The sequence below is a fragment of the Bubalus bubalis genome, chromosome 16 (assembly GCF_019923935.1).
Source record: "Bubalus bubalis isolate 160015118507 breed Murrah chromosome 16, NDDB_SH_1, whole genome shotgun sequence".
In the NCBI taxonomy this organism is placed as follows: Eukaryota; Metazoa; Chordata; class Mammalia; order Artiodactyla; family Bovidae; genus Bubalus; species Bubalus bubalis.
The window spans coordinates 66433758-66505846 of NC_059172.1; the positions used below are offsets into that span (position 1 = coordinate 66433758).

The following is a 72089-nucleotide window of genomic DNA, read 5'->3' on the forward strand; positions in this document are numbered from 1 at the left end:
GGACACGCCTGAGTGACTGAACTGAACTGAAAGAGGCAAAAGGCCTATATTCATAAAAGTATAAGATAATGAACAAGATTAGGAGACCTGGGGCTTCTGCTTCAAGATGGCAGAATAGAAGGACGTGTATTCATCGTCTCCTGTGAGAGCATCACCATTGCAACTAGCTGCTGAACTATCATTGGCAAGAGAATGCTGCTACCCACCAAAAAGATTCCCAACGTCCAAAGACAAAGAAAAAGTTGCAACAGGATGGTAGGAGAGGAGCAATCATGATACAATCAAATCCCATACTCTCTGGGTGGGTGACCCACAAACTGGAGAAAAATAATGCCAAAGAAATTCTCCCACTGTTGTGGAGGTTCTGAACCCCACATCAGGCTCCCCAGACTAAAGGATCCAACAAAGGAGCTGGGAATCCCCAGGAAATCTGACCTTGAAGGCCACCAGGACCTGATTATATGACTTCCACAGGACTTGGGGAAACAGAGACTTCAGTCTTGGAGGGCACAAACAAATCCTGTGCACATCAAGTCCCAGAGGAAAGGAGCAGTGACCCCACAGAAGACTGAACCAACACTATCTGCTAGTGTTAGAGGGTCTCCTGTGGAGGTGTGGGTTGGCAGGGGTTCACCACAGGGAGATAGCTTCCCTGGTATCTCAGACAGTAGAGAATCTGCCTCCAATGTGGGAGATCTGGTTCAGAAGATTCCCTGGAGAAGGAAATGGCAAGTATTGTTGCCTGGAGAATTCTATGGAAAGAGGATCAAGGCAGGCTACAATCCATGGGGTCACAAATAGTCAGATATGACTGAACAACTCATACTTTCACTTTCAGTTTTCACCACGGGTATAGGGGACTGGCAGCAGCAGTCCTGGAAGGTCCCTTGGAGGCCACTGTTAACCCTACCATAGAGCCCATAGGCCCCAGGGCTGGGTCACCTCAAGCCAAACAACTACCAAGGAGGGATTGCAACCTTACTCATCAGCAATCAATTAGATTACAGCTTTACTGAGTAAGGCTCTGCCCACCAGAGCAAGACCCAGTTTTTCCCACTGACAATTCTTCCCATCATGAAGCTTACACAAGCCTGTTAGTCTCATCCATCAGAGGGCAGAGAGAAGAAGCAAGAAAAAACACAATCCCACAGTGGCTAGAACAAAACTCACATTACAGAAAGTTAATCAGGATGAAACAAGCAGAAAGTTATGTCCTAGATGAAGGGGCAAGATAAAATCCCAGAAAAACAACTAACTGAAGTGGAGATAGGCAACCTTCCGAAAAAAGAATTCAGAATAATAAGTGAAGATGATCCAGGGTCTCAGGAAAGCAATGGAGAAGATGCATGAAATGTTTACCAAAGACTTACAAGAACTAAAGAACAAACAGAAATGAACAATACTCTAGAAGGAATCAATAGCAGAATAACTGAGGCAGAAGAATGGATAAGTGACCTAGATGATAGAATGGTGGAAATCACTGCCGCAGAACGGAATACAGAAAAAAATAATGAAAAAATGAAGACAGCCTAAGAAACTTCTCGGACAACATCAAATGCACCAACATATGCATAAGAAGGAGAAAAAAGAGAGAAAAGACCTGAGAAAATATCTGAAGAGATAATAGCTGATAAATATTTTGTCACTTTAAATAGATTGTCCCCTTCTGGCTTGAGAGTTTCTGTTGAGAAATCAGATGATAATCTGATGGGAGTTCCCTTGTATGTAATTTGTTGTTTTTTCCTTGTTGTTTTAATATTTTGTCTTTGTCTTTAATTTTTGTCAATTTGAATATTATGTGTCTCAGTGCATTCCTGCCTGGGACTCTTTGTTTTTCCTGGATTTGGTTGACTATTTCCTTTCTCATGTTATGGGGGAAAAAATGTGAAAGTTAAAGTGAAGTCACTCAACTTCTATTCAAAGTGACAAAATATATAGGGCACAATATATTTAAAATGATGAAAAGGAAGACCTTACAAACAAGAATACTCTACTCAACAACAGATTTGATAGAGAAATCAAAAGCTTTCCACGCAAGCAAAAATTCAGATAAATTATCACCATTAAGCCAGCTTTACAACAAATGCTAAAGGAACTTCTCTAGGCAGGAAACACAAGAGAAGGAAACAACTTACAGAAAATAAACCCAAAATTATTAAGAAAATGATAATAAGATCATATATAGAGATAATTACCTTAAATGTAAATGGATTAAATGAACCAACCAAAAGACACATACTGGCTGGGTGTATGGAAAAATGTGCATATATGCATTTCCACTTACCACATCACTCTGTTTTACCCCCCCAAAAATTGTATGTAATTATTTTATATTATTGAGTTAATCATGTTGTCATTATGGCTTGCAATTGTAATTATATATATATTTTTTGGTCTGGCTATTGATTTTGAAAACTGATAAACATCTTTTATTATTATGATTATGTAACTATAAATTAGTATCATTGTTTCATGATTGGTCAACATAAAAATAATAGAATTCTATATCATCAAAACTGCCATTTAATAGAAAAACCTGTAATCACCTTTTAAACTCCAGATGCATATCAGAATCATCATGGAATTTTCTGAAAAATACAAATACCCATTGCTCCTGGTAAGTTTCTAATGAGCAGCCATGCTTAAAAACAACTGGATTATGTGATACTCTTTTACTACTTCTAGTTTATTTCACTTTTATATTTCGTATTCAGTACTCCCATTTCATTTAGTCTGTTTTCCAATTTTTCCATATCTTCCTCTTTTTATTGATATTCTTTCTCAGCCCTTATCAAGCACAATAGAAAAGTGTTTTTTTATGTGTGTGTGTGTATATATACACACACATACACACACATTTTTTTCCTTAGTAAGAATAGAATGTTAGATTTTTAATTTAAAAAATAGATATGCAACAAGTAACAAAGGTTTACTATATGGCAAAGGGAACTATAGTCAATATCTTGCAATAAACTGTAAGATAAAATAATCTCAAAAATAATATATGTGTATATCTGTAACTGAATCACCTTGCTGTTAACCTGAACTGATGCAAGTCAACCATACTTCAATAATATACATGTTAAGGGAAAAAAAAAAAGAAAACTATAAGATACTGATTAAAAAAAGATGACACAAGGCATATACCATGTTAGTGGATTTTAAGAATTCGTATTGTGAAAATGACTATACTAACCAAAGCAATCTACAGATTCAATGGAATCTCAATCAATTATCAATGGCATTTTCATCAACATTTTTAGAACAAAAAGTTTTACAATTTGGAAACACAAATGACCCTAAATAGCCAGAGCAATCTTGAGAAAGAGAAATAGAGCTGGAGGAATCAGTCTCTGATTTCAGGCTCTACTACAAAGCTATTCATCAAAATAGTATGGTATTGGCATAGAAACAGAAATATAGATCAATGGAGCAAATAGAAAGCCCAGAGATAAATCAGCACATCTGTGGCCATGCAGCCTGTGACAAAGGAGGCAAGAATGTACAATGAAGAAAAGACAGTCTCTTCATTAAGTCGTGCTGGGAAAACTGGACAACTACATGTAAAAGAATGAAGTTAGAACACTATCTAAAACCATACACAAAAATAAACCCAAAATGAATTAACTACTTAAATGTAAAACTGGACACTATGAAACTCTTAGAGGAAAACATAGGAAAAACACTCTGACATAAAACACAGCAAGATCTTTTTTTGACCCACTTAGAGTAATGAAAATAAAAACTGAAAGAAACAAATGGGACCTAATTAAACACGAGCTTTCGTACAACAAAGGAAACCATAAACAAAATGGAAAGACAGCCCTGAGAATGGGAGAAAATATTTGCAAATGAATCAATCAACAAGGGATTAATCTCCAAAATATACAAATAACTCATGCAGCTAATATATAAAAAAAACAAAAACAACAATCCAATCAAAAAATGGAGAGAAGATCTAAATAGACATCTCTCCAAAGAAGAGGTACAGATGGCTAATAAGCACATGAAAAGAATGTTCAACATTGCCAATTATTAGACAAATGCAAATCAAAACAACAAAGAAATATCACCTCACACTGGTCAGAATGGCCATCAATAAGTCTACAAGCAATAATGCTGGAGAGAGTATTGAGAAAAGTCAACCCTACTATATTGTCGGTGGAATGTGAAATGGTACAACCTCTATGGAAAACTATGAAATTGCCTTAGAAAACTAAAAACTGAAATACTCTATAATCCAGCAATCCCACTACTGGGCATCTATCCAGAGAAAGCCATAATTCAGAAAACTACACACACCCAAATGTTTATTTCAGCACGATTTACAATAGCAAAGACATGAAAGTGATCTTAATGTCCATTGACAGAGGAATGGATAAAAATGTTGTGGTACATATACACAATGGAGTATTACTTAGACATAAAAAAGAATGAAATAGTGCCACTTAAAGCAACATGGATGAACCTAGAGATTGTCATACTGACTGAAGTCAGTCAGAGAAAGACAAATACAGTATATCATTTATATGTAGAATCTAAAAAAAGTAGTACAAATAGACCTATTTACAAAACAGACTTGCAAATACAAAAAAAAAAAAAAAAAAAAAAAAGGTTGTCAAAGGGGAAAGGTGGTGCAGGAAGGGGTAAATCAAGTTCTTGGGATTAATATGCACACACTACTATATAAAAAATAGATAACCAAAAGAAACTACTATATAACACAAAGAACTTGACTCAATATTCTGTCATAACCTATGTGAGAATAACATTTTAAAAAGAATGAATATATATGTATAGCTGATTCACTTTGTTATATGCTTGAAAACTAATACAATGTGGTAAATGAACTATGATCCAATATTTTTGTTAAAAAAAAATGGTGCTGGGAAAGTTGACAACCACATGCAAAAAATAAACCTGGATCCCTATTTTATACCATTCACAAAAGTCACCTCAAAATGAACTACAGACTTGAATTAAGACCTGAAACTATAAAACGCTTGGAAGAAAATACAGGGGAAAGCTCCTTGAAATTGGTCTTGGCAGTTACTTTTTTTTTTTTTTATTTGACACTGAAACTAAGGCAACAAAAGAAAAAATGAACAAATGGACTACATCAAACTTAAAAGCTTCTGTATGGTGAAAGAAACCATTACCAAAACAAAGAGGTAATGTAGTGAGTGGAAGCAATTAGAAGCAAACCACATATTCAATAAGGGGTTGATATCCAAAATATAGGGTTTCCCTGGTGACTCGGATATAAAGAATTTGCCTGCAGTGCAGAAGATGTAGGTTTGACCACTGGGTCTACAAAATCATCCCACTCCAGTATTCTTGCCTGGGAAATCCCATAGACAGAAGAGCCTGACAGGCTACAGTCCATGGGATCACAAGAGTCTGAAACAATTTAGTACCTAAAGGACAGCAGCACCCAACACATATGATATAAGAAACATATACAACTCAATACCTATAAAATAAGTAACCCAATTAAACAACAGGCAGATACCTGAATAGACATTTTTTTCCCCAAGGAAGATATACAAATGGCTAACAGCAAAAGAGTCCAAAATTCAATACTTGGATACAACCTCAAAAAAGACAGAATGATCTCTGATCATTTCCAAGGCAAACCATTCAATATCACGGTAATCCAAGTCTATGCCCCAACCAGTAATGCTGAATAAGCTGAAGTTGAACGGTTCTATGAAGACCTAAAGACCATTTAGAACTAGCACCAAAAAAGATGTCCTTTTCATTATAAGGGACTGGAATGCAAAAGTAGGAAGTCAAGAAACATCTGGAGTAACAGGAAAATTTGGCTTTGGAGTACAGAATAAGCAGAGCAAAGGCTGATAGAGTTTTGCAAAGAAAATGCACTGGTCATAGCAAGCACCCTGTTCCAACAACACAAGAGAAGACACTAAACGTGGACATCACCAGATGGGCAACAACAAAATCAGATTGATTATATTCTTTGCAGCCAAAGATGGAGAAGCTCTATATAGCCAGCAAAAACAAGACCAGGAACTGACTGTGGCTCAGATCATGAATTCCTTATTGGCAAATTTAGAATTAAATTGAAGAGAGTGGGGGAAACCACTAGACCATTCAGATATGACCTAAATCAAATCCCTTATGGATATACAGTGGAGGTGAGAAATAGATTTAAAGCATGAGATCTGACAGACAGAGTGCCTGATGAACTATGGACGGAGGTTCATGGCATTGTACAGGAGACAGGGATCAAGACCTTCCCCAAGAAAAAGAAATGCAAAAAAGCAAAATGGCTGTCTGAGGAGCTTTACAAATAACTGAGAAAAGAAGAAAAGTGAAAAGCAAAGGAGAAAAGGAAAGATCTACCCATTTGAATACAGAGTTCCAACAATAGCAAGGAGGGATAAGAAAGCCTTCCTCAGTGATCAGTGCAAAGATATACAGGAAAACAACAGAATGCGAAAGACTAGGGATTGCTTCAAGAAAATTAGATATACCAAGGGAACATTTCATGCAAAAATGGGCTCAGTAAAGGACAGAAATGGTACGGACCTAACAGAAGCAGAAGATATTAAGAAGAGATGGAAAGAATACACAGAAGAACTGTACAAAAAAGACCTTCACGACCCAGATAATCACGATGGTGTGATCACTTACCTAGAGCCAGACATCCTTGAATGTGAAGTCAAGTGGGCCTTAGAAAGCATCACTACGAACAAAGCAGGTGAAGGTGATGGAATTCCAGTTGAGCTATTTCAAATCCTAAAATATGATTCTGTGAAAGTGCTGTACTCAATATGTTAGCAAATTTGGAAAACTTAGCAATTGCCACAGGACTGAAAAAGGTCAGTGTTCATTCCAATCCCAAAGAAAGACAATACCAAAGAGTGCTCAAACTAGTGCACAATTGCACTCATCTCACACGCTAGTAAAGTAATGCTTAAAATTCTCCAAGCCAGGCTTCAGCAATATGTGAACAATGAACTTACAGATGTTCAGCTGGCTTTAGAAAAGGCAGACAAATCAGAGATCATATAGCCAACATCTGCTGGATCATCAAAAAAGCAAGAGAGTTACAGAAAAAAACATCTATTTCTGCTTTATTGACTATGCCAAAGCCTTTGACTGTGTGGATCACAACAAACTGTGGAAAATTCTGAAAGACATGGGAATACCAGGCCACCCGACCTGCCTCTTGAGAAACCTATATGCAGGTCAGAAAGCAACAGTTAGAACTGGACATGGAACAACAAACTGGTTCCAAATAGGAAAAGGAGTATGTCAAGGCTGCATATTGTCACCCTGCTTATTTAACTTATATGCAGAGTACATCATGAGAAACGCTGGGCTGGATGAAGCACAAGCTGGAATCAAGATTGCTGGGAGAAATATCAATAACTTCAGATATGCAGATGACACCACCCTTATGGCAGAAACTGAAGAAGAACTAAAGAACCTCTTGATGAAAGAGGAGAGTGAGAAAGTTGGCTTAAAGCTCAACATTTAAAAAACTAAGATAATAGCATCTAATCCCATCACTTCATGTCAAAGAGATGGGGAAACAGTGAAAACAGTGGCTGACTTTCTTTTTGCGGGCTCCAAAATCACTGCAGATGGTGACTGCAGCCATGAAATTAAAAGACACTTATTCCTTGGAAGGAAAGTTATGACCAACCTAGACAGCATATTAAAAAGCAAAGACATTACTTTACCAACAAGTGTCCATCTCATCAAGGCTATGGTTTTCCAGCAGTCATGTATGGATGTGAGAGTTGGACTATAAAGCTGAGCGCCGAAGTATTGATGCTTTTGTAGTGTGGTGTTGGAGAAGACTCTTGAGAGTCCCTTGGACTGAAAGGAGATCCATCCAGTCCATCCTAAAGGAGATCGGTCCTGAGTGTTCATTGGAAGGACTGATGTTGAAGCTGAAACTCCAATACTTTGGCCATCTTATGCAAAGAACTGACTCATTTGAAAAGACCCTGATGCTGGGAAAGATTGAAGGCAGGAGGAGAAGGGGACGGCAGAGAATGAGATGGTTGGATGGCATCACCAACTCAATGGATATGAGTTTTAGTAGACTCAAGGAGTTGGTGATGGACAAGGAGGCCTGGTGTGCTATGATTCATGGGGTCACAAAGAGTCGGACATGACTGAGCAACTGAACTGAACTGAACTGAAGAGTAGAATGAAAAGTTGCTCAATATCATTAATAACTGAGGAAATGCAAAGCAAAACCACAATGATATCACACTTGTTGGAGTGGCTATTGTCAAAAAGAGAAGAGATAACAAATTCTGATGTGAATGTGGAGGAAAAGGAACACTTGGATGCAGTTGGTGAGAATGTAAACAGGCATAACCACAATAGAAAGCAGTATGAAGCTTCCTCAAAAAATTAAAAATCCCATTTCTGGGTATGTATCCAAAGGAATGAAATCATTATCACATTACACACACACACAAAATAAAATCTGTATTACTATGTTAATGGAAGCATTAAGTATGAAAATACTCTAAACACAGCTAACGTGTGGAAAAGCTAAGCTATGGAAACACTATCCATCAGTGGATGAAGAGTACAAGAAAATGTGATAGATTCAGCCTTTCCAAAGATGGAAATCCCGCCAGTCATGACAACATGAATGAACATGAATGAATGAACACTGATAAGTGAAATAAATCAGAGAAATACAAACACTTCATGGTATCACATATTTGGCATCTATTTGAAAAGTCAAACTCATAGACACAGAGTAAAACAGTAGTTGACAGTTGAACTCATCAGAACAGGGTTAGAAAACTAGGCTGGGGGGAAAAGTAGGGTTATGTTTTGTAATAGGGTACAAGTTCTCAGCTGTAAGATAACTGAAATCTGAAGACCTAATGTTTAACATTGGAGAAGGCAATGGCACCCCACTCCAGTACTCTTGCCTGGAAAAACCCATGGATGAAGGAGCCAGGTAGGCTGCAGTCCATGGGGTCACTAAGAGTCGGACGTGACTGAACAACTTCATTTTGACTTTTTATTTTCATGCATTGGAGAAGGAAATGGCAACCCACTCCAGTATTCTTGCCTGGAGAATCCCAGTGACGGGGGAGCCTGGTGGGCTGCCATCTACGGGGTCTCACAGAGTCAGACAAGACTGAAGCGACTTAGCAGCAGCAGCAGCAGAACGTTTAACATGGTGACTGTTGTGGATAACAATGATCTCACCAAAAACAAAGACAAACACAACGCGATGGATGTGTTAATTAACTAGATGGAGAGAATACTTTCACAATGCATACAAATAAGAAATCATCACATTGTACACTTTAAATATCTTACATGTCGTCAACTCTACCTCAGTAAAGCTGAAAACAGTCCAACTTTCACATGCATACATGACCACAGGAAAAACCATAGCCTTGACTAGATGGATCTTTGTTGGCAAAGTAGTATCTCTGCTTTTGAATATGCTATATAGGTTGGTCATAACTTTCCTTCCAAGAAGTAAGCATCTTTTAATTTCATGGCTGCAGTCACCATCTGCAGTGATTTTGGAGCCCAGAAAAATAAAGTCTGACACTGTTTCCACTGTTTCCCCATCTATTTCCCATGAAGTGATGGGACCGGATGCCATGATCTTCGTTTTCTGAATGTTGAGCTTTAAGCCAACTTTTTCACTCTCCACTTTCACTTTCATCAAGAGGCTTTTGAGTTCCTCTTCACTTTCTGCCATAAGGGTGGTGTCATCTGCATATCTGAGGTTATTGATATCTCTCCCAATAATCTTGATTCCAGCTTGTGCTTCTTCCAGCCCAGCATTTCTCATGATGTACTCTGCATAGAAGTTAAAAAAGCAGGGTGACGATATACAGCCTTGATGTACTCCTTTTCCTATTTGGAACTAGCCTGTTGTTCCATGTCCAGTTCTAACTGTTGCTTCCTGACCTGCATATAGGTTTCTCAAGAGGTAGGTCAGGTGGTCTGGTATTCCCATCTCTTTCAGAATTTTCCACAGTTTATTGTGATCCACACAGTCAAAGGCTTTGGTGTAGCCAATAAAGCAGAAACAGATATTTTTCTGGAACTCTCTTGCTTTTTCCATGATCCAGCGGACGTTGGCAATTTGATATCTGCTTCCTCTGCCTTTCCTAAAACCAGCTTGAACATCTGGAAGTTGACGGTTCACATATTGTTGAAGCCTGGCTTGGAGAATTTTGAACATTACTTTGGTAGCATGTGAGAGCACTGAAGAATTGATGCTTTTCAACTGTGGTGCTGGAGAAGACTCTTGAGAGTCCCTTGGACTGCAAGGAGATCCAACCAGTCTATCCTAAAGGAGACCAGTCCTGGGTGTTCATTGGAAGGACTGATGCTGAGGCTGAATTCCAATACTTTGGCCACCTCATGCAAAGAGTTGACTCATTGGAAAAGACCCTGATGCTGGGAGGGATTGGGGGCAGGAGGAGAAGGTGATGACAGAGGATGAGATGGCTGGATGGCATCACTGAATCGATGCACATGAGTCTGGGTGAACTTCAGGAGTTGGTAATGGACAGGGAGGCCTGGGGTGCTGCGATTCAGGGGGTTGCAAAGAGTCAGACACAACTGAGCCACTGAACCGAACTGAAAGCTGGAAAAAAATTTCTTCTTGTAAAAATAGTTTTATCTTTAATTAACTTGCATATTGCACAACAGATCTTATTCTTTTTTTCACTTTAATCTCATTTTAAGATTTAGCCATGTTGCTGTGTGCTTCTCACTTCTAATTGCTACAGCACAGACATAGACAGCAGCCACAGCGAAGGTGCTCCAGCTCCTCATGATCACAGTCAGCTAAGTCCTCCTGTTGAATTACAAAAAGATATTCAGCGATATAGCCCCAAGATTGCATTGCTGGATCATGGAGCAGGGAGAGACTTGTCTTCACCAAGGGCCACCAAATGGCTTCTCACAAAGCTTATGTCACAGTTCTGCATAAGGGTCCTGCTTCCTGACAGCTTTGTTAATACTCTTTGTTGTCCAATTTACACTCAGACTTCGTAAAAATGAATTAAGTCATTGTTTTAATTTATACATCTCTGATTATGAATGAGTTGGAGCCATCTCATCTATATAAAGAGTTTGGGTTTGTCTGTTTTTTGGGAAGGGTTTTTGGTTTCTGTCTTTTCCTATTAAATAAAGAAGTACCTGCTAGAGTTTAGATAACAATTGTTTTTTGGTTCTAGATATCACAAAACATCTCTTCCCAGTGTATTATCTTATTTAACTCCCTCTGTGGTGCCCTTCCTTGAACATAATCTTTAGTGTTTATTTACTGTCCACACAGTATGTATTTTGGAAATCTAATTTCTTTCAAAGTTAAGGTTGTTTTCTACTGGGCTACCCTGGTGGCTCAGACAGGAAAGAATCTGCCTGAAATCAGAACAGGGTTTGATTCTTGATCAGGAAGATCCCCTGGAGGAGGGAATGGTTACCCATTCCAATATTCTTGCCTGGAGAATTCCATGGACAGAGGAACACAGTCCATGGGGTTGCAATTTAGACAACCAAACTTAATTATTTCTTTCACAACCCAAGAGGTTCTGATGACACACCCTCTCATTCATTTAAACTGGGATATGTGAGTAGGTAGATGAGGGAAACAAATTAAATCTGGTTCCAAATTTTGGATCTCCTATTTACTTCTTGTGTGGACTGAGGCAAATCACTTCTTTTCTCCATTCCTTAGTTTTCATACCTGAAAAGTATAGATCAATCAATCATTCCTGGAGCAATAAGAACACCATAAACTTTTGTTCATTTGCTTATTGCTTTCCTTTATTTTGCCTGGTGCAACCCTAAACCTTTCTGAACAGTTGCCTTCAATCTTCCTTAGAGAAGCATTCCCATGCTTAATTTCACTGGCATTATGTTAAAGAAACGTAAGCTACTCTGATTATTTGTTTAAAAATTGGAGAAACATTTTCTTGATGTCTGCTGTGTACCTATGCCTGAGCTATAAGGAAAAATCAGAAGAGTGAAAGAAGTAAAGAGGTAATGACAACTTATTAGTTCCTACAGAGGTTATACCCAATTCAGCCTAGGGGCATTGGGTCATTCATGATGGTTACTCAGTTTCTCCCTGTTCTCAGCATCCATAGAGTCAAAGCTTTGGTTTTTCCAATAGTCATGCACAGATGTGAGATCTGGACAATAAAAAAGGCTGAGCACTCATGAATTGATGACTTCAAACTGTGGTGCTACAGAAGACTTTTGAGAGTCCCTTGGAGAGCAAGGAGATCAAACCAGTCAATCCTAAAGGAAATCAACCCTAAATATTCATTGGAAGGATAGATGCTGAAGCTGAAGCTCCGATACTGTGGCCACCTGATCTGAAGAACTGACTCATCGGAAAAGACACTGATGCCTGAAAAGATTGAAGGCAGGAGGAGAACGGGACGACAGAGGAGGAGATGGTTGGATGGCATCACCGACTCAACAGACATGAGTTTGAGCAAACTCTGGAAGATGGTGAAGGACAGGGAATCCTGGTGTGCTGTAGTCCATCGGGTCACAAAGAGTCAGACATGACTGAGCGACTCAACAACAACAACAACTCAGCTTCTTCCTGTTTTCAACACAAGCTCAGAGAGTACTTGATTTAATGAATCAGGGAAGGTTAAGTTCTTACTTTTTCAGTGGGGCACACAAGTCCTACTCCTAAAACTGATTTCTCTACTAATGGTAATTCTCAAGCTCACATATCAGGAGATGATGTGAAAGTCCAGTTGAATGAAGCCAGGAGTCTCAGACACATGGCTGCTGGAGGGCTCCAGGATATTATCAGTGTGATCAGCCTCAAGGAACCAAAGTTGCAACCAGTCTGTTGCAACCCAGAGAAAGATCTGCACACAGCTTCACATCAAGCAAAATAGAAGTGTGGAGAAAGAGAGGCTAGGGAGTCATGCAGTCAGCTGTGCACACTCATGTAAGTCTCTAAAGTCAAAGACTGACACATGGGAGAAGCAGGAAGCCTCAGAGGGTGTTGTCAGTCCTATGTGACTGGTTGCTGCTTCTGGCTCTAACTTACCTTAGTGACTTGCAACCTTTTTATACTTTAATATACACAATGAAGGATGTTCCCATACCAAATATTACTCTCAGATATGTTCTTTCCAGGTAGCTAGCATTCAACCCGCAACTTTCTCTCCTACTCAAAGTATATTGAAAGATAAGAAAATCAGAGTGACAGTCAAAAAATTACCCCAAATGTTAGCTATTTAACTGCTGCTGCTGCTGCTACTGCTAAGTCACTTCAGTCGTGTCTGACTCTGTACGACCCCATAGACAGCAGCCCACCAGGCTCCCCCGTCCCTGGGATTCTCCAGGCAAGAACACTAGAGTGGACTGCCATTTCCTTCTCCAATTTAACTGCTAGTAAAGTAAAAATTGCTTGCAATTCATCTTGAAATTAACTTGACACCCGATTATCACTAGTTGGGAAATTTTAAGTTGAAAGAAACCAGTAAAAAGTAGTTGAAAACTACTGACATAATTCATATTCACTGAGCATGTTAGCCATTTCCAGTTCAATATTTCACTGATCCATAATAATAGCTGCCATTTGTTGATCTCATAGTATGAGCCAGACAGTTGTATATAATACTGCCTATCCTCACAAAACCTCTTAAGACAAGTATTGCTATCTTTATTTTACAGCTAAGAAACCTAAGGCTCAAAAAAGTTGTTGTTTGCCTAGGGTGACACAGTAAGTGGTAAAGTCAAGATTTATATGTTAGACTGTCTTGTTTCCAAATTCAGGATCCCAGCCTTCTCTCTTCAAAGTTAAATCATTCCCCAGCAGTAAGTCTTTATACCTTTAGTGGGTATGAGGTAAGTCCTTATATCTTACTAAAGATACCCACTAAAGATCTACTAACTCTCAAACTAAGTCACTCAGAAATTCCTAGTATTCATTTCTGGAAAATCCCTGTAAAAATGGTACTTGTCTCATGAGAAAGGTGAGGGATTAACTCCTTACTATCCAAAATCACATCAGCATAGAATGAGCCCATCCATTAAGCTTATTCCCACAGAAGGCTCAAAAGAAATGGAAGAAATTTTCAAATGAAAAGGAGAAAGAGGAAAGCGGGGGAAAAGCACTCTATCTATAATTTGGAGCATAGTCAATATAAAAGAGACAGGCAAGAAATTAGAAAGCTCCCTGATATCTACAGAAGGTTGGAAGAGGAAAGGAAAGAAAGTTACCATTTGTGGAACTCTTACCATGTTCCAAGCTGCATCAGGCTGGGAATTTTCATGCTTCCTTAGAAAAGCTTTTGTCTACATTTTTTCTAGAAGAGGTCAGAGGGAGGTTGAGCACTCTTTCTGAGCTCACAATGCTAGAAAACAGCAAAAGAGGAGTTTGAACCCAGCTTGTGCGATGTCCATAGAACACCTTCTTCCACTGTAACCACATTTTTCAACACTCAGTGAGGAGACATGATCTTGACTCCTGGAATGCCCTTCTTCCATCATGAGATTGATCAGCTCTGAAAACATGTTTTGTTTCCTCAGTGAACATGACATAAAGTTCCTTGTCATTTAAAAAAGTCTGTAAATATTCTTCTCATGTTTGGGAAATGAAATTAATTAGAAAAGTAAATTATTGTAGGAAACTAATTAGCATTCCCTTGACGAAATACAATGAATTTAAGTACTGTGCAATGTTACCTCTTCTCTGGTGTGAAGTATTAAAGTGATTGTAGTGGCCATGTTGATACTCAATCTGGTGTTTGTAGATGGGGGTTGGTGGGGTACAATTTGGCTTCACCTCATCCACATCCTAGGATACAATTTAGAAAAGATTTGAAGATCAGATGTGCCTTAGTTCAGTTCAGTCCCTCAGTCCCATCTGATTTTTGCAACCAAATGGATTGCAGCACACCAGGCTTCTCTGCCCATCACAAACTCCCTGATTTTCCTCAAACTCATGTCCATTGAGCCAGTGATGCCATCCAACCATCTCATCCTCTGTCTTCTCTTTCTCCTCCTGTCTTCAATCTTTCCCAGAATCAGGGTCTTTCCCGATGAGTCAGTTCTTCGCATCAGGTGGCCACAGTATCAAAGTTTCAGCTTCAGCATCAGTCCTTCCAATGACTATTCAGGACTGATTCCCTTTAGGATTGACTAGTTTGATCTTCTTGCTGTCCAAGGGACTCTCAAGAGTCTTCTCCAACACCACAGTTCAAAAGCATCAATTCTTCAGTGCTCAACTTTCTTTATGGTCCAACTCCCACATTCATACACGACTACTGGAAAAACCATAGCTTTGACTATATGGACCTTTGTCAGTAAAGCAATGTCCCTGCTTTTTAATATGCTGTCTAGGTTTGTCGTGCTTTTCTTCCAAGGAGCAAGTGTCTTTTACTTTCATGGCTTCAATCACTGTCTGCAGTGATTTTGGAGCCCTCAAAAATAAAGTTTCTCACTATTTCCATTGTTTCCCTCTGTATTTGCCATGAAGTGATGGGACCAGATGTCATGATCTTAGATTTTTTAAAGTGCCTAGGATTCTCCAAAACCTCAAATGTTTGAGTGATATTACTAGTGTGGTCATTCCCTTCCTCTCTCCTAGGCCTTCCCCTCATCCCTGGTTCCATAACTCTAGTTAAAGATAAGAAAGGGCACATACAGGAATTGGGGCCAGGCCAGGAGAAAAGATTCTCAGAGCACTGGGTTTGACTGAAATTCTTCAGAAGATTTGCTGATCATAGCATGATAAGCTGGTGGCTGTCCATAACCTGTCAGCTCTATGCCACCCAAGAGCATTTATCTGAACTAGGGCTTCTCCACATGTACTCCTAGAACATTATCTGCATCAAAATTTGCTCAGTCTGCATCTCTGGGGTTGTGGCCTGGGGTTTTCACTTTAACTCCTTCATAACCCTTAGAATCAGAATAAGTTTGAGGACCACTGGGCTAAGGATTGGGACAAGTTAAGAAACAAAATAGCAGTGGCCTCAAGGGAGAAGATTCTCTTAAAATAATATGCAGTTGATTATCATTATTCATGGTAGTTATATTTTATAAAGTTACCACAAACACTGAACTAGAAAGTACAAAACCGTTGCTCTTACAGATTCTCTGGTCACAGCATTATCATCAGCCAATCAATATACAATCTTATTTTATTTGTGCTTCTGTTTAAATACATCTGATTTAATTATATATTGTTGGTACATTAACATTGAACTCATAATCATCAGTACTATAATTCATACCTGAGTAAAGCTTATCTCATTTATGTAATTTCCCCATAGGACAAATCATAGCCTTCTTGCACTTGGGAACATGAGACGGCATTTCAGCACTATGTTCGAGGGACATTTTAAGCCATGAACCAACAAGCAAAAAGCACAAAAGTGTAAAAAAACAAAAACATGGCACTAAATACATTGTGAAAATAACACTTGTTTACAGTATGAGCTGAAACAAGAAGGCAGACTAACACTTTGTTCCCCCTCGGATGAGAACATGAATGTTTAATCACTCAAATTTTTCACAGCCCTGTTCACATCTGCAAATGACCATAAATGTGCCACAAGTATTTATTTTGAGGTTACAAGTAAACTTTAGACAAATTTTCAAATACAGAGTCCACAAGCAATAAGGAAAAACTGTATTCAAATAGCAAAGAATCTGCCTGCAATGCAGGAGACCTGGGTTCAATCCCTGGTTCAGGAAGATCCCTGGAGAAGGGAATGGCAATGCACTCCAGTACTCTTTCCTGGAGAATCCCATGGACAGAGGAGCCTGGCAGTCTACAGTACATGGGGTTACAAAGAGTCCAACACAACTGAGTGACTAACACACACACAGTGTTACATATGTTATGTATATTTGAAATTTTAAAAATACGTTTCACATGCATTTATCTCATTTCATCCTACAGTTAGATCTGTAAATTAAACAGGACATAACCTATTTGATTCCCAACATTCAGATGAGAGAGAGGGACTCAAAGACCTGGGACACAAATCCAGGTCTTTTGATTCTAAGGCCCTTGCTTTTTCTACTATACCATTGGAGGAAGACAAGTCTGTTCAGGTTGTGTCAGATACCAGGACTATTCAGCCATATAGATATGTCTCAAAGAAATGGGGTGTAGTGGGAAATTGACATAGTACTTTTCACTGGAAGAAATAACAGAGAACCAAAGGAAGCCCAGCCCTAGGCATAGAATGGAGCTTAATAACTATTTCCACAAACTGGGCAAGTGTGCTGTTCATGTACATCAAAGTTTCCTTTGATGTATCTCAGTCAGAAGGAAAGCACTAACTGGGGCCCACTGGGTGACCTTTTTAGCAATGAGGTAGAGAGGAAAGATGATGCAGTTCCTTATCTAAAGATTAGGGGTAAGTGGGGGAAATGTGATATAAAATAGACAATCCAGTAAATAGAGTCATTATAAGCTTGATCTGAGGGAGAAGACTGGAGGAGAAGGTATATCTTGAGAAACTATTTGAAAAAATGGGAGAGATTTATGTAAAAGAGGAGGGAAATTATTCTGCACAGTTTTACATATTTAGAACAACTTGGGCAAGCGTTTTAGGCACTGACAGTCCTGAAATCTAGTCCTAGTTCATTTTCAGCCATGAGACCTGAATAAGTTGATGTAACATTTCTCAAATTCAGCTGACCGATCAATAAAATAAGGATTCAGTCAGGTCTACATACTTTATTTATTAGAATTTAGCAATGCTAAGACCTGAGGATTCAAAAGCTTTAAGGGTATATCTAATATAGTCTATGTACTTCAAGAGTAAATGTAGTTTGAGAAGGCACGTTACCAACAGATCATTTCAATACAAACTGATGAATATTAGAATGTGGATGGACACATTAGAGGGGCATGATCTTGGAACAGGGATGTTGGAAGAGAAATTGCCTGGACAAGCTGGCCCCACAATCATAAAGGACAATAGGAATTAGAGAAACAGTGAAAGAAGATGGCAAGTGATACCCAGGAAGAGCAAGAGCAAAGATCAGAGGTGTGAGATGTGGTGAGGTCTGGGAACCACACTTAGTTCAACATTGCTGAGTCACATGGTGGCGAGAGGAGCATGAGGAGAAAGGGGCAGGAAGGGTGGGAAACAGCAAAATCTATAAGCATGAGGATCCACTGAAAGGTTGTAAGCAAGGGATTCATATGGATAGACTTATTCATTCTGAATGATTCCTTTGACTGCTCTAAGGAGGCAAAAATTGGGGTGGGCATGCCTGGAGATAGAAAAATTAATCTTTCTTTATAATAATCCATGTAGATGCCTCATAGGTTTGTCATGAGATAAGTATCTGAAAGGAATCTGAATGGAATAATGGTATCTGAAAACATGTTATAAACTGAGAAGGAAACAAATGTAAACAGTTTTCATATGAAAGCAAAATATTACGTGCAAAATAAAGTAGGAGGATAAGAAAACAAGCATACAAGTTTTACTGTAAGGAGGAATGTGTTAGAAATCAATGATATCACACAAGAAACACAAACTCATACAGTTGGAAAGCTCTGAGGGTAATCTTATGAAGTTTACACTTGATCTGAGAAGTCAGGAGACACTCCTGGGGGCTGAGGAATAGTCTAGTGTACATGATGGGCAGTTCTAGGCACTCACAAGTCAGGAAAATGCTAGAAGCCTAATAATCTATATATGAACCATTACACTTCTACTAGGATGAGAAATTCATAATCATTTAAAGTCCTGAACTCTAGCAATCCGGTTCCCTGTGATAAGGAAAAAAAGAAAAGGAAAGAAAAAGAAAAGCTAGTACTTTGAATAAAATTGTGGAGATCTTAAAACTGGAAGAAACTCCAGAGGCAGTGTAACATGGTGAATAGAAGATCTGGAGCGCAGCTGCCTAGAGTTGACCTTAACTCTACCACCTCTCAGTTCAGTTCAGTAGCTCAGTCGTGTCTGACTCTTTGTGACCCCATGAATTGCAGCATGCCAGGCCTCCCTTGTACATCACCAACTCCCGGAGTTCACTCAAACTCATGTCCATCGAGTCAGTGATGCCATCCAGCCATCTCATCCTCTGTCATGCCTTTTTCCTCCTGCCCCCAATCCCTCCTAGCATCAGGGTCTTTTCCAATGAGTCAACTTTTCACAAGAGGTGGCCAAGTACTGGAATTTTAGCTTTAGCATCATTCCTGCCAAAGAACACCCAGGACTGATCTCCTTTATAATGGACTGATTGGATCTCCTTGCAGTCCAAGAGACTCTCAAGAGTCTTCTCCAACACCACAGTTCAAAAGCATCAATTCTTCAGCACTTAGCTTTCTTCACAGCCCAACTTTCGCATCCATACATGACTACTGGAAAAACCATAGCCTTGACTAGATGGACCGTTGTTGGCAAAGTAATGTCTATGCTTTTGAATATGCTATCTAGGTTGGTCATAACTTTTCTTCCAAGGAGTAAGTGTCTTTTAATTTCATGGCTGCAATCACCATCTGCAGTGATTTTGGAGCCCAGAAAAATATAGTCTGACACTGTTTCCACTGTTTCCCCATGTATATCCCATGAAGTGTTGGGACCAGATGCCATGATATTCGTTTTCTGAATGTTGAGCTTTAAGCCAACTTTTTCACTTTCATCAAGAGGCTTTTTAGTTCCTCTTCACTTTCTGCCATAAGTGTGGTGTCATCTGCATATCTGAGGTTATTGATATTTCTCCAGGCAATCTTGATTTCAGCTTGTGCTTCTTCCAGCCCAGTCTCATGATATATTTCTCATGATATATTCTGCATAGAAGTTAAATAAGCAGGGTGACAATATACAGCCTTGACATACACCTTTTCCTATTTGGAACCAGTCTGTTGTTCCATGTTCAGTTCTAACTGTTGCTTCCTGACCTGCATACAGGTTTCTCAAGAGGCAAGTCAGGTGGTCTGGTATTAACATCTCTTTCAGAATTCTCCACAGTTTATTGTGATCCACACAGTCAAAGGCTTTAGCATAGTCAATAAAGCAGAAATATATGTCTTTCTGGAACTCTCTTGCTTTTTCGATGATCCAACAGATGTTGGCAATTTGATCTCTGGTTCCTCTGTCTCTTCTAAAACCAGCTTGAACATCTGGAAGTTCACGGTTCACATATTGCTGACGCCTGGCTTGGAGAATTTTGAGCATTACTTTACTAGCGTGTGAGATGAGTGCAATTGTGCACTAATTTGAGCATTCTTTGGCATTGCCTTTCTTTGGGATTGGAATGAAAGCTGACCTTTTCCAGTCCTGTGGCCACTGCTGAGTTTTCCAAATTTGCTGTCATATTGAGTGCAGCACTTTCACAGCATCATCTTTCAGGATTTGAAATAGCTCAACTGGAATGCCATCACCTCCACTAGCTTTGTTCGTAGTGATGCTTTCTAAGGCCCACTTGACTTCACATTCCAGGATGTCTGACTCTAGGTGAGTGATCACACCATCGTGATTATCCGGGTCGTGAAGATCTTTTTGTAAAGTTCTTCTGTGTATTCTTGCCACGTCTTCTTAATATCTTCTGCTTCTGTTAGGTCCATACCATTTCTGTCCTTTATTGAGCCCATCTTTGCATGAAATGTTCCCTTGGTATCTCTAATTTTCTTGAAGCGATCCCTAGTCTTTCCCATTCTGTTGTTTTCCTGTATATCTTTGCATTGATCGCTGAGGAAGGCTTTCTTATCTCTTCTTGCTATTCTTTGGAACTCTGCATTCAGATGTTTATATATTTCCTTTTCTCCTGTGCTTTTCTCTTCTCTTCTTTTCACGGCTATTTGTAAGGCCTCCCCAGACAGCCATTTTGCTTTTTTGCATTTCTTTTAGCTGCATGGAAAAGTTTCTTACACTCTCTATGCCTCAGTTTCTTCATCTGAAAAACAGGCATAATAATAATAAAAATACCCCCTTCTCAAGGTTGCCATAATAATTAAATAAGTTTATAAATATAAAGTGCTTAAAATAGTGCCTGACATGTATCAAGTATTCAATAAGTATTAAACTTCATGAATGCTACCTGCCACTTTAGAAACAGGAACACTGAGGTGTAGAGAAACTGACTCAGTATCCCAGAATTATTCATAGCCTTTATTAACCTGTGTATTAATAGCAAAATATGATAACATTAATTTCTGGGAGGACTAAACCTGAGCAGCATTAACTTTTGTTCTGAGGTTGAAAAAGATTCAAGAAAGAGGAGAGGGACTTCCCTCACGGTCCAGTGGTTAAAATGCTATACTCCCACTGTGGGGGTGAGGGATGGAGGTGCCAGTTCCATCCCTGGTTGAAGAACTAAGATCCCACATGTCACACTATGCTGCCAAAATAAAAGAGGAAACTGACTTTCACTGATTTTTAAAGATTAGAGGTCAGGGAACTAGAGGGTCAATGGTGACCTAATCTCTGCTTAGAAGATCTAAAGGTGTGCCGACTGGCAGCTAGGCATGGCTCATCATCTGAAGGCTCACAAAGAAATGGCAGATTTGGAGGAAGCCAAGAGGCAGCTGGGGAGGTGTGGAGAGTCACCTCAGGAAAGGAAAAGAAGAAACCACCTGTGAGCTCTGCTGTGTTCTGGAGTCTAAGCTGGAGTGGCCAGTACATTTCACATGTGTCCTCCTCTGTCCTTCTCCTCTCTCCAGCACCACATGCATATAATCTTTTAGCAGATAATTTCAGTGGCGATGGTGACATCTGTGGCTGTTCTTTCACCTTCTAGCTTTGGCAGGAGCAGTTGGCAGGACAAAGTTGCAAGGTCTGTCAGCACCAGCATCAATAGTATCACTATGTCAAATGTTATGAAACACAAAACAAAACAAAAAACCCTAAGGCAGAGAAAGTTCTGATGGCACTGGCTGCAATCCTTGGGGCCTGCTTGATTCAAGATTCTGCTTACACTGGCTCCTGTCATGAGATCAGAAGCTGGCAAGGAGGAGCACAGAAACATTAATTTCACCCACCACCCAACTCTAAGAATGAGGACCTTTATGAGTGGCAAAAAAAAGGAACCCAGCAAAGAGCAATAGGTCTTAGAGAAGGAAGCTTTGTTGAAAACCCAGAAGAACAATTGGAAGAAGCAAATATTCATACTAATCCCTACCTTCCCCAGCTGCAGTCTGAAGAATGAAACCCAGTCTGGCCAGAGGCCATCCTCCCCAGGATTGGAGGTCTTTTCAGAGCCCCAGCCACCTCACTGAGTAGTGTCTGGGTGAGCCCTGGCCAGCCACTGGCTGCCCCAGGCTATAACATTCTGTTGAGTTTGCCCAATCCTGGGACGTGACAGATGATTTTCTACTTTATATTTCCATGTCCTATAGAAGCAATATTTGTCCCCTGAACCCCAGACTATTTGACCTGAGCTCAAAGGTTCTGTTTAGACTTCCTTAGGTTGCTGTTTAGACTTCTCAGATCCTTTCTCTGCAGCCTATCATCTATATCAGAGACCGACCAGAATGAGAATGAATCTAACCCCTTGATGATCATCACTGCATAGAGGCTTTTACTGCCATGTCTACATCAAATATCAGATACATTGTATAGTAAATCAAGCTCAAATTGAGCCCAATTTTACCATGCTCTTCTGAGAATTTGCAAATTGAATGAAAGGTCTGTAGCTGTATAATTATCCCTACTCTTAACCTATGTCTTCCCTACCATTTTATTGCCTCTATTGAATTACTATAGCTGGAATCCATGAGCCATAAATTACTTTCTCAGCCAACCTTGGGAATTGGAAATCTACAGCAGCAGAGGTTTTGGGAGGCCAAGTTGAACAAGAGGCCAATATTTTCCCCATGCCCAAGTACTTGTACCTAATGATAAACCACTAAGAATTGTGATATATTTTGAAGAAAGTGCTTGGATGAAAATACATTTACAAATATAGGGAAATGCCATATTTAATGCAAATTACTCAAAAATTCATTTAGTGGCAAACTGGAGCATTATTCTAGGGGCTAGCTCTTTGACAGATTTAAAGCTTGTGGTGTCCAGGAAGAGAAGCAGAGACATAATCAGAAGGTGAGGAGAAAACACAGAAATTAAGCTAATCTTGGAAGATACAGCATCTCTTGTCAGAGAGGAGCAATCAGAAAGCACATCTACATAATAAGAGTCAAATACAGTCTAATTCTGAACAGACAATAAGATCAAACAGAAATATCTCTGTTTGGTGTAGCAATATGAACACATATATCTATCTACCTCCTCTCTCCAAAGGTGCTGTCAAAATGACCAAAATTTCAATATATTTTTAAAGGAAAAAAACACAATAGTACTATAAAATGATTTTTAAAAAAGCAACGGGATAGAAATGTGGACAAATTTATAATATCTGGAGATCCCTGGAATCAGAGAAGCCATAGCAGACAAGACATCTGTCCAACATACCTAAGAGGGGTACAGTTCTCAAGGGGCACTTTGGAGAAGCTCCAAATTCAAAGGACTAAATCCAATAATCAGAAAAGTCAATAGGGGCAACGATCAGGGTAATTAAATTAAGAACTACATTTGGAGCAGCCAGGCCCATAAAGCCCATCTTCATTACCTGCATATACAGATCTTCTGGAAGAACACCTTATGCCCCCAGGCTCAAGCTCTGATAGCGGTTCTCAAAAGAAAATGGGTGGTCTCCCTAGGAAGACTTCTTAGAAGTTTGGAATCTTAATAGAAAGATAAGCTAGATGTTTTCTTACTTTAAAAGATAGTTTAGGATCTCTGCATTAACTGTGGCTTGAGAGAATAGCAATAATGATGATAATAACAACAAAAATAGCAATGAAGAGAAGGAGAGAAAGAGGAAACTAATTGCTAATATACACACTAGGCTCTCCATATCTTCGGGTTTTACATCCACATCATCTGCTAATTAGCAGTTGATTAAATCTGTGGAGGCTGAACCTAAAGATACAGAGGGCTGACTGGACTATGTCATTATTCACAAGAGATCTGGTAACCCTGGGGAGTCCTGGAATCAGTCCCCCATGGATACTAAGGAACAACTGTGCTGCTGCTACTGCTAAGTCACTTCAGTCGTGTCTGACTCTGTGTGACCCCAAAGACAGCAACCCACCAGGCTCCCCCATCTCTGGGAGTCTCCAGGCAAGAACACTTGAGAGGGTTGCCATTTCCTTCTCCAATGCGTGAAAGTGAAAAGTGAAAGAAGGAACAACTGTATTGAGCTCTAATTTGTGCTGCACCCTGATTCATTAGCACACTCGATCCTCATAACACTCTGAGGCAGTTACTATTATCATCTCCATTGTAGGAATAAGGAAACAGACACAAAAAGGTAAGCAGCCATCCAAAGCCATAAAGTTAGAAAACAAAGAAGCTAGGAAACAAACCAAGTACTCTGACTGGAGAGCAGTGATGTCCTTTATCCCCAGGGTTGCAAATAACATCTTTTGCTCTGTGATTTGCCTTTCCATCCTCTTAGAGATGTCTTTCTCAGAACTCTTAATTTTATTCTAATCAAATTGTTTGATTTGATGATTAGAGGATTACATATGCTCTTACTCTTTGATCCAACAATAGTATTATAGCTGCAATAATACAAAAAGATGTATACACATGACTATACACTGAAGCACTATCTGTGGTAGTAAGAGACTAGAAATGACACAGATAGGACTGATTGAAGAAAGCGTGGTGCAGTCACAGAATGTAGTACTATTAAATTATTAAAAAGAGACTAGAACATTTCTATCTATTAGTATGTGTATGTGTGTGTGAGTATGTGTGTGTGTGTGTGTGTGTGTGCGCTCAGTCACACAGTCATGTCTGACTCTTTGAAACACTATGAACTGTGGCCCACTAGGCTTCTCTGTCTATGGGATTTTTCAGGCAAGAACACTGGAGTGATCACCATTTCCTTCTCCAGGGAGTCATCCTGACTCAGGGACCAAATCCATGTCTCCTGTGTCTCCAGTACTGCAAGCAGATTATTTACCTCTGAGCCATTGGGAATCCCCCAACATATTAATATACTGCTAAGTTAAAAAGCAAAGTGAATATATAGCATGTTACCTTTGATAAGAAAGAGAAAGAGTAAATGCAGTCAGTTCAGTCACTCAGTCATGTCTCTTTGTGACCCCATGGATTGCAGCATTCAAGGCTTCGCTGTCCATCACCAATTCCCAGATCTTGCTAAAACTCATGTCCATCAAGTTGGAGATGCCATCCAACAATTTCATCCTCTGTTGTCCCCTTCTCCTCCCACCTTCAAATTTTCCCAGCATCAGGGCCTTTTCCAATGAGTCAGCTCTTCCAATCAGGTGGCCAAAATATTGCTTCATCAGATTCAGCTTCTGTCCTTCTGATGAGTATTCAGGACTGATTTCCTTTAGGATGGACTGGTTGGATCTCCTTGCAGTCCAAGGGGCTCTCAAGAGTCTTCTCCAAAACCGCAGTTCAAAAGCATCAATACTCTGGCACTTAGCTTAAACTATGGTCCAATTCTCACATTCATACATGTCTACTGGAAAACCACAGCTTTGACTAGACGGACCTTTGTCAGCAAAGTAATTTGTCTCTGCATTTTAATATGCTGTCTAGGTTTGTCACAGCTTTTATTCCAAGGAGCAACTGTCTTTTAATTTCATGGCTGCAGTCACCATCTACAGTGATTTTGGAGCCCAAGAAAATAAAGTCTGTTACTGTTTCCATCGTTTCCCCATTTCCACATCATTTGCCATGAAGTGATGGGGCCACATGCCATGATCTTGGTTTTTTGAATGTTGAGTTGTAAGCCAGCTTTTTCACTCTCCTCTTTCACTTTCATCACAGGGCTTTCCAGTTCCTTTTCAGTTTCTTCCATAAGGGTGATGTCATCTGCCTATCTGAGGTTATTAATATTTTTCCTAGCAATCTTGATTCCAGTTTGTGCTTCATTCAGCCCAGAATTTTGCATTCTGTACTCTCCATGTAAGTAAATAAGCAGGTGACAATATACTGCCTTGATGTACTCCTCTCCCAATTTTTAACCAGTTCATTATTTCATATCTGATTCTAACTGTTGCTTCTTGACCTGCATACAGATTTCTCAGGAGGCAGGTAAAGTGATGTGGTATTCACATCTCTTGAAGAATTTTCCACAGTTTGTTGTGGTCCACACAGTGAAAGTCTTTAGCGGAGTCAATGAAGCAGAAGTAGATGTCTTTCTGGAACTCTCTTTATTTTTCTGTGATCCAATGGATGTTGGCAATTTGATCTCTGGTTCCTCTGCCTTTTCCTGAATCCAGATTGAACATCTGGAAGTTCTCAGTTAACATAGTGTTGAAACCTGGCTTGAAGAATTTTGAGCATTACTTTGCTAGCATGTGAGATGAGTGCAATTGTGCAGTTTAGAACATGCTTTGGCCTTGCCTTTGGGATTGGAATAAAAACACGTTTTCCAGTCCTGTGACCACTGCTGAGTTTCCCAAATTTGTTGGCATATTGAGTGCAACACTTTAACAGCATCATCTTTTAGGATTTGAAATAGCTCAACTGGAATTCCATCCCTTCCACTTGTTTTGTTTGTAGTGATGCTTCCTAAGGCCCACTTGACTTCACACTCCAGGATGTCTGGCTCTAGGTGAGTGATCACATCATCATGGTTATCTGGGTCATGAAGATCTCTTTTGTACAGTTCTGTGTATTCTTGTCACCTCTTCTTAATATCTTCTGCTTCTGTTAGGTCCATACCATTTCTGTCCTTTACTGAGCCCATCTTTGTATGAAATGTTCCTTTGGTATCTCTAGTTTTCTTGAAGAAATCTCTAGTCTTTCCCATTCTATTGTTTTCCTCTCTTTCTTTGCATCAGAGAAGGCAATGGCACTCCACTCCAGTACTCTTGCCTGGAAAATTCCATGGACAGAGGAGCCTGGTAGGCTGCAGTCCATGGGGTTGAGAAGAGTCGGACATGACTGAGCGACTTCACTTTCACTTTTCACTTTCATGCACTGGAGAAGGAAATGGCAACCCACTCCGGTATTCTTGCCTGGAGAATCCCAGAGATGGGGGAGCCTGGTGGGCTGCCATCTATGGGGTTGCACAGAGTCGGACACGACTGAAGCAACTTAGCAGCAGCAGCAACATTTCTTTGCATAGATCACTTAGGAAGGCTTTCTTTTCTCTCCTTGCTATTCTTTGGAAATCTGCATTAGAATGGGTATACTTTTCCTTTTCTCCTTTGCCTTTCACTTCTCTTCTTTCTCAGCTATTTGTAAGGTCTCCTTAGACAACCATTTTGCCTGTTTTATTTCTTTTTGTTGGGGAAGGTTTTGATTAGTGTCTCCTGTACAGTGTTATGAACCTCCATTTATAGTTCTTCAGGCACTCTATCAGATTTAATCCTTTTAATCTATTTTTCACTTTCACTGTATAATCATAAGAGATTTGATTTAGGTTGTACCTGAACGGTCTAAGAAAGTGGGTCTTCCCTACTTTCTTTAATTTACATCTGAGTTTTGCAATAAGGAGTTCAATATTTGAGCAAGTCTTGTTTTTGCTGACTGTATAGATCTTCTCCATCTTCAGCTGAAAAGAATAAACTCCATCTGATTTTAGTAATGACTATCTGGTGATATACATGTGTAGCACCGTCCCTTGCATTGTTGGAAGAGGGCGTTTGCTATGACCAGTGCATTCTCTTGGTAAAACTCTGTTATCCTTTGTCCTGCTTCATTTTGTACTTCAAGGCCTAACTTGCCTGTTACTCCAGGTATCTCTTGACTTCCTACTTTTTCATTCCAATCCCCTATGATGAAAAGGACATCTTTTTTTGGTGTTAGTACTAGAAGGTCTCGTAGGTCTTCCTAGAACCATTCAACTTCAGCTTCTTCAGCATTTGTGGTTGAGGCATAGACTTGGATTACTGTGATATGGAATGGTTTGCCTTGGAAATGAAGAGAGAGCATTCTATCATTTTTGAGATTGCACCCAAGTGCTGCATTTCATACTCTTTTGTTGACTATGAAGGCTATTCCATTTGTTCTAAGGGATTTTTGCCTACAGTAGTAGATATAATGGTCTTCTGAATTAAATGTCCCCACTCCAGTCCATTTTAGTTCACCGATTCCTAAATTGTCAATGTTCACTCTTGCTATGTCCTACTTGAGCACTTCCAATTTACCTTGATTCATGGACCTAACATTCCAAGTTCCTATGTGATATTGTTCTTTACAGCAACGGACTTTACTTCCATCACCAGTCACATCTGCAAATGGGTGTTGTTTTTGCTTTGACTCCATCTCTTCATTCTTTCTGGAATTTGGGCACCTACCGACCTGGGGAGTTCATCTTTCAGTGTCATATCTTTTTACCTTCATATTGTTCATGGGGTTCTCTGAACCACTGAAGTGGTTTGCCATTCCCTTCTCAGTGGACCACATTTTGTCAGAACTCACCACCATGGCCCTTCCTTCTTGGGAGACCCTACATGGCATGGCTCATAGTTTTTTTGAGATAGAGAAGGCTGTGATCAGTGTGATCAGTTTTATTAGTTTTCTGTGATTGTGGTTTTTATTCTGTCTGCCCTCTGATGAATAAGGATAGGAGGCTTGGCAAGCTTTCTGGTTGGAGGGACTGGCTGTGGGTAAAATTGGGCCTTTCTCTGCTCTAGTGGGCAAGGCCATGCTCCATAAATTTTTAATCCAATTTTCTGCTGATGTATGGGGCTGCATTCCCTCCCTTAACGCCAAACTCTAGGGGCTTCCCTGGTAGCTCAGATGGTAAAGCATCTGCCTACAATGCGGGAGACCCAGGTTCAATCCCTGGGTCAGGAAGATCCCCTGGAGAAGGAAACGGCAACCAGTATTCATGCCTGGAAAATCCCATGGACTGAGGAGCCTGGTGGGCTACAATCCATGGGGTCACAAAGAGTCGGACATGACTGAGCGACTTCACTTCACTTCACTTCACTGTAATGCCAAACTCTAGTAGGGGCAATGACACCTTCTTCAAAAGGACTTATGCCAGCATGCCACAGCTCCCAGGATTGTTGTACTCAGTGTTCCTGACCCCATGGCAGGCCACTGTCACTCCACACCTCCACCAGAGACTCCTGAGCACTCACAGGAAAGTCTGGCTCAGTCTCTTGTGGGGTCACTGCTCCTGGGTCCTAGTGACCTCAAGGTTTTGTTTGTGTTCTTCAAGAGTCTGTTTCCCAGTCCTGTGGAAATTTTGTAATCAAATCCACTGGCCTTCAAAGTCAAATTCCCTGGGGGTTTTCAGTCCCTGTGCTGGATTCCCAGGCTGGGAAATCTGCTGTGGGTCCTAGAACTTCCATAACAGTGTGAGAACTTCTTGAAATAATTGCTCTACACTTTGTGGGTCATCTGCTCAGTGGCTTTATGATGGGGCTAATGAATCTCCTCTAAGAAGACTTATGCCACATGCCACACCTCCCAGGTCTGCTGCAGCTAGAGCCCCTGTCCCCACAGGAGGTCACTGCTGACCCGTGCCTCCAAAGGAGACACTCAAACACTCAGAGTCAGGTCTGACTCAGTCTCTGTGAGTTATCTGGGTCCTAGTGCACACACGGTTTTGTTTGAGCCCTCTGAGTGTCTCTGGTGGATATGGGGTTTTAGTCTAAATGTTATTTCGCCCCTCCTACCATCTTGTTGGGGCTTCTATTTTGCCTTTGGGCATGGGCTATCTTTTTCTGGTGGGATCCAACATCCTCCTGTCGATGGTTGTCCGGCAGTGAGTTCTAATTTTGGAGATGAGCACACATCCTTCTACTCTGCCATCTTGTGTGTGTGTGTGTGTGTGTGTGTGTATGTATATGTGTGTGTGAACTTCCCAGGTGGTGCTCATGGTGAAGAACCTGCCTGCTAATGAAGGAGATATGAGAAACTTGGGTTCAATCCCTGGGTTGGGAAGATCCCCTGGAGGAGGGCATGGCAACCCACTCCAGTATTCTTGTCTGGAGAATCCCATGGACAAAGGAGCCTGACTAGCTACAGTCCACAGGGTCACACAGAATCAAACGTGACTGAAGTGACTTAGCACTTAGCACATATGTGTGCATACACTTACATTTTAACAAAGGGCATGATAAACTAAAAACTAATAAAAAATGATTACATGATTACTTAGGGAATGGGGTCAAGATGAGAGTAGAAAGACCCCTAGTTCACCTCCACCCATGAACATGAACATATTAAAACAACTACAAATAGAGCTTCCCAAGTGGCTCTAATTGTAAAGAATCTTCCTGCCGATACAGGAGATGTAGGTTCACTCCCTGGTTGGAAAGATCCCCTTGAGAAGGAAATGGAAACCCACTCCAGCATTCTTGCCTGGAAAATCTCATGAAAAGAGGAGGCTGGTGGGCTACAGTCCATGGAGTTGCAAGAGTAGGGCATGACTTAGCAACTGAAGTACCACCGCAAATAGAGCAACTCTTGCTGAGAACAACCTGAAGACTAGCATAAGGACACTTCTACAATGAGCATTGAACAGAAAGAACCGCACTGTGGTAGGAGGGGAAAAGAATCTAGTTAGGACACACACCACCAATGGGTGACCAGAAGAAGAGGGAGAGATCACTGGCTTAGAGGTCTTCCATAAGGAGCGAGGGAGCCCACGTTAGGCACCCCAGCCCTGGGATCTGACAGCAACACTGGCTCAGAGATCTTCCATAAGGAGTGAGAGTGCCCACCTTAGGCCTGGGGCCTGACACCAGAAAGACAAGCCTCCTTAATTGGTTTGAGAACCAGTGAAGTTTACTAGGGGGCTGTAAAAAATCAACACTTTGCTCTTTTCCCCCCTAATTTTATTTAGATATAATTGATGTATAGCACTATAAGTTTAAGGTGTAAAATATACTATTTGCCTTATATGCATCATGAAATATTACCTCAGTAGGTTTAGTGAACTTTCATCACCTCATATAGATACAACATTAAAGAAAGAGAAAAAAAAATGTTTTTCATTGTGAGGAGAACTCTTAAGATTTACTCTTTTAATTTTGACACAAAACATACAGCCATGTTTATTATCATGTTGTACATTATATCTCTAGTATCCTTATAACCGTAAGTTTGTACCTTTCAACCACCTTCATCTAATTCCCCCACCTCTCACCCCCTACTTATGGTAACCACAAATCTGATGTCTTTTTCTATCAATTTGTTTCCTTTTGAAGTAAAATTGAACTACAGTTCATTACTTCCTAGTACTCCATATAGTGCTTAAAAATTTCTATACATTTCAAAATGATCACCATGATAGGTCTAGTTACTGTCACCATATAAAGATATTGCTAATTATTTACTATGTACTGCATAAAATATATTTCACACCTGTGATTTTGTAAACAAAACTTTGTACCTCTTAATTTCCCTGACTTATTTCTCATCTCACCTCTTCCCTCTCCCCTCTTGTAACCCCCTGTTTGTTGTCTGTATCTTACTCTATCTTTTTAGTTATGCTTGCTCATATTCCACATATAAGTAAAATCATGCAAGGTCTGTCTCTCCCTATCTGACTTATTTCACTTAGCATAAAATTCTCTAAGGTCCACCCATCCAAATCACAAAAGGCAAGATTTCATTCATTTTTACATCTGAATAATACACCCACAAACTGGAGAAAAATTATACCAAAGAAGTTCTTGCACTGTTGAAAAAGTTCTAGGCCCCAATACAAACTTCCCAACATGGGGAACTAGCAATGAGACTAGGGAATCTGCTGTTAAACGTCAGCGGGATTTAATTACAGACTTCCACAGGACTGGGGAAACAGAGACTCTTGGGGAGCATAAACAAAACCTATATGCACCGGCACGCAAGAGAAAGGAGCAGTTGTCCCACAAGAGACTGAGCCAGACTTGCGTGAGAGTGTTTGGGAGTCTCCGGCGGAGGCATGAGTCAACAGTGGCCTGCCATGGGGTCAGGAACACTAACAAGAGCAGTCCTAGAAGGTGTGGCATGCTAGCATAAGTACTTTTGGAGGAGTTCACCATTAGTCCTGGGCTTCCCTGGTGGTTCAGACAGTAAAAGCATCTGCCTGCAATGCAAGAGACCCAGGTTCAATCCCTGGGTCAGGAAGATACCCTGGAGAAGGAAATGGCAACCCACTCAGTACTCTTGCCTGGAAAATTCCATGGATGGAGGAGCCTGGTGGGCTACAGTCCATGGGGTCGCAGAGTCAGACACGACTGAGCAACTTCATTTTCTTTCTTTTCACCATTACTCCTACCATAGTTTGGCCTCACAGCAAACGACAGGGAAGGAACATAGCCCCAATCATCAGCAAAAAATTGGATTAAAGATTTACTGAGCATGGCCTTGCCCACCATAGCAAGAACCAGTTTTCCCCACAGCCAGTCCCTCCCATCAGGATGCTTCCACAAGCCTCTTAACCTCAACCATCAGAGGACAGAGATAATGAAAATCACAATTTCAGAAAACTAAGCAAAATGATCACATGGATCACAACTTTGTGTAAGTTAATTAAACTATGAGCCATGCCTTTAAGACCACCCAAGACATAGATGTGATGGTGGAGAGTTCTGACAAAATGTGGTCCACTGGAGAAGGGAATGGTAAATCAATTCAGCATTTTTGCCTTGAGAACCCCATGAACAGTATGAAAAGGCAAAAAATTACAACACTGAAAGATGAACCTTCTAGGTTGTAGGTGTCCAACATGCTACTGGAGAAGAGCAGTGAAATAGTTCTGAAAGGCTTGAAGAGGCTGAGCCAAAGTGGAAAAATGACCAATTGTGGATGTACCTCGTGGTAAAGTCCAATATTGTAAAGAACATTATTGTATAGCAATCTGGAATGTTAAGTCAATGAATCAAGGTAAATTGGAAGTGGTCAAACAGGAGATGGCAAGAGTGAACATTGACATCTTAGAAATTAGAAAAAAAAAAAAAAAAAGGAAGGGAATGGGTAAATTTAATTGAGAGGATCATTATATCTATTACTGTAAAGAAGAATCTCTTAGAAGAGATGGAGTAGCCCTCATAGTCAACAAAAGAGTATGAAATGTAGTACTTGGGTGCAATCTCAAAAACAACAGAATGATCACTGTTTATTTCCAAGGCAAACCATTAAATACCACAGTAATCTAAGTCTAAATCCCAACCACTAATGCTGAAGAAGGTGAAGTTGAACAGTTCTGTGAAGACCTACATGAACTTCTAGAACTAACACCAAAAAAAAAGACTTCTTTTTCCTCATAGGGTACTGGAATGCAAAAGTAGGAAGTTGAGAGATACCTGGTTTAACAGGCAAGTTTGGCCTTGGAGTACAAAATGAAGCAGGGCAAAGGGTAAGAGAATTTTGCCAAGAGACTGTACTGGACATAGTAAACACCCTCTTCCAACAAAGGAAGAGATGACTCTACACATGGACATCACCAGATGGTCAGTACTGAAATAAGATTGATTATATTATTTGCAGCTGAAGATGGAGAAACTCTATACAGTCAGCAAAAACAAGACCAGGAGCTGACTGTGACTCAGATCATGGGGTTCTTATTGCAAAATTCATACCTAAATGCAAGAAAGTAGGGAAAACCACTAGGCCTTTCAGTTGTGACCTAAATCAAATCCCTTACAATTATACAGTGGAAGTGACAAATAGATTCAAGGGATTAGATCTGATAGACAGAGTGCTTGAAGATCTATGGATAGAGGTTTATAACATTATACAGGAGGCAGTGATCAAAACCATTCCAAAGGGAAAAAAAAATGCAAAAAGTTAAAACAGTTATCTGAAGAGACCTTACAAATAGCTAAGAAGAGAAGTGAAAGGCAAAGGAGAAAAGGAAAGGTATACTCATCTGAATGTGAGTTTCAAAGAATAGCAAAGTGAGATAAGAAAGCCTTCCTCAGTAATCAGTGCAAAGTAATAGAGTAAACCAATAGAATGGGAAAGATTAGAGATCTCTTCAAGAAAATTAGAGATACCAAGGGAATATTTCATGCAAAGATGGACACAATAAAGGATAGAAATGGTATGGACCTAACAGAAACAGAGGATACTAAGAAGAGGTGGTAAGAATACACAGAAGAACTACACAAAAGAGATCTTCATGACCCAGATAACCACAGTGGTGTGTTCAATCACCTAGAGCCAGACCTTCTGGAGTGTGAAGTCAAGTGGGCCTTAGGAAGCATCACTACAAACAAAGCTAGTGGAGGTGATGGAATTCCAGCTGAGTATTTCAATCCTAAAAGATGCTGCTGCTAAAGTGCTGCAGTCATTGTGTGAACAAATTGGGAAAACTCAGCAGTGGCTCCAGGACTGGAAAAGATTAGTTTTTATCCCAATCCCAAGGAAAGGCAATGCCAGAGAATGTTGAAACTACTGCACAATTGCACTCAACTCACACATGAGCAAAGTAATGCTCAAAATTCTCCAAACTCAGCTTCAACAGTACATAAACTGAGAACCTCCAGATGTACATGCTGAATTTAGAAAAGCCAGAGGAAAAACAGATCACATTGCCAACATCCATTGGATCATAGAAAAAACAAGAGAACTTCAGAAAAACATCTACTTCTGCTTTATTGACTACGCTAAAGCCTTTGACTGTGTGGGCCACAACAAACTCTAGAAAATTCTTAAAGAGATGGGAATAGCAGACCACCTGACCTGCCTCTTAAAAAATCTGTATGAAGGTCAGGAAGCAACAGTTAGAATTGGACATGGAACAACAGACTGGTTCCAAATCGGGAAAGAAATACATCAAGGTTGTATATTGTCACCCTCCTTACTTATATGCAGAATGCATCATGAGAAATGCTGGATTGGATGAATCACAGGCTGGAATCAACATTGCTGGGAGAAATATCAATAACCTCAGATATACAGATGGCATCACCTTTATGGCAGAAAGTGAAGAACTAAAGAGCCTCTGAATGAAAATGAAAGAGGAGAGTGAAAAAGTTGGCTTAAAACTCAACATTCAGAAAACTAAGATCATGGCATCTGGTCCCTTCACTTCATGGCAAACAGATGGGGAAACAGTGGCAGACTTCATTTTGGGGGGCTCCAGCATCACTGCAGATGATGACTGCAGCCATGAAATTAAAAGACACTTGCTCCCTGGAAGAAAATCTGTGACCAATCTTGACAGCATATTAAAAAGCAGAGACATTACTTTTTCAACAAAGGTCAATCTAGTCAAAGATATAGTTTTTCCAGTAGTCATGTATGGATGTGAAAGTTGGACTGTGAAGAAAGCTGAGTGCCAAAGAATTGATGCTTTTGAACTATGTTGTTGGAGACTCTTTAGAGTCCCCTGGACTGCAAGGAGATCCAACAGTCTATCCTAAAGGATATGAGTCCTGAATATTCATTGGAAGGATTGAAGTTGAAGCTGAAACTCCAATACTTTGACCACCTTATGTGGAGAGCTGACTCATTTGAAAAGACCCTGATGCTGGGAAAGATTGAAGGCAGGAGGAGAAGGGGACGACAGAGGATGAGATGTTTGGATGAAATCACCGACTCAATGGAGATGAGTTTGACTAAACTCCAGGAATTGGTGATGGACAGGGAGGCCTGGCGTGCTGCGGTCCATGGGCTCACAAAGAGTCAGACATGACTGAGCGACTGAACTGACTGACCCTTTCTTTCTGTCTTCTCCATCTAGGTTCCCTATAATGTGAATGTTAATATGCTTGTTGTTGTCCCACAGGTTTCTCAGTGTGTCCTCATTTTTAAAAAATTATTTCGTTTTTCTGTTCAGCTTCAGTGATTTCCACTCCTTTTACATCTAGTTTGCTGATCCATTATTCCTCTGTATGATCTAATCTGATAATTTCTTCCAATGTATTTTTTATTTGTTATTGTATTTTTCATATCTGTTTGGTTCTTCTTTTTATTTTCTAACTTTTTAAAAAAAAAAAAAAAAAAAAAAACCTCTTACTCTGTTCGCTTCAGCAGCACATATACTAAAATTGGAACGATACAGAGAAGATTAGCATGGCCCCTGCGCAAGGATGACACGCAAATTCGTGAAGCGTTCCATATTTTTAAAAATAAGACCGATAACTGGAAGCAGGAGGCTTAAGTCCAAACCCTGACTCCAGGGAACTCCTGACTCAAGGAACATTAATTGACAGGAGCTCATCAAACGCCTCCATACCGACACAGAAACCAAGCACCACACAAGGGCCAACAAGTTCCAGGGCAAGACATACCAAGCAAATTCTCCAGCAACAAAGGAACACAGCCCTGAGCTTCAAGATACAGGCTGCCCAAAGTCACCCCAAAACCATAGACATCTTATAACTCATTACTGGATATTTCATTGCACTCCAGAGAGAAGAAATACAGCCCCACCCACCAGAACACCGACACAAGCTTCCCTAACCAGGAAACCTTGACAAGCCACCTGTACAAACCCACACACAGCGAGGAAATGCCACAATAAAGAGAACTCCACAAACTGCCAGAATACAGAAAGGACAGCCCAAACTCAGCAATTTAAACAAGATGAAGAGACAGAGAAATACCCAGCAGATAAAGGAACAGGATAAATGCCCACCAAACCAAACCAAAGAGGAAGAGATAGGGAATCTACCTGATAAAGAATTCCAAATAATGATAGTGAAATTGATCCAAAATCTTGAAATTAAAATGGAATCACAGATAAATAGCCTGGAGACAAGGATTGAGAAGATGCAAGAAAGGTTTAACAAGGACCTAGAAGAAATAAAAAAGAGTCAATATATAATGAATAATGCAATAAATGAAATTAAAAACACTCTGGAGGCAACAAATAGTAGAATAACAGAGGCAGAAGATAGGATTAGTGAATTAGAAGATAGAATGGTAGAAATAAATGAATCAGAGAGGATAAAAGAAAAAACAAATTAAAAGAAATGAGGACAATCTCAGAGACCTCCAGGACAATATTAAACACTACAACATTCGAATCATAGGGGTCCCAGAAGAAGAAGACAAAAAGAAAGACCATGAGAAAATACTTGAGGAGATAATAGTTGAAAACTTCCCTAAAATGGGGAAGGAAATAATCACCCAAGTCCAAGAAACCCAGAGAGTCCCAAACAGGATAAACCCAAGGCGAAACACCCCAAGACACATAGTAATCAAATTAACAAAGATCAAACACAAAGAACAAATATTAAAAGCAGCAAGGGAAAAACAACAAATAACACACAAAGGCATTCCCATAAGGATAACAGCTGATCTTTCAATAGAAACTCTTCAAGCCAGGAGGGAATGGCAAGACATACTTAAAATGATGAAAGAAAATAACCTACAGCCCAGATTATTGTACCCAGCAAGGATCTCATTCAAGTATGAAGGAGAAATCAAAAGCTTTTCAGACAAGCAAAAGCTGAGAGAATTCTGCACCACCAAACCAGCTCTCCAACAAATACTAAAGGATATTCTCTAGACAGGAAACACAAAAACAGTGTATAAATTCGAACCAAAAATAATAAAGTAAATGGCAACGGGATCATACTTATCAGTAATTACCTTAAACGTAAATGGGTTGAATGCCCCAACCAAAAGACAAAGACTGGCTGAATGGATACAAAAACAAGACCCCTACATATGTTGTCTACAAGAGACCCACCTCAAAACAGGGGACACTTACAAACTGAAAGTGAAGGGCTGGAAAAAGATTTTCCATGCAAATAGGGACCAAAAGAAAGCAGGAGTAGCAATACTCATATCAGATAAAATAGACTTTAAAACAAAGACTGTGAAAAGAGACAAAGATGGTCACTACATAATGATCAAAAGATCAATCCAAGAAGAAGATATAACAATTACAAATATATATGCACCCAACACGGGAGCACTGCAGTATGTAAGACAAATGCTAACAAGTATGAAAGGAGAAATTAACAATAACACAATAATAGTGGGAGACTTTAATACCCCACTCACACCTATGGATAGATCAACTAAACAGAAAATTAACAAGGAAACACAAACTTTAAATGATACAATAGACCAGTTAGACCTAATTGATATCTATAGGACATTTCATCCCAAAACAATGAATTTCACCTTTTTCTCAAGCGCACATGGAACCTTCTCCAGGATAGATCACATCCTGGGCCATAAAGCTAGCCTTGGTAAATTCAAAAAAATAAAAATAATTCCAAGCATCTTTTCTGACCACAATGCAGTAAGATTAGATCTCAATTACAGGAGAAAAACTATTAAAAAATCCAACATATGGAGGCTGAACAACACGCTGCTGAATAACCAACAAATCACAGAAGAAATCAAAAAAGAAATCCAAATTTGCATAGAAACAAATGAAAATGAAAACACAACAACCCAAAACCTGTGGGACATGGTAAAAGCAGTCCTAAGGGGAAAGTTCATAGCAATACAGGCACACCTCAAGAAACAAGAAAAAAGTCAAATAAATAACCTAACTCTACACCTAAAGCAACTAGAAAAGGAAGAAATGAAGAACCCCAGGGTTAATAGAAGGAAAGAAATCTTTAAAATTAGAGCAGAAATAAATGTAAAAGAAACAAAAGAGACCATAGCAAAAATCAACAAAACCAAAAGCTGGTTCTTTGAAAGGATAAATAAAATTGACAAACCATTAGCCAGACTCATCAAGAAACAAAGGGAGAAAAATCAAATCAATAAAATTAGAAATGAAAATGGAGAGATCACAACAGAAAACACAGAAATACAAAGGATCATAAGAGACTACTATCAGCAATTATATGCCAATAAAATGGACAAATTCTTAGAAAAGTACAACTTTCCAAAACTAGACCAGGAAGAAATAGAAAATCTTAACAGACCCATCACAAGCACGGAAATTGAAACTGTAATCAAAAATCTTCCAGCAAACAAAAGCCCAGGTCCAGACAGCTTTGCAGCTGAATTCTACCAAAAATTTAGAGAAGAGCTAACACCTATCCTGCTCAAACTCTTCCAGAAAATTGCAGAGGATGGTAAACTTCCAAACTCATTCTATGAGGCCACCATCATCCTAATACCAAAACCTGACAAAGATCCCACAAAAAAAGAAAACTACAGGTCAATGTCACTGATGAACATAGATGCAAAAATCCTTAACAAAATTCTAGCAATCAGAATCCAACAACACATTAAAAAGATCATACACCATGACCAAGTGGGCTTTATCGCAGGGATGCAAGGATTCTTCAATATCCGCAAATCAATCAATGTAAAACACCACATTAACAAATTGAAAAATAAAAACCATATGATTATCTCAATAGATGCAGAGAAAGCCTTTGACAAAATTCAACATCCATTTATGATCAAAACTCTCCAGAAACCAGGAATAGAAGGAACATACCTCAACATAATAAAAGCTATATATGACAAACCCACAGCAAACCTTATCCTCAATGGTGAAAAATTGAAAGCATTTCCTCTAAAGTCAGGAACAAGACAAGGGTGCCCACTTTCACCATTACTATTCAACATAGTTTTGGAAGTTTTGGCCATAGCAATCAGAGCAGAAAAAGAAATAAAAGGAATCCAGATTGGAAAAGAAGAAGTAAAACTCTCACTATTTGCAGATGACATGATCCTCTACATAGAAAACCCTAAAGACTCCACCAGAAAATTACTAGAACTAATCAATGACTATAGTAAAGTTGCAGGATATAAAATCAACACCCAGAAATCCCTTGCATTCCTATACACTAATCATGAGAAAACAGAAAGAGAAATTAAGGAAACAATTCCATTCACCATTGCAACGGAAAGAATAAAATACTTAGGAATATATCTACCTAAAGAAACTAAAGACCTATATATAGAAAACTATAAAACACTGGTGAAAGAAATCAAAGAGGACACTAATAGATGGAGAAATATACCATGTTCATGGATTGGAAGAATCAATATAGTGAAAATGAGTATACTACCCAAAGCAATTTATAGATTCAATGCAATCCCTATCAAGCTACCAACAGTATTCTTCACAGAGCTAGAACAAATAATTTCACAATTTGTATGGAAAAACAAAAAACCTCGAATAGCCAAAGCGATCTTGAGAAAGAAGAATGGAACTGGAGGAATCAACCTACCTGACTTCAGGCTCTACTACAAAGCCACAGTTATCAAGACAGTATGGTACTGGCACAAAGACAGAAATATAGATCAATGGAACAAAATAGAAAGCCCAGAGATAAATCCACGCACATATGGACACCTTATCTTTGACAAAGGAGGCAAGAATATACAATGGATTAAAGACAATCTCTTTAACAAGTGGTGCTGGGAAATCTGGTCAACCACTTGTAAAAGTATGAAACTAGAACACTTTCTAACACCATACACAAAAATAAACTCAAAATGGATTAAAGATTTCAACGTAAGACCAGAAACTATAAAACTCCTAGAGGAGAACATAGGCAAAACACTCTCTGACATACATCACAGCAGGATCCTCTATGACCCACCTCCCAGAATATTGGAAATAAAGGCAAAAATAAACAAATGGGACCTAATTAACCTTAAAAGCTTCTGCACATCAAAGGAAACTATTAGCAAGGTGAAAAGACAGCCTTCAGAATGGGAGAAAATAATAGCAAATGAAGCAACTGACAAACAACTAATCTCAAAAATATACAAGCAACTCCTACAGCTCAACTCCAGAAAAATAAATGACCCAATCAAAAAATGGGCCAAAGAACTAAATAGACATTTCTCCAAAGAAGACATACAGATGGCTAACAAACACATGAAAAGATGCTCAACATCACTCATTATCAGAGAAATGCAAATCAAAACCACTATGAGATACCATTTCACACCAGTCAGAATGGCTGCGATCCAAAAGTCTACAAGTAATAAATGCTGGAGAGGGTGTGAAGAAAAGGGAACCCTCTTCCACTGTTGGTGGGAATGCAAACTAGTACAGCCACTATGGAGAACAGTGTGGAGATTCCTTAAAATACTGGAAATAGAACTGCCTTATGATCTAGCAATCCCACTGCCGGGCATACACACTGAGGAAACCAGAAGGGAAAGAGACACGTGTACCCCAATGTTCATCGCAGCACTGTTTATAATAGCCAGGACATGGAAGCAACCTAGATGTCCATCAGCAGATGAATGGATTAGAAAGCTGTGGTACATATACACAATGGAGTATTACTCAGCCAGTAAAAAGAATACATTTGAATCAGTTCTAATGAGGTGGATGAAACTGGAGCCTATTATACAGAGTGAAGTAAGCCAGAAAGAAAAACACCAGTACAGTATACTAACGCATATATATGGAATTTAGAAAGATGGTAACAACAACCCTGTGTACGAGACAGCAAAAGAGACACTGATGTATAGAACAGTCTTATGGACTCTGTGGGAGAGGGAGAGGGTGGGAAGATTTGGGAGAATGGCATTGAAACATGTAAAATATCATGTATGAAACGAGTTGCCAGTCCAGGTTCGATGCACAATACTGGATGCTTGGGGCTAGTGCACTGGGATGACCCAGAGGGATGGTATGGTGAGGGATGAGGGAGAAGGGTTCAGGGTGAGGAACTCATGTATACCTGTGGTGGATTCATTTTGATATTTGGCAAAACTAATACAATTATGTAAAGTTTAAAAATAAAATAAAATTAAAAAAAAAAAGCCTCTTACTTCTCACTCTGTACATAAATTATTCTCCTGAGTTATTTGAGCACCTTTATGAGCATTACTTTAAATTTTTTACTAAGTAAATTGCTTATCTCCACTTAACTGAGTTCTTTTCTGAGGATTTATATTGTTGCTTAATTTTAAATATGTTTCTGTGTCACCTTATTTTGCCTAATTCACTTTTTTTCTATGTATTTGATAGATTGGTTATATTTCCCGAGGTTGGAGAAATGGTTGGGTCTTTGATGGGGCCCAGAAGCATTCTTCTGATAACCAGGGATATCTGCTTTAGGGGTGTCCCCTATGTGCATCCTTGTGGTAGGCTGATTACTGTGAATGTGCTGGTAGGCATGACTGCTCAGTCTGGTAGGTTGCTAGACCTTGCCTTCTGAGGAAGCTGCTGGTAGGCCAGGCCAGATCTTGCTGCAGCTAAATGCATGGTCAGGGGACTACTGGTCTTGGTATGAGACCGTAATCGGGCAGGTCAGGTCAAGAGGCAACCGGCTACAGAGCACAAGGGATCCCAGGACAAGTGTTGGCCCAATGGCCCAAGAGCTAGCTCTTGGGGTGGCTGGCTGTAGTATGGGGATCCTGGAGCTATTAATACCATCAGTCTGCTGATGAGTGGGACCATGGACTAAGGGTGTCCTAGGACTTGTCTGGCCTATGAGTGGGCAGAACCACTTCCTGACACTACTGGCTACATAGTCTGGGTTGACCTAGAGCTGATGATGGCCCACTGGTGGGTGGAGGTTGATCCTAACATGCCTGATTGAGGGACACAAAGTGTTCTGGAACTAATTTTGACTGACTGTTGGATGTGGCTTGGGTTCAAGAGTGTCCCAGGGCTGGTGCCTGCCTACATGTGTGTGAGGCCAGGTACCAGGGATAGTGTCAGTCCATTGATGGCCCAAACCACACCCTGGGGTCTCCGGCTGTGGGGCCTCAGATGTTCTGGAGATGGTGTCAGCATCATGTGGGCAGAATCACAGCCAAGGAAGTCCCTAGGTTGGTACCTCCTCCTTGGTAGGTAAGACGGGGTCCCAAGGCTACTGCCACCTCACTTTGGTTGGGGCTTTTGAGTGGTCTGGGAAAGCCCTAGGGCTGCTGGAAGCTCAAGGGGTCCTACTGCTGGCCTGCTTGTGGGCCAGGCCATGTATCTGCCCAGCTAGCTGCCTGACCTGGGAAATCTGAGGACTGCTGCCAGCCAGCTGGTGGCCAGAGTCAGATTCCAGCACCAATAAGCCTGTAGGAGTACTCTAAAATGGTGCTTATCAGCACCAATGGAATAAGCTCCCAAAAATGGCTGTTTCCAGTATCTATGTCCCCACCTAAGGGGGAGTTTCAATTGCCTTCTACCTCTGTGGGAGGCTCTCCAAGATCAGCAGGTGACTATGACCTGGGCTTCTTTTAAATTACTGCTACTGCCAATCATGATTATTTGAGATTTTTTGTGTATTCTTTGAGGGTAGAGTTTTTACTTCCCCAAATCCTCCAGTTCTCCCCAAAGTAAGCCTAACTGGCCATCAAAACCAAAAATTCTGGGGTCCATCTTCCTATTGCAGAACCCCCTGTGGCTGGGGAGCCTAATATGAGGCTCAGACCCCTCACTTCTTGGGATGAGAACCTATGCAATTATAATTATCCTCCCATTTGTTTTTTAAGATAAATAAAATTGATAAGACTTCAGCTAGGCTCATTAAGAAAGAGAGAAAGGGTCCCAATAAATAAAATTATAAATTTTATAAGAGGAGAACTTATAATCAGTATTGGAGAATACAACCACTCAAAAGGGAATACTATGAAGAGGTATGCACTAAAAATTGTACAACCTAGAAGAAATGAAAAATTTCTTAGAAACATGCAAACTTCCAAGAATAAATCAGGAAGAAATAGAAAAATCTGAACAAATTTATTGCTAGTATTGAAATTAAATTAGTAATCAAAACTTCCTAACAGATGATAATCCAGGACTAGATGGCATCACAGGGAAGTTCTATAAACATTTAAGGAAGCACTGTCTTTCTCAAACTACTCAAAAAAATTAAAGAGAAGGAAACACTCCAGAACTCATTCTACAAGGCCAGCATTGTCAATAGATAAAGATACTTTAATGTTGATGCCAATAGATAAAAACACTACAAAAAAAGAAAAGAAATTTACAAGCCAATGTCACTGATACAATAATCCTCAACAAAAATTTTGGTAAAGCAAATTTAAGTGGGGTTTATCCTAGGGATATAAAGATAGTTCAACATCCATAAATAAATCGATGAAATACACCATCTGAACAAAACAACGAAAAAAACCACATGATCATCTCAATAAATGCAGAAAAAAATTGGCAAAATTCAACACTCATTAATGAGAAGAACCCTCAATAGTCAATATAAAGGAAATATATTTTAACATAATAAGGCCACTTAGGACAAACCCACAACAAACATTATACTCAATAGTAAAAAGCTGAAAGCTTTTCCTTTAAGATCAGAAACAAGACAAGGATGCCCACTCATGCTGTGACGACTTAACATGGTATTGGAAGTCCTAGCCACAGTATATTTCTACTGTCTATTTTTTCTACTGGGTTTTGTTCACATTGTCTTATCTCATATTTCTAGGTATTTTTGGTTATGTGCTATATATATTGTGCCCTTCAAAAAATAGAAATAATAAAGGACTGGAATAACGGGGTTCCCCCCCAACCCAGAAATTTACATTTGTTTTTGGCAGTTTTATGCATGAGATGATTGAAATGTGAGCAGTAATTCTTGTGAAACCCTATGTATTTCTAGTTCACTTAGCTCACCCTTACCTATAGATTTTAGCAATTCCACATTTAATCTAAAATAATAGATTCATGGGGTCCTTATGCTCAGTGCTCTGTGCTTTCCAATGTCTGTCCCACAAGACAAAATTCCAAAGCCAGACTTTCAAAATTCTGGTCAGTTTTTCAGCCTATTATCAGGCTTCTCAGGAGTTAGTAGATGAATGTAGGGATTTTTTAAAAATTGTCTTTTTCCGATTATTCACCCAGGAATTTTTCACTGCCTTTTAGATCACTTATTTTTGGGGCTTCCCTGGTGGCTCAGACAGTATAATCCACCTGCAGTATGGGAGATGTGGGCTCAATCCCTGGGTTGGGAAGATCCCCTGGAGAAGATCATGGCAACCCACTCCAGTATTCTTACCTGGAGAATCCCCATGGACGAGAGGAGCCTGGCTGGCTACAGTCTATGAGGTCCAAAGAGTCAAGACCACTTATTTTTTTAAGTAGACTTCCTTCTGGCTTTTCTAATTATTCTCAGTGGAAAATTTGGTTCAAAGTGCTGACTGTGCAAGTATGTGGCTCTTTAGTCTTTAAATTTTACTTTTTAACTACTAATGCTAAACTATAACAAGAAAAGAGAAAATGCAGCCTAACACTTATGGTTATCATCCACCCAATTTAACCATTAAGACAGAACATTATGATAAAGTCAGGGGAATGTAGGGAAGTTATGCACTAGAAATCTCACATTAGGAATGTATAATGAGAAATTGTGATATTACTCTGGGGGAAAAATACTCTGAAAAGAAAAGGGTAAATACTTGAGGGTCTTTCTTTGGAAAATTGATTGGCAGCTTAAGTTTGCTGAAATTGACAAGAAATAAAAATATTGAATATTACTATGAAGTCACCATTGGAGATCTGTTTTCACAGAAAGTGTCTTTAAAAACAAACCTTTTAAAGAATCTCCATACTGTTTTCCATAGTGGCTATATCAACTTACATTCCCACCAGCAGTGCAAGAGGGTTTTTTCCACTCCCTCTCCAGTACTTGTTGTTAGATGATTTTTTTTTTTTTAATGATGGCCATTCTGACCGGTGTCAGGTGATATCTCTTTGTAGTTTTGATTTGCATGTCTCCAATAATGAGTGATGTTGAGCATCTCTTCATGTGTTTACTAGCTATCCATATGTCTTCTTTAGAGAAATGTCTGTTTAGGTTTTTTGCCCACTTTTTGACTAGGTTGTTTCATTTTTCTGGTGTTGAGTTATATGAGTTGCTTTTATATTTTGGAAATTAATCCTTTGTCAGTTGTATCATTTGCTATTATTTTATCCCATTCTGAGGTCTGTCTTTTCACCTTGTTTATAGTTTTCTTTGCTGTGCAAAGCCTTTTAAGTTTAATTAGGCATCATTTATTTATTTTTGTTTTCATTTCCATTATTTGTTTTGATTTCCTTTATGAGGTGGGTAATAAAGGATCTTGCTATGATTTATGTCATACAATGTTCTGCCTGTGTTTTCTTCTTAGTTTTATAGTTTTTTGTCTTACATTTAGGTCTTTAATCCATTTCGAGTTTATCTTTGAGTGTGGTATTAGAAAGTGTTCTAATTCCATTCTTTTACATGTAGTTGTCCAGTTCTTCCAGCTCCTAGTTATTGAAGAGACTCTTTCTTCCCACTACATATTCTTGCCTACTTTGTCAAAGATAAGAAGCCCAGAAGGTGTGTGGATTGATCTGGGCTTTCTATCTTGTTCCACTGGTCTATACTTCTGTTCTTGTGCCAGTACCATACTGTCTTGATGACTTTAACTTTGTAGCATAGTCAGAAATCAGGTAACTGATTGCTCCAACTAAAGGCACCATACAGCCCAGCAATACCACTTCTAGGCATATACCCTGAAGAAACCAAGAATGAAAAAAGACACATGTACTCCAATGTAAATTGCAGCACTATTTGCAATAGCTAGGATGTGGAAGCAACCTAGATGTCCATCAACAGATGAATGGATAAAGAAGTTGTGGTACATATATACAATTGAATACTATTTAACCATAAAAAAGAATGCATTTTAGTCAGTTATAATGAGGTGGATGAACCTAGAGCCTATTATATAGTGAAGTAAGAAAGAGAAAAACAAGTATCATACATATGGACTCTATAAAGATTGTAGTGATCTGCTCAGTGATCTGCTGAGCAGCAATGGAGACACAGGCACAAAGAACAGACTTATGGACAAGGATTGGGAAGAGGAGGGAGAGGGTGAGATGAGTGGAGAGAGTTGTATGGAAGCATATACACTAACATATGTAAATAGATAGCCAATGGAAATTTTCTGTATGACTCAGGGAACTCAAATTGGAGCTCTGTAAAAGCAAGACAGTTCCAGAAAAACATCTATTTCTGCTTTATTGACTATGCCAAGCCTTTGACTGTGTGGGTCACAGTAAAGTGTGGAAAATTCTGAAAGAGATGGGAATACCACACCATTTGACCTGCCTTGAGAAACCTATATGCAGGTCAGGAAGCAACAGTTCGAACTGGACATGGAACAACAGACTGGCTCCAAATAGGAATAGGAGTACGTTAAGCCTGTATATTGTCACCCTGCTTATTTAACTTATATACAGAGTACATCATGAGAAACGCTGGGCTGGAAGAATCACAAGCTGGAATCAAGATTGCCAGGAGAAATATCAATAACTTCAGATATGCAGATGACACCACCCTTATGGCAGAAAGTGAAGAGGAACTAAAAAGCCTCTTGATGAAAGTGAAAGAGGAGAGTGAAAAAGTTGGCTTAAAGCTCAACATTCAGAAAACAAAGATCATGGCATCTGGTCCCATCACTTCATGGGAAATAGATGGGGAAACTAGTGTCAGACTTTATTTTTTGGGGCTCCAAAATCACTGCAGATGGTGACTGCAGCCATGAAATTAAAAGACACTTACTCCTTGGAAGGAAAGTTATGACCAACCTAGATAGCATATTGAAAAGCAGAGACATTACTCTGCCAACAAATCATGTATGGATGCAAGAGTTGGACTGTGAAGAAAGCTGAGCGCCGAAGAATTGATGCTTTTGAACTGTAGTGTTGGAGAAGACTCTTGTGAGTCCCTTGGGCTGCAAGGAGATCCAACCAGTCCATTCTGAAGGAGATCAGCCCTGGGATTTCTTTGGAAGGACTGATGCTAAAGCTGAAATGCCAGTACTTTGGCCACCTCATGCAAAGAGTTGACTCACTGGAAAAGACCCTGATGCTGGGAGGGATTGTGGGCAGGAGGAGAAGGGGACAACAGAGGATGAGATGGCTGGATGGCATCACTGACTCGATGGACGGGAGTTTGAGTGAACTCCGGGAGATGGTGATGGACAGGGAGGTCTGGGGTGCTGCGATGCATGGGGTCTCAAAGAGTCAGACACGACTGAGTGACTGAAATGAACTGAACTGAATTACCTAGAGGGCTGGGAAAGGGTGGGAGATAGGAGGGAGGTTTATGATGGATGGGGATATATGTACACCCATGGTTAATTTATGTTAAATGAATGTCAGAAATCAAACCAATATTGTAAAGAAATCATCAATCAATTTAAAATAAATATTAAAAAATATATAAAACAAACATTTTAAGTACTACCTTGATTTTATGGGAGAAAAATCAGGGATATTAGATTTATAGTCATTCTTTATAACTTTTATATAATCTCTTCCCTGAGTTTACCCTATATAAATAGTTTACCCTATATAATTTATTTTTCTGGAAAACAGAAAAATATATTAATTACAATTGGTATTACAGACTTTTAAAAATAGGCTTGTAGACCTGATAAGATTTTGGAAAAGTAACAGGATATAAATGAATATATAATTTTTAAGGTTACATGAGAGGAGGGCGATTTGTAACATCTACCCAGACAGCCATTTTGCTTTTTTGCATTAATTTTCCATGGGAATGGTTTGATCCCTGTCTCCTGTACAATGTCACGAACCTCCGTCCATAGTTCATCAGGCACTCTATCAGATCTAGTCTCTTAAATCTATTTCTCACTTCCACTCTATAATCATAAGGGATTTCATCTAGGTAATACCTGAATGGTCTAGTGGTTTTCCCCACTTTCTTCAATTTAAGTCTGAATTTGGCAATAAGGAGTTCGTGATCTGAGCCACAGTCAGCTCCTGGTCTTGTTTTTGCTGACTGTATAGAGCTTCTCCATCTTGGGCTGCAAAGAATATAATCAATCTGATTTCGGTGTTGACCATCTGGTGATGTCCATGTGTAGAGTCTTCTCATGTATTGTTGAGAGGGTGTTTGCTATGACCAGTGCATTCTCTTGGCAAACCTCTATTAGTCTGCTTCATTCCGTATTCCAAGGCCAAACTCGCCTGTTACCCCAGGTGTTTCTTGACTTCCTACTTTTGCATTCCAGTCCCCTATAATGAAAAGGACATCTTTTTGGATGTTAGTTCTAAAAGGTCTTGTAGGTCTTCATAGAAAAATTCAACTTCAGCTTCTTCAGCGTTACTGGTTGGGGCATAGACTTGGATTACTCTGATATTGACTGGTTTGCCTTGGAAACAAACAGAGATCATTCTGTCATTTTTGAGATTGCATCCAAGTACTGCATTTCTGACTCCTTTGTTGACAATGATGGCTACTCCATTTCTTCTAAGGTATTCTTGCCCACAGTAGTAGAAATAATGGTCATCTGAGTTAAATTCACCCGTTCCAGTCCATTTTAGTTCGCTGATTCCTAGAATGTCGATGTTCACTCTTGCCATCACCTATTTGACCACTTCCAATTTGCCTTGATTCATGGACCTAACATTCCAGGTTCCTATACAATAATGCTCTTTACAGCATCGGACCTTGCTTCTATCACCAGTCACATCCACAGCTGGGTATTGTTTTGCTTTGGTTCCATCCCTTCATTCTTTCTGGAGTTATTTCTCCACTGATCTCCAGTAGCATATTCGGCACCTACCGACCTAGGGAGTTCCTCTTTCAGTATCCTATCATTTTGCCTTTTCATACTGTTTATGGGGTTCTCAAGGCAAGAATACTGAAGTGGTTTGCCATTCCCTTCTCTAGTGGACCACATTCTGTCAGATCTCTCCACCATGACCCACCCATCTTGGGTGGCCCCACAGGGCATGGCTTAGTTTCATTGAGTTAGACAAAGCTGTGGTCCGTGTGACTAGACTGACTAGTTTTCTGTAATTATGGTTTCAGTGTGTCTGCCCACTGATGCCCTCTCACAACACCTACCATCTTACTTGGGTTTCTCTTACCTTGGACGTGGGCTACCTCTTCATGGCTGCTCCAACAAAGCTTACAAATAGCTATGAAAAAAAGAGAAGTGAAAAGCAAAGGAGAAAAGGAAAGATATAAGCATCTGAATGCAGAGTTCCAAAGAATAGCAAGGAGAGATAAGAAAGCCTTCTTCAGCAATCAGTGCAAAGGTATACAGGAAAACAACTGAACAGGAAACACTAGAGATCTCTTCAAGAAAATTAGAGTTACCAAGGGAACATTTCATGCAAAGATGGGCTCGATAAAGGACAGAAATGGTATGGACCTAACAGAAGCAGAAGATATTAAGAAGATGTGGCAAGAATACACAGATGAACTATACCAAAAAAGAGCTTCATGACCCCAATAATCACGATGATGTGATCACTCACCTAAAGCCAGACATCCCGGAATATGAAGTCAAGTGGGCCTTAGAAAGCATCACTACGAACAAAGCTAGTGGAGGTGATGGAATTCCAGTTGAGCTATTTCAAATCCTGGAAGATGATGTTGTGAAAGTACTGCACTCAATATGCCAGCAATTTGGAAAACTCAGCAGTGGCCACAGGACTGGAAAGGGTCAGTTTTCATTCCAATCCCAAAGAAAGGCAATGCCAAAGAATGCTCAAACCACCACACAATTAGACTCATCTCACATGCTAGTAAAGTAATGCTCAAAACTCTCCAAGCCAGGCTTCAGCAATACGTGAACCCTGAACTTGCAGAAGTTCAAGCTGGTTTTAGAAAAGGCAGAGAAACCACAGATAAAATTGCCAACATCCACTGGATCATTGAAAAAGCAAAAGAGTTCCAGAAAAACATCTATTTCTGCTTTATTGACTATGTCAAAGCCTTTGACTGTGTGGATCACAATCAATTGTGGTAAATTCTGAAAGAGATGGGAATACAAGACCACCTGACCTGCCTCTTGAGAAATTTGTATGCAGGTCAGGAAGCAACAGTTAGAACTGAACATAGAACAACAGACTGGCTCCAAATAGGAAAAGGAGTATGTCAAGGCTGTATATTGTCACCCTGTTTATTTAACTTATATGCAGAGTACATCATGAGAAACGCTGGGCTGGAAGAATCACAAGCTGGAATCAAGATTGCCATGAGAAATATCAACAATCTCAGATATGCAGATGACACCATCCTTATGGCAGAAAGTGAAGAGGAACTAAAAACCCTCTTGATGAAAGTAAAAGAGGAGAGTGAAAAAGTTGGCTTAAAGCTCAACATTGAGAAAAGGAAGATCATGGCATCTGGTCCCATCACTTCATGGGAAATAGAAACAGTGTCAGACTTTATTTTTTGGGCTCCAAAATCACTGCAGATGGTGATTGCAGCCAATAAATTAAAAGACGCTTACTCCTTGGAAGTAAAGTTTTGACCATTCTAGATAGCATATTGAAAAGCAGAGACATTACTTTGCCAACAAAGGTCCGTCTAGTCAAGGCTATGGTTTCTCCAGTGGTCATGTGTGGATGTGAAAGTTGGACTGTGAAGAAAGCTGAGTGCCGAAGAATTGATGCTTTTGAACTGTAGTGTTGGAGAAGACTCTTGTGAGTCCCTTGGACTGCAAGGAGATCCAACCAGTCCATTCTAAAGGAGATCAGCCCTGGGATTTCTTTGGAAGGATTTGTGCTAAAGCTGAAACTCCAGTACTTTGGCCACCTCATGCGAACAGTTGACTCATTGGAAAAGACTCTGATGCTGGGAGGGATTGGGGGCAAGAGGAGAAGGGGATGACAGAGGATGAGATGGTTGGATGGCATTACTGACTCGATGGACATGAGTTTGAGTAAACTCCGGGAGTTGGTGATGGGCAGGGAGGCCTGGCATGCTGCAATTCATGGGGTCACAAAGAGTCAGACACAACTGAGGGACTGAACTGAACTGAACTGAGAGGAGGTCACAGCAGCCCTCTCCCATATTCTTCCGTGGAGAAACCCATAGACAGAGGAGTCTGGCAGGCTGCAGTCCATATGGTCACAGAGTCAGACAAGAATGAAGAGAATTACAAGTACACAAATGCATGCTAAGTTTCATGAATAGCATCAGTAGTTAGCTAAAAGAAAACAAATATGTTCTTTCTTAGTAGCAACTAGAAAGTTTAAATATATAAGACGAACTCCAATAAGAAATGTTAAAACATGATGCTGGGGATATTATTTTTAAATCTGTCCTGGATTACGGACAGAGCTATTTTTATTTGGGAAATTATTTTGCTGAGTTACTGGGGGAAAAGTGTAAACCACGAGGAACAAGAGGAGTTATAAAAATAAACAAAATTGTCTTGTATAATAAATAAAGGTGCATTTGTGGATGGGAAATGGCTGATGAAAAAAATCTTGGTAGACAAATGGTTTTCAACATTTTGGTCTTTAAGGTTCAATTTTATATACTCTCAATCTTTTAGCCAAGTCTCCCTAATCTACAAATACCTTTTGAAAGTAGATTGTGTATGAGTGAGCACATAAATTTGAGTTGAGTGAGTGAGTGTGTGTATGTATGTGTGTGTAAATCAGGAACTGAGACCAAATTCCACTTCAAGGTCAATGGGTATAGAATATGGACAGTCAACATATGATGGCAATGATCCAAATACTGAATTTATTCAGTTAAGTCAGGCTTAGGCTCTGAGCCAGAGGTGACAATAAATACAACAATGTTGCATAATATTTGAGAGGACATTAAGACTAGAAAGAAAAAGCTAGGTAAATTCAGGATTATTTGTGCATGGTGTGGGTGGGATTTTCTAAACTACAGAGAGGTTATAAAAGAGGCTTAAATAAGTAGACAAGCCAGATCCCTGGATAAGAAGGCAAACTACTAGAAATTTTCAATTTTTTCCTAGTTTACTTGAAGATTTAATGTGTTCCCAATCAGAACTTCAACTGTGTTTTTCAGTATTTTGACAAAGTGATTCCAAAATTCATCTGGAACAGCTAAGAAAAGATTTGTAAAAAAGTAATGACCTCACTAAAAAATAATGACCTCACTAAATATTAAAACATTATAAGGCTATTCAGCGTGGCACTGACATGAAAATAGATGGGGAAATCTATGAAGTGATATATAACCAGGAAATAGAAGCAAGTACATACAGGAAATTAACATAGAATCACAAATCAGAGAATAAAGGAAGAGAAACAACAAACAGTACTGGGGCAATTTTTAACCTATCTGGGAAATAATTAGTTCATCTCTCCTGCCATTTACAAAATAAATTCCAGATGGGTTAAGATGTTAACTATCAGAATAAACTTATAAAGTCAGAAGGAACTATAGCTGATTACCTGTCACCTCCCACCTTAAAATATTGACATATTTGATGGCTAAAAATATTAAATGTCTGTGTTTTAAATAAACCTATTTGGACTTTAGATAAGCCTATAGTCAAAAAACTATATTCGAATTAAATATAATGAAGTGGCAATACATCTAAGACCCATATAATTCAGTAAGAAAATACTAATGTTGACCCATCTGCTCCTTCATCTCCTAATAGAAAAGGCATAAAGGATATAAGCATAAAGATTACAAGACAAAACACTAATGAATATCTGAAAGAGATTTAAATGAATTATTAAGATGACAAACCTTAAACTTTTACTTAAGTGCTATTTTTTGCCTACTGAAAAAAAAAAAGAATATTTTAAAATTGAGACTATTTTCAACAGGTGAGGATACAGTGAAATAGGTACCAAATAAAATAGTTTGAGAAAAGTAGATAGATTTAATATTTTCAGAAAATATTCTTGCATTGCATTATAAAGTTTTATATTAAAACAATTTTTAACTGAGTGAATTTCACATTAATGGAATTTATATTAAAGGAAATAAATAAAATAAAAAGATTAATGTTACAAATATTAGCCATCATGACATTCAGTTCAGATGAGTTCAGTCACTCAGTGGAAACTGGGTCCGACTCTTTGCAACCCCATGAATCACAGCATGCCAGGCCTTCCTGTCCATCACCAACTCCCAGAGTTCATTCAAATTCATGTCCATTCAGTCGGTGATACAATCCAGCCATTTCTTCCTCTGCCGTGCCCTTCTCCTCCTGCCCCCAATCCCTCACAGCATCAGGGTCTTTTCCAATGGGTCAACTCTTCGCATGAGGTGGCCAAAGTACTGCAGTTTCAGCTTCTGCATCAGTCTTTCCAAAGAACACCCCTGAGTAATCTCCTTTAGGATGGACTGGTTGGATCTCCTTGCAGTCCAAGGGACTCTCAAGAGTCTTCTCCAACACCACAGTTCAAAAGCATCAATTCTTCAGCGCTCAGCTTTCTTCACAGTCCAACTCTCACATCCATACATGACCACGGGAAAAAACATAGCCTTGACTAGACGGACCTTTGTTGGCAAAGTAATGTCTCTGCTTTTCAATATGCTATCTAGGTTGGTCATAACTTTCCTTCCAAGGAGTAAGTGTCTTTTAATTTCATGGCTGCAGTCATCATCTGCAGTGATTTTTGAGCCCCCAAAAAATAAAGTCTGACACTGTTTCCACTGTTTCCACTGTTTCCCCATCTATTTCCCATGAAGTGATGGGACCAGATGCCATGATCTTCGTTTTCTGAATGTTGAGCTTTAAGCCAACTATTTCACTCTCCTCTTTCACTTTCATCAAGAGGCTATTTAGTTCCTCTTCACTTTCTGCCATAAGGGTGGTGTCATCTGCATATCTGAGGTTATTGATATCTCTCCCAATAATCTTGATTCCAGCTTGTGCTTCTTCCAGCCCAGAGTTTCTCATGATGTACTCTGCATATAAGTTAAATAAGCAGGGTGACAATATACAGCCTTGACGTACTCCTTTTCCTATTTGGAGCCAGTCTGTTATTCCATGTCCAGTTCTAACTGTTGATTCCTGACCTGCATATAGGTTTCTCAAGAGGCAGGTCAGGTGGTCTGGTATTCCCATCTCTTTCAGAATTTTCCACAGTTGATTATGATCCACACAGTCAAAGGCTTTGGCATAGTCAATAAAGCAGCAGATGTTGGCAATTTTATCTGTGGTTCCTCTGCCTTTTCTAAAACCAGCTTGAACATCTGGAAGTTCACGGTTCATGTATTGCTGAAGCCTGGCTTGGAGAATTTTGAACATTACTTTACTAGCATGTGAGATGAGTGCAATTGTGTGGTAGTTTTGGCATTGCCTTTCTTTGGGATTGGAATGAAAACTGACCTTTTCCAGTCCTGTGGCCACTGCTGAGTTTTCCAAATTTGAGGCATGATGAGTGCAGCACTTTCACAGCATCATCTTTCAGGATTTGAAATAGCTCAACTGGAATTCCATCACCTCCACTAGCTTTGTTCATAGTGGTGCTTTCTAAGGCCCACTTGACTTCACATTCCAGGATGTCTGGCTTTAGGTGAATGATCACACCATTATGATTCTCTTGGTTGTGAAGATATTTTTTGTACAGTTCTTCTGTGCATTCTTGCCACCTCTTCTTAATATCTTCTGCTTCTGTTAGGTCCATACCATTTCTGTCCTTTATCGAGCCCATCTTTGCATGAAATGTTCCCTTGGTAACTCTAATTTTCTTGAAGAGATCTCTAGTCTTTCCCATTCTGTTCTTTCCCTGTATATCTTTGCATTGATCACTGAGGAAGTCTTTCTTATCTCTCCTTGCTATTCTTTGGAACTCTGCATTCAGATGCTTATATCTTTCCTTTTCTCTTTTGCTTTTCACTTCTCTTCTTTTCACAGCTATTTGTAAGGCCTCCTCAGACAGCCATCATGACATTAATAATAGCTAAACAACAGAAATGACAGAATGATCTCTGTTCCTTTCCAAGGAAAACCATTAAATATGTCAGTAGCCAAGTCTATGCCCCAACCAGTACACTGAAGAAGCTGAAGTTGAATAGTTCTATGAATACCTACAAGACCTTTTAGAACTAACACCCAAAAAAAACATGTCCTTTTCATTGTAGGAGACTGGAATGCAAAAGTAGGAAGTCAAGAAACACTTGTGGTAACAGGCAAATTTGGAGTTGGAATATGGAACGAAGCAGGGCAAAGGCTAATAGAGTTTTGCCCAGAGAATGCACTGCTGTTGCTGCTGCTAAGTCTCTTCAGTCCTGTCTGATACTGTGCAACCCCAGAGATGGCAGCCCACCAGGCTCCTCCATCCCTGGGATTCTCCAGGCAAGAACACTGGAGTGTGTTGCCATTTCCTTCGCCAATGCATGAAAGTGAAAAGTGGAAGTGAAGTCGCCTAGTCGTGTCGGACTCTTAAAGACCCCATGGACTGCAGCCTACCAGGCTCCTCTGTCCATGGGATTTTCCAGGCAAGAGTACTGGAGTGGTTTGCCATTGCCTTCTCCAAGAAAACGCACTGGACAGAGCAAACACCCTCTTCCAAAAACACAAGAGAAGACTCTACACATGGACATCACTAGATGGTCAACACCGAAATCAGATTGATTATATTCTTTGCAGCCCAAGATGGAGAAGCTCTATACAGTCAGCAAAAACAAGACCAGGAGCTGACTGTGGCTCAGATCATGAACTCCTATTGCCAAATTCAGACTCAAATCGAAGAAAGTAGGGAAAACCACTAGACCACTGAGGTATGACCTAAATGAAATTCCTTATGATTATACATTGGAAGTAAGAAATAGATTTAAGGGGCTAGATCTGATAGATAGAGTGCCTGATGAACTATGGATGGAGGTTCATGACATTGTACAGGAGACAGGGATCAAGACCATCTCCATGGAAAAGAAATGCAAAAAAGCCAAATGGCTGACTTCAGAGGCCTTACAAAGAGCTGTGAAAAGAAGAGAAGTGAAAAACAAAGGAGAAAAGGAAAGATATAAGCATCTGAATTCAGAGTTCCAAAGAAGAGCAAGGAGAGATAAGAAAGACTTCCTCAGCAATCAATGCAAAGATATACAGGGAAAGAACAGAATGGGAAAGACTAGAGATCTCTTCAGGAAAATTTTACCAAGAACCTAGGGAACCGCACAATTGCACTCATCTCACATGCTAGTAATGTTCAAAATTCTCCAAGCCAGGCTTCAGCAATACATGAACAGTGAACTTCCAGATGTGCAAGCTGGTTTTAGAAAAGGCAGAGGAAGCACAGATCAAATTGCCAACATCCACTGGATCATCAAAAAAGCAAAAGAGTTCCAGAGAAACATCTATTTCTGCTTTATTGACCATGCCAAAGCCTTTGACTGTGTGGATCACAATCAACTATGGAAAATTCTTCAAGAGATGGAATACCACACCACCTGACCTGCCTCTTGAGAAACCTATATGCAGGTCAGGAAGCAACAGTTCGAACTGGACATGGAACAACAGACTGGTTCCAAATAGGAAAAGGAGTACGTCAAGGCTGTATATTGTCACCCAGCTTATTTAACTTATATGCAGAGTACATCATGAGAAACCCTGGGCTGGAAGAAGCACAAGCTGGAATCAAGACTGCTGGGAGAAATATCAATAACCTCAGATATGCAGATGACACCACCCTTATGGCAGAAAGTGAAGAAGAACTAAAAAGCCTCTTGATGAAAGTGAGAGGAGAGTGAAAAAGTTGGCTTAAAGCTCAACATTCAGAAAACTAAGATCATAGCATCTGGTCCTATCACTTCATGGGAAATAGATGGGAAAGCAGTGGAAACAATGTCAGACTTTATTTTGAGGGTCTCCAAAATCACTGCAGATTGTGATTGCAGCCATGAAATTAAAAGATGCTTACACCTTGGACTGAAAGTTATGACCAACCTAGATAGCATATTCAAAAGCAAAGACATTACTTTGCCAACAAAGCTCCGTCTAGTCAAGTCTATGTTTTTTTCCAGTGGTCATGTATGGATGTGAGAGTTGGACCGTGAAAAAAGCTGAGTGCCGAAGAATTGATGCTTTTGAACTGTGGTGTTGGAGAAGACTCTTGAGAGTCCCTTGGGCTGCAAGGAGATCCAACCAGTCCATTCTGAAGGAGATCAGCCCTGTGTGTTCTTTGGAAGGACTGATGCTAAAGCTGAAACTCCAATACTTTGGCCACCTCATGCAAAAATTTGGGTCATTTTAAAAGACCCTGATGCTGTGAGGGATTGGGGGCAGGAGGAGAAGGGGACAACAGAGGATGAGATGGCTGGATGGCATACTGAGTCGATGGACATGAGTTTGAGTAAACTCCGGTAGTTGGTGATGGACAGGGAGGCCTGGCATGCTGCAGTTCATGGGGTCGCAAAGAGTCGGACATGACTGAGCAACTGAACTGAACTAAAACACCAGAAAGCAGATGTCAACTCTAGACCCTATGCTTCCATTGCTGCTAAATCGCTTCACTCCTGTCCGACTCTGTGCAACCCCATAGACGGCAGCCCAACAGGCCTCCTGTCCCTGGAATTCTCCAGGCAAGAATACTGGAATGGGTTGCCATTTCCTTCTCCAATCCATGAAAGTGAAAAGTGAAAAGTGAAAAGTGACAGTGAAGTAGCTCAGTCGTGTCCGACTCTTAGCAACCCCATTGACTGCAGCCTACCAACCTTCCTCCATACATGGGATTTTCCAGGCAAGAGTACTGGTGTGGGGTGCCATTGCCTTCTCCGCTAGACCCTATAGATATAACATATTCTGGAATATGCAGACTTCAATAAAAATTTTTTAAAGACAGTTTAGTGACATTGAAAAAATGTTAAGAGAAGCATAAAAATTTTATGTATAGTCTGGTCACAGCTAGATAAAATAATACTCATGGAAGAAGGTAAGTATAAAATGTTAATAATCATTATCTTCATATGAAAGCATCATAGATGATTATTTTACTTTCTTAATGTAGACTCCAAGTTTTTTTTCCTAGTTTTGTATAATAGACGAGCATTGCTTTTATAATACTTCATATTTTTGAAGAGAGGTATTATGTTTTCTCAATGTTATTATATGCTATTTCTTTAGGTACCCTAGTCAGAGATGTTGTTTTGGTACATAGAACGCCAGGCAGAACACCCTGAAAGAGGCAGCACAGACATTTACTACAGCAAGAAGCTGGTGATGCCTCAGATCTGGTTGTCTAGTCAAGCTGTTTCCTCTCTCTGGACTGCCTGTTGAGTCTCCTTATCTTCCTGGAAAACTCTACTGCATGCTTGAACACACTCAGCTAAGAAGAGTTAGGGGCTCCCTCTTCTGCACTCCCTTTGGCATAACCGTCTTATTCATGCCAAATTTCCCCTAATAATTCGACTTTCTCAGGAAAGGGTCAGGGCTTTCTCTTTCCTTAGACTCTAACCCATTGTAAGAGATCTGGAAATAGATTTTGAATGCTAGAGAACTTGAAGAAAGTTATAGGGTTTAAAGCCTAAATCTAGTCTTCCAATAATGTTTCTGCAAATGCATTTATTAATTTAATAAGCCAGTGTCAATCCCCTATTATGAAGTCATTCAAAGATTAATAAAGCTCTTTTTTTTTTTTTTTGTCTTAGAGGTGCCAATAACCTGAGAGAACTCAGATTTGTAAATAGTTAATTAAATCAGGCATGTGCAGGATTCTTCCAGTCTGCAAAATGCACCCTTCTGGAATTTTTTATCTTTTTCTGCTAATTAACCCAGGAACAGTATCTGAATAAAACACATGAAATAGTCTAAAGCCAGCTTCATTTTCTGAATAGAATGTTTAAGAGCAGCCGTGAAAATAAAGAGTAGCACCTTTTCAAAAAATTCCTCTTGGTTAATCAAGAAAGAATTTGAAGTTGAAAAGATATTCAAATGCACTGAATTTTTGGAATGCCTTTGAAGATTCTTACTTAAAAAAAAAATTACAATTTGACCTAGCCACTAAGAAGTAATGCTTTGGTCTCTATCCCTAAATCAGCATTTTTCCCTCAGAAAGGTAGAATATATTAAAGTGAATTCATGTCCATGGAGCCAGAGAGTAGTGAGCCATATGATTTTAAAAAGTACCTTAGTTCTCAAGCTTAATCCTCTGAAGATGCCTATGAGGAGAGCTAGCACATAATATTAAAGCCTCATCCCCTTTGCAGGCACAAAAACAAAGGGTTAACTTGCTTACCTGAGTCCACACCTAAGTGAAAGTCAGGGGAATGATGAGGATGGAGTGTATCTCTGACACCAATCCCAACTTTTTTTTAACCTTGTGGTGCTGCGGTACCATGAGGGTGCTGCGGTACCATGAGGGTGCTGCTGGAGTGGGGCTATGACAAGTACAAAAGGCAAAATAAGCATTAAGAGCCCAGTCTTATCTCAACAACAACAACCAAAAAAAATACAAACAACCTAATCAAAATATTGACAGAAGACCTAAATAGATCTTCTGCTGCTGCTAAGGCACTTCAGCCATGTCCGACTCTGTGAGACCCCATAGACGGCAGCCTACCAGGCTCCCCCATCACTGGGATTCTCCAGGCAAGAACACTGGAGTGGGTTGCCATTTCCTTCTCCAATGCATGAAAGTGAAAAGTGAAAGTGAAGTCGCTCAGTCATGTCCGACCCTCATATATCCCATGGACTGCAGTCTTCCAGGCTCCTCCACCCATGGGATTTTCCAGGCAAGAGTACTGGAGTGGACTGCCATTGTCTTCTCCGAATAGGTCTAAATAGACACTATTTAGACAGAAGATCTAAATAGACCTTTCTCCAAAGAAGACCTACAGATGGCCAATAAGCACATGAAGAGATGCTCAATGTAATTAATTACTAGAGAAATGAAGATCAAAACAACAAGGTGGTATCACCTCACACCAGTCAGAATGACCATTATTAAAAAGTCTACAAATAACAGATGCTGGGGAGGGTATGGAGAAAAGGGAACCTTCCTACCTTGTTGGTGGGAATGTAAATTCGTGCATCCACTGTGGACAACAATGTGGAAGTTTCTCAGAAAACTGAAAATAAAATTACTGCTTGATCCAGAAAATTCACTCCTGGGCATATATCTAGACAAAACTAAAATTCAAAAAGATACATGTACCCCTATGTTCATAGCAGCACTATTTACAATAGCCAAGACATGAAAACAACCTAAATGCCCATCAACAGATGAATGGATAAAAGATGTGGTACATATATGTAATACAATGGAATACTACTTATCATAAAAAAGAATGAAACAATGCCATTTGCAGAAACCTCAATATACCTAAAGATTATCATACTAAGTGAAGTAAGTCAGAAAGAGAAAGATAAATACCATAAGATATATCAGTTGTATGAAGAATCTAAAGTATGACATAAATGAACCTATCTACAAAGCAGAAACAGACTCACAGGCATAGAGAACAGACTTGTAGTTGTCAAGAGGGAGCTGGGGATGAGGGATGGATTGGGAGTTTGGGGTTAGTAGATGTAAACTATTATGTATAAAAGGGGTAGACAACAAGGTCCTACTGTATAGCAAAGGGAATTATATTCAATGTCCAAGAATAAATGAAAAGGGAACAGGACATAAAATAGAATGTGTGTGTGTGTGTGTATATATATATATATATATACACATTCATATACATATCTTTCCAGTCGTCATGTACTGATATGAGAGCTAGACCATAAAGAAGGCAGAACACTGAAGAATTGATTATTTTGAACTGGGGTGCTGGATAAGACTCTTAAGAGTCCCTTGGACAGCAAGGAGATAAAACCAGTCAATCTTAAAGGAAATCAACCCTGAATACTCATTGGAAGGACTGATTCTGAAGTTGAAGCTCCAATACTTTGGCCACCTAATGCAAACATCTGACCCTGATGCTGGGGAAAATTGAAGGCAGAAAGAGAAGAGGGATACAGAGGATGAGATGGTTGGATCACATCACAGATGCAATGGACATGAACTTAGGCAAACTCTGGGAGATGATGAGGGACAGGGAAGTCTGGAGTGCTGCAGTCCATGAGGTGGTAAAGAGTCAGACGCAACTTGGCAACTGAACAACAAAAAATATATAAGCTGAGTCACTTTGCTGTATAGCAGAAATTAGCACAATATTATAAATCAACTATACCTCAATTTTTTTTAAAGGAGAGAGAGAACACAAACCTTTAGCACCGAGCAACCTCAGAAAAGTGGTATTAAGCTGAACCCAGATTTCAAGATACATAGAAGTCCATGAGACAAACCAAAGCATAATGAAAAGAAAAGAAATGGTGATGGTGATCACTAGGAGAGTAGGCATTCATTAAGACTCACTGTGTCACCCATTGTGACAATGTTTGCTCCAACTATGTTGTCAACAGAAACCATAATTATTTATCTCTCCAGTTTCCCTCCCCAACACTCCACTTGGTCTCATGATGCTTGTCAGGAGACTGAAGATAGTGATAGACTTTGAAAGTGAATGTTAATGGACAATTCTATGTGTTTGTTTGGCTACTTGGGTAATCTGTGGAAAGGGTTAGGTACTATGTCTGTGAAGGTATTATGTCTGCTATAGACTAACAACCATGTCTTCATGGATCTTCACTGGAGAAAGCTGGTAAACATTTCTCTAAGAACTCATGGCCAATGTAGGTCACTACTAATTTTTAGCTAATTGGTACAGATAGAGTTGGCTATCATAGGGAACTTGCATTCTCTCTCTCACACACACACACACACATACATACACTCACACACACACACATGCACAACAGGCCCATATCTACTCACCTCCATCATTAATATTCACAACTTCTTTAGCCACAAATGCTAATAAATTCCTGTATAACAGTACATCTCAAGAGAACCCTTTGGAGGATATATGTGGTGAAAATTTAGGATCATAAATATAGTACTGAAATGTCAACATTCATAACCATCTGGCAATTCTGAGAGTTCTAGAACCAAGGAGTCATTTGTTTGTTAGTCCTATTCTTCCTGAGAATCTGCCATGGGGCAGGCACCATGCCAGATGCTGAGAAAGCAGAGAAGGATCTCTCTGACCTCAAAGAAAGCTAACTGTGGAAAGAGGAGATGTTAGTATCTCAATACAATGCACTAAGAGCTTGGAAAAATAATAGCATACATTTACTGAGCTCCAATTATGTGTCAAACTGTATTAAGTTCTGTGCATATATTATCATACTGATTATTTAAGAAATTCCTATCCTATTTTACAGAAGACACTGAGGCACAGAGAGGTTAAGTAGTCTGTCTGTGGTCACACAGCTTGCTACTTATGGAGCTTTCTTTTGAGTCTGAATAATGTGGCTCTATAGTCCAAGTTTCTTACCTGTTAACTACAATATAGTAGAATAAATACATGCTAATAAGAATGCACATGTACAAACCCACAAAGATTAGAAAGTCAAAAAATTTCTCCCAGAGTTGTTGTGAGGGATAAGAAGGAATTAGGCAGAATGGGAAGAAAGGAAATTCTGGAGAGACAGAAGCATGGGCAAAGACCCAGAGGTAGTGTGGAGCTTCTAGGAACTTACTCTCTGAATCACTTTAAAATTTAAGTATATCCAAACAAAAAGCATTTTCTAGTCCTTAGAAACTTAGGTGGGTAGAAATATATTTAATCTCAATAAGTTGAAAATTTTATAAGAACTTTCAGTCAAGAGGCAGAGTCAAAAGAAGAGATTCTATCCAGAAAGTCTTCAGAAACAAATCTAAGAAGCCTCCTTGTATGTGTAATACTTTGCAGGTCTCTTTTTACTAATTACTAGCAGGTACAAATTTATTTCTTCATGAGAATAGTATTCATTTGTCACCTTCTCTTCCAAAATCATCATCCTACAAAAGAAAACAAACATTTATAATCACATAATAGACATGCTGCTGCTGCTAATTCACTTCAGTCGTGTCCGACTCTGTGCGACCCCATAGACGGAAGCCCACCAGGCCCCACCGCCCTGGGATTCTCCAGGCAAGAACACTGGAGTGGGTTGCCATTTCCTTCTCCAATGCATGAAAGTGAAAAATGAAAGTGAAGTCGTCCAGTCGTGTCCGACTCTTAGCGACCCCATGGACTGCAGCCCTCCAGGCTCCTCCATCCATGGGATTTTCCAGGCAAGAGTACTGGAGTGGGTTGCCTTTGCCTTCTCTGCATAATAGACATAGGAATATGTAAATATAAAATGGCAAGGTGGTGAGCAGAAAGAGACATTTAAAACCCTATGTTATGCCAGAATCAAAGTATTTCAAGTGCCAGGGAGGTAAGTCAAGAATAGACTGCTTGTAAGCCCGTAGATAAGCATAGTCAAAGCACAGATCAAAGGCCATAAAAAGACAGGCTTGGCCCATTGCTGAGAAAGTTTCTTGGCTATCTTCTTTATTTATTTTTTTTTTTAACATTTATTTATTTTTTTTTTTTTATTGTTCTTTTTACTTTACAATATTGTATTGATTTTGCCATCATCAACATGCATCTGCCACGGGTGTACACGTCTTCCAAATATTCACCTGAAACCATGTCTAACTGTGCTCATTTTCATCCTAATCCCTTTTATGAGTTACATTTTGGAGATAAAATTTATGTAGTACAAAAATGACCTCAGTCATATTAATATTAACCAGAGCTATGCAACGCAATGCTGGTCTAACAACCCAGGACATGAAAGTAGTTTTATTTATTTTTTTTTCATGTTGTGCACTACAGTCTTTATTTTTTTTTAACATGTGCTTCATTGTTTTATTTTTTTAATTTTATTTTATTTTTAAACCTGAAACACTGTATTAGAAATCCTCACATGTTTTGCCAAAAAAATCTCTAACTAGTGAATTGACAACCAGACCCAGCTCTCCAGAGTGCTCCCAAGTTACATACTTTTTATATGGTAGCAACTACAGCAAATATTGTACTTAATAGGGATACCCCTCATTCAATAGGCAACTCCTCACAAAATAAGCAATATCAAGGATATTTTTGCTAAAATCCTCCTGCTATATAACAACAAAATGTTAGCTGATTATTAAAAACATATTGTAAAGATGTTCTACATCTGGTAATAGGTTATTGGCATCAACACTTCTGCTAATATATTTATATAATCTTAAAAAGTGTTAAATTGCTAGTAGGTTCTGGAGACCCCCAGTCCCTGCTGAAAAGAGAGGTGGAACCCTGAGAAGGAAAGTGAATACCTAAGAAGCACTAAACAGCTTAATCTTGAAGACATGCATATACCTAGAAACTGGGCTACAGGTGTGACTTCACAAGACCAAGGTGACAGAAGTCATGGACAGGTCCAAACAGAGATGAAAAGTCTTATCAGGCTGTCCCACTTTGATTTTGGCCCCAAAATAGCTATAACATCTGAGTAGTTATGAAACAGAATTAAATCCATAGTGCCTTCTTCCAAATTCCCACCTCAAAGAACTAGAGGGAAAGTTGCTTTGGAATCAATCAAAGCTCAGAAAGAAAGAAGAAATAAAGAGAGAAGGAGAGAATGAGGAAGGAAGAAAGGAAGGGAGGGAGGGAACAGTGGGAAGGGAAGGGGAAAAAAGAGAGAAAGACAAAGAACCAAAGGAAGAAAAGGTGGGGAGAATGTATGCCTAAGAAACTGTGCACACAGATTGACAAAAATTCTAATAAAATATTAGCAAACCAAAGCCCAAGGGTATATGAATGATAATATCATAATTGAATTGGGTTTAAAATAGAAATGGTGGTTTAATGTTAACTTTAGAAAATTGATCAATGCAAATCACCATATTTGCATTGACAGATAGAAGGAGAAAAAGTATATGATTCTCTCAATAAATGTAAGAAAAATTCCAAAATGTTCAACATTCTCTCAGTACAGAAATTCTTAAAAAATAGACAAAAAGAAATTTTCCCAATCAAATATTTTTATGCAACAAGTAAGTTAAAAAGTAAAAGATAAAACATTGAGAACTTGCCTTTGAGGTTAGAAACTAGGCAAGGATTCCCATTATCACCAGTTCTATTCAATATCGCAACTGGGATTTCTCAGCAATATGATAATTCAATAAAATAAATAGAAGATAAGGGTTAGAAAGGATAGCAGATAACATTTTCAGAGTATATGGTTATATATCTAAGGTATCTAAATGAATCTATAAATAAATTATAGCAATTAATAAAAGAGTTTGGCAAGTTTGCTTTATGTGAAGTCTTGCAACAGAAATTTATAAAATAAAATTTCAATGTATTACTTATAATATGATTAAAAATATCTGGTACATAAGACTATATTTTTTAAAAATATGAAATAGCTGTACAGGGAAAATTCTGAAATATTTTTAAAAGACTTCAATAAATGAAGAAATAAATCTTCTTTGTTAACAGAAAAATACTCAAAATTTTAAATATGTCATTTTTGTAATAATTGTCTTTATTATTATTTATTACATATGTAATAAATATGTAACATTTTTCATAATTTTCTCCAAATGGTATAATAAATTCTCTGCTGCTATAATTAAAATCCTTCCCTACAATGAAACTCACAGTTAGCAACTTTCTTTCCACATATGCATACACATACACATATCTACACATGCCTGCATGCAAAAATACACAAGGTAAGAGTTTTAAGTCAGCTTTTAAGTCCCTGTTATTGAGAATTGTGGTCAGACAAGGACTCCAAAAAGGCAGAATCATAGAATAATAAAGGAAAAAATTTCAGATATAATGAACATGATATCCCAAGTTTCCTTAAGTGCCCAGAGCAATGAATAAAAAATAAAAATAAATAAAAAATAAATGAATAAAAAATAAGCCAAATCATCATGGTGTGACTGAGAATAAAAAGATTATAAAGTCTTCTGGAGTGGGAAGGGAGGGAATATATTGTTCACACATAGGATCAAGGATTAGATGACTTCTGCATTGTCAACAAACATAGTAGATACTAAAGAGTGTAACAATGCTTTTGAAGGATCTAACAGGGATTTATTATACACCAGTTCAAACTATCATTTAATTGTGAGATAATGAGTAATTAATATAGAATTTTGGTAATTAATACAGTTGATAAAGAAATAGACAAACTGATGAATCAAACAGGGTATAGAACCCACATGTTATGAGCTTCTGTATCTAGAACAAAGGCTGGCACATGTTAGGTATTCAATAAAACCTTTTGAATGTTTACTAAATGTGTAAACCTGATGCAGGGGATAAACAGCCTGAAGATCAGTGGGCAAAGATGAACTGTTCAAAAAATGGTTGTGGAAAGTTGATATCCATACAGAAAAACATGAATCCACGTCAATTATCTATAGTAGACAAAAATTTTTAAACTCAAAGTTCAGTAAAGGTAAATCTGAAAGATAAAACTTTTAGAAAAAAACAATATATTTTTTCACCTCACTTCCATAAAGATTTCTTAAACAAAACACAGAAAGTGTGGCTCATAAAAAAAAAGATGGTTAAGTCTGGCCACATTAAAATTATGAACTTCTGTTTGCTAAATATATCTTAAAGAAAGCGTGAAGGCAATACGAGGGAAAGTTTCTGTATATACATAAACAACAAAGGGTTAGTATCCAGGAAAAGAACTTTTAAAAATAAGAAAAATGACAATTCTTAGAAGAATAGGCAAAATATACAAGAAATTTAATAAAATAAATAAATGAATGACAAACACATTTTCAACTTTGTTAGTAATCAGAGAATACAAATTTAAACCAGAATGATATTGGCAGAGCATTGTGATGTATTCCTGGCAGTAAGGCAGAAAAAAATGAATGTCTCATAAAAGCATATATTGAAACAAATACTTGGGTAAACAGTCTGACATTTTCTAGGAAATATGAACATTTATATAATCTAGGAAGCAGTTATTCTGCTCCCAGATTTACACTGTAGAAAAAATTTTGTATAACAAATGGACTTTGTTGTTGTTTAGTCGCTATGTTGTGTCTGACTCTTTTGGGATCCTATGGACTGTAGCCTACCTGGCTACATAAAAAAGATTATAACGGAAGATCCTTGTCCGTGAGATCTTCCAGGCAAGAATTCTGGAGTGGATTGCCATTTCCTTCTGCAGGGATTTTTCTTGACCCAGGAGCCAAATCTTCATCTTCTGCATTGTAGGGGGATTCTTTATCACTGAACCACTAGGGAAGTCCTTAAAAAAAGGACTTAGAATTTTATTTTTCTAATAAAGAGTGATGTTGGGCATGTTTTTATGTGTTTATTAGCCACCTGTACGGAGAAGGCAATGGCACCCCACTCCAGTACTCTTGCTTGGAAAATCCCACGGACAGAGGAGCCTGGTGGGCTACAGTCCATGGGATCACGAAGAGTCGGACACGACTGAGCAACTTCACTTTCACTTTTCACTCTCAGCATTGGAGAAGGAAACGACAACCCACTCCAGTGTTCTTGCCTGGAGAATCCCAGGGACAGAAGAGCCTGGTAGGCTGCCATCTTTGGGGTCACACAGAGTCGGACACGACTGAAGCAACTTAGCAGCAGCAGCAGCAACCTGTATGTCTTCTATGGAGAAATTCCTGTTTAAGTCTTCTGTCCACTTTTTGATTGGGTTGTTTGTTTTTTGGGTTGAGCTTCATGAGGTGTTTGTATATTTTGGTGATGACTTCTTTGTCATTTGTTTCGCTTGCTATTATTTTCTCCCATTCTGGGTGTTGTCTTTTCATCTTGCTTATAGTTTCTTTTGTTGTGCAAAAATTTTAAGTTTAATTAGATCCCATTTGTTTATTTTTATTTCCATTACTCTAGGAGGTGAAAATGAAAGTGAAGTTGCTTAGTCATGTCCGACTCTTTGCGACCCCATGGACTGCAGCCTACCAGGCTCCTCTGTCCATGGGATTTTCCAGGCAATAGTACTGGAGCGGATTGCCATTTCCTTCTCCAGGGGATCTTTCCAACCCAGGGATCGAACCCAGGTCTCCCACATTGTAGACAGATGCTTTACCGTCTGAGCCATCAGGGAGGTAGGTCATAGCAAATCTTGCTGTGGTTTATGTCAAAGAGTGTTATGCTTATGTTTTCCTCTAAGAGTTTTATGGTTTCTGGTGAGGTATCATCTCACACCTGTAACAATGACCACCATCAAAAAGTCTACAAACAATAAATGCTGGAGAGGATGTGGAGAAAAGGGAACCCTCTTGCACTGTTGGTGGGAAGGAAAATTGACATAGCCAAAGTGGAGAACAGCATGTCCTTAAAAAACTAAGAATTAAACTACTATATGACCCAGAAATCCCACTACTGGGCATATATTCTGAGGAAACCAGAATTGAAAAAGACACATATACCGCAATGTTCACTGCAGCACTATTTACAACAGCTAGGACATGGAAGCAATCTAGATGTCCATTGACAGATGAGTGGATAAAGAAGTTGTGGTACATATACACAGTGGAATATCACTCAGCTATAAAAGGCAATGTATTTGTATCAATTCTAATGAGGTAGATGAACCTAGAGCCTATTATACAAAGTGAAGTAAGTCAGAAAATGACAAATATCATACATTAACACATAAATATGAAATCTAGAAAGATGGTACAGATAAACTTATCTACATGGCAATGGAGATGCAGGCATGGAGAACAGACTTTTGGACACAGTGTGGGAAAGAAAAGGTAAGATGATTTGAGAGAGTAGCATTGAAACAGATGCATTACTGTATGTGAAACAGATAGCCAGTGGGAACTTGCTGTCTGACATAGGAAACCCAAAGCCGGTGCTCTCTGACAACCTACAGGGGTGGTTTGGGGAGTGAGGTGGGAGGAAGTTTGTATCACTGATCCTGTTTGTGATGCCAATTGTCTTGCTGTATCCCACTGTGCACACTTTTCACTGAACCCATGGTAGGCAAGGTGCAAGGTAAGAGGCCAGAAGAAGACTTGAGGAGCTGTAAGAACTGCAGACACATGCATTCTCTCCTGGCTGATGCAGAAACCATAGTGGGAGCCATAGCATAACCTACAAGACACAATCTCTCTCCTGGATGATGCAGCAGCCATAACAGTAGACACGCTATATTCTCTCCTCTAGTGGCTGACCAATGGACACAGCCATGATGCAGCATTAAATGCCACCACTCTCTAAGTGGAGTTCACACATGTTTACTGCACAAAGTAGCCCACAACCGAGTACCTTGTGACATGCATGCACAGTACTATAAATGACCTCAGCTAGTTACATGGTCATTATTTACAAAATGTGGGGCGAGAGATTCTGAACACTCCATCTTGGCTAATTTGTTCTCTACCTCTTCAGGTTTTCTCACCTAACATTCTATGTGCAGTCCATCTTCTGTGATATTCCCTTGATAAATAACACTGACCCTTAGATTTACACCTTGCAACAGGAATAGCTAAAACAACAAACAGTTACATCCCCTATACATAGCAAAACCCAACACCAGGTATCACCTGGAACTCATGTTGCAGTCCTTGCCTTCACAGGGCTAGAAAAATCACCCACCACATGTGGAGTGCTTTTATCTTCCCTGGCCAAGTCCAGTCCACAGTCTGTCCTTACGAAATTGCAGGAAAGCCTCCACAGGGGCAACTCCACTCCTGCAGAATTTATTAAGAACCTGCAAACCCCCCGACAGGGCCCAGGCTCACTCCTTCATGGAGGGGATCTTTGCAGTGTTCACAGCCCATCCATATGATTATATTTTTCTAAGTCTGAGGACGCAGCCTTTACAGCCTCGATCTACACCATAGGACCCAGACATACCTCACATGCCATCCTTCTACCTCTCTCAGTAAGGACCATCAAAACCCTCACAGGTGACGGGCCCACCCCCATGTTCCTGAACCACAAAAGCCAAGCTGCACCAAGGTCCCCACTGCTTTTGCTAAAACTTTTTACACAAGTTGACCAACTCTGCCTGAGTATATGGCTGATATGTTACAAACTCAGTCACACTGGGGGGCCTCTGAGGATGCCTCTCCTGGGCTGTAAGCTGCTCATGCTTCACTTTCTGCTGAACAACAGGCCTTGATGCCAAGTGGGGACCTGCAGTCTCATAATGTTTATCATCACCATCACTTACCACCTTGCTGCCAGAGGTGTTTGATTCTTCAGGGCCATGGAGTTCTTGCTCTAATGTCAATATACATTGTTCTAGTTCTTCCTGCACATTGCACACCAGTAGAGCATCATAGAGAGCATTATTCATATTCACCTTCAAGGCAGTCAAGAAAATCCACCCCACATTACCAGCAGCAGTCTGTGCTGCCCTGTTTGGCAAACAGGAACTCTTCGTCTATAAAACCTTTTCAATACTATCTGGTGAACCATCCACTGCCTCCCAGTCTTCCAACAGAGCCTACACCAAGAGGATTGCAGCCACATGGCACCACATGCTATCTGGTAGCCACTGGCTTTGTCTATCTAGTGTAGCCTCAGGCTCCCCTACCCACTGGATATCCTGCCAACTATGCCAATTGTTTCACTGATCTTGTTTATGACACCAATTGTCTCACTGTATCTCACTGTTCACACTGTTCACTGAACCCAGGGTAGGCAAGGCACCAGCTAAGAGCCTGGAAGAAGACTCAATGAGCTGTAGGATCTTCAGACATGTTTATTCTCTCCTGGCTTACACAGCAGCCATAACAGTATTCTCTCAGGATGATGCAGCAGCCATAGCAGTAGACACACTATATTCTCTCCTCTCATGGCTGACCCAGTGGACACAGCCATGATGGAGCAGTAAATCCTGCCACTTTCTAGGTGGAGCTCATATATCTCTACAGCACAAAATAGTCCATGACCAAGTGAATATTTCATGATGTACATGCACAGTGCTATAAATGACCTCAGCTGTTACATAGCCAATTTACAAAATATGGGGCAAGAGAGCCTAAGCATGCCACCTTGGCTAATTTGCTCTCACCCCACAGAGGTTTAAGATGTAGGGGACATACGTGTACCTATGGCTGATTCAGGTTGATGTTTGGCAGAAACCATCACAATATTATAAAGTAATTATCTTCCAATTAAAAATAAAATAAAAATTTAAAAATCATGGACTTGGAAACATGTAATAATGTTTGTAAGAGCAACATTCACGATAGCATGCGTGCATGTGCGCTAACTGGCTTCATTGTGTCTGACTCTCTGCGACCTGTAGCCTGCCAGGCTCCTCTGTCCATGGGATTCTCCAGACAAGAATACTGGAGTGGGTTGCCATAGCCTCCTTCAGGGGATTTTCCTGACCCAGGGATTGAATCCACATCTCTATATTTTCTGAGTTGGCAGGCGGGTTCTTTACCACTAGCACCACCTGGGAAGCCCAATAATAGCATAGAAAAGCCTAGATTCTTATCGACAGTAGAATGGATAAACAAATTATGGTTCATTCATACAAAGTTATTTTACACAATGGTGAAAAAATAAATTCCATTCACATGCAACAACATGGATAAATCTTATAAATGATATTATGAACTGAAAACAATAGAAGAATTTATAGTATAAGATTATTCATGTTGATGTATGGCAAAATCAATACAATATTGTAAAGTAATTAGCCTCCAATTAAAATAAATAAATTTAAATTTTTTTAAAAAAA

At 39.4% G+C, this 72089-nt stretch overlaps 1 non-coding gene across 1 annotated transcript; it reads left to right on the forward strand.

Moving 5' to 3' along the window:
• Positions 1-35886: 35886 nt before the first annotated feature.
• Positions 35887-35991, forward strand: LOC112579764. Its single transcript, XR_003104098.3, has one exon. It is a non-coding gene; the product is annotated as a U6 spliceosomal RNA (small nuclear RNA).
• The last annotated feature ends 36098 nt before the right edge of the window (positions 35992-72089 follow it).